The sequence below is a fragment of the Panicum virgatum genome, chromosome 7N, assembly GCF_016808335.1.
Source record: "Panicum virgatum strain AP13 chromosome 7N, P.virgatum_v5, whole genome shotgun sequence".
Lineage (NCBI taxonomy): Eukaryota > Viridiplantae > Streptophyta > Magnoliopsida > Poales > Poaceae > Panicum > Panicum virgatum.
The window spans coordinates 27041787-27104636 of record NC_053151.1 but is presented as its reverse complement, the minus strand read 5'-3'; the positions used below and the strand labels follow the sequence as shown (position 1 = coordinate 27104636).

General features: G+C 46.1%; 4 protein-coding genes and 1 pseudogene across 8 annotated transcripts; 3 read left to right on the top strand and 2 right to left on the bottom strand.

The window, feature by feature from the left end:
- Positions 1–3965: 3965 nt before the first annotated feature.
- Positions 3966–5529, top strand: LOC120683978. Of its 2 annotated transcripts, none has more exons than XM_039966063.1 (2): positions 3966–5320; positions 5417–5529. In XM_039966063.1, exon 1 carries the CDS (start codon positions 4399–4401, stop codon positions 5272–5274), a length of 876 nt encoding a protein of 291 aa, XP_039821997.1. In that variant the 5' UTR covers positions 3966–4398; the 3' UTR covers positions 5275–5320; positions 5417–5529. The 2 variants fall into 2 exon arrangements, with proteins under 2 accessions (XP_039821997.1, XP_039821996.1); XM_039966062.1 differs by having other exon boundaries at positions 5400–5528.
- A 28203-nt stretch (positions 5530–33732) lies between these two features.
- LOC120682050 lies at positions 33733–37047 on the top strand (annotated as a pseudogene).
- LOC120682051 lies at positions 36702–39032 on the top strand. 4 transcript variants are annotated; one of them, XM_039963795.1, is made up of 5 exons: positions 36702–36785; positions 36879–36926; positions 38148–38329; positions 38567–38646; positions 38766–39032. In XM_039963795.1, exons 1-5 carry the CDS (start codon positions 36745–36747, stop codon positions 38919–38921), a joined length of 507 nt encoding a protein of 168 aa, XP_039819729.1. In that variant the 5' UTR covers positions 36702–36744; the 3' UTR covers positions 38922–39032. The 4 variants fall into 4 exon arrangements, with proteins under 4 accessions (XP_039819729.1, XP_039819730.1, XP_039819728.1 ...); XM_039963796.1 differs by lacking the exon at positions 36879–36926; XM_039963794.1 differs by having other exon boundaries at positions 36708–36926.
- A 169-nt stretch (positions 39033–39201) lies between these two features.
- On the bottom strand, positions 39202–43897 carry LOC120682049 (potassium transporter 19-like). The gene is made up of 10 exons (XM_039963792.1): positions 43552–43897; positions 42427–42636; positions 42115–42337; positions 41758–42006; positions 41616–41666; positions 41269–41529; positions 41127–41179; positions 40875–40989; positions 40533–40787; positions 39202–40457 (listed from the first exon to the last, which is right to left on the bottom strand). The coding sequence occupies exons 2-10, from the start codon at positions 42556–42558 to the stop codon at positions 39520–39522; spliced, it is 2277 nt and encodes a 758-aa protein (XP_039819726.1). The 5' UTR covers positions 42559–42636; positions 43552–43897; the 3' UTR covers positions 39202–39519.
- Positions 43898–44600: 703 nt separating this feature from the next.
- LOC120684015 (potassium transporter 19-like) lies at positions 44601–51118 on the bottom strand. Its single transcript, XM_039966100.1, has 9 exons — positions 50983–51118; positions 50115–50337; positions 49433–49681; positions 49024–49074; positions 47060–47320; positions 46922–46974; positions 46711–46825; positions 46360–46614; positions 44601–45930 (listed from the first exon to the last, which is right to left on the bottom strand). Exons 1-9 carry the CDS (start codon positions 51106–51108, stop codon positions 44888–44890), a joined length of 2376 nt encoding a protein of 791 aa, XP_039822034.1. The 5' UTR covers positions 51109–51118; the 3' UTR covers positions 44601–44887.
- Positions 51119–62850: the final 11732 nt, after the last annotated feature.

Sequence of the window (62850 nt, the reverse complement as noted above, 5' to 3'; positions counted from 1 at the left end):
TCAAGATCATATCCTTAGCCCTTAGCACACTTTGAGAGTGTTGTGTAAAGGATTAGCTCTGAGTGAGTGAGGTTGCAAGGCTTCGAGCCTTTGTGCGATGGTTCATTAGCGAACCAAAACAAGAGCTTGGTGCGCCGGCACCTTGGAGCGTGAAGCTCGCCAGCAACGTCATCGACCCTCCGACTTGGTGTGGAGCGGCAACGACATCTTTGTGCGGGGGACGTGGAGACCCCCATCCTTTGTGGAGAAGCTCCTTAGTGGAATCCGGGGCCAAGGTGACCGTGATTGTGTTCACGGAAGAGACTTGGTGGCCGAGTAGCAATACTCTTAGTGAGTGCTACAACAACGTGGATGTAGGTGTGCCTTTGTGGCTAACCAAACCACGGGATAAACACCCGCGTCAAGAGTTTGCTATCTCCTATTCCGCTCATTAAGCTTCCGCATTTCTACTAGCATTTTGTGAGCCTTTACTTTTATAGAATAGTTTCTTGATAGAAAAGGCTATATGTTGCTAAACTCTTTTGGGATAGGGGTTTCACACTAGAACAACCTAGTTGCACATCTAGATAACATGTTTTAGTTTAAGTTTTGTGCAAACTAGTTGGAGCCATATGTCAAAATTTTTATTAGTGCCTAATTCACCCCCTCCCCTTTTAGACTAGAGCACCCGATCACTTTCACTGGTATTACCGGGCCAGGCACGACACGGCAGTAGAGTCAGCCATGTCGTGCCCCTCCACGGGCTCGACATTTGGCCTAGGCGCACAACACGTGGCCTTCTTTTTCGGGCCGTGCTGGTCCAATTAGCCGGCCAGCCCCACAGGCTCATGCCAGCCCAGGCACGGTCGATGCTGTTTGAGCTCGTCGTGCGCGGAGATGTCGTCGGGGCGGCACTGCTCAGATATGCACGGCTAGGAATAGGGGAGGGTCTGCACCAGATCCTCGTTCTTGTCGCCATTCTGGCTGGCAGTTTTGGGTATCAGGCATCCCATGCGGACGCGTCAACAGGAAAAGAACGGTCGCCATTGACCGAGAGGGGAGCACAGTGTCGATGCCTTGGTCCCCGAAGGAGAAGGTCACGACCTCACCATAGACCGAGGCTGGGGGTCGGGAAGGGGAGGGCCGAGGGCGGCGGGGTGCCAAGGCTGAGAGGCGGCGTGCGAGGGGGAGGCGGTGAGAGCCGAGAGGTGAGGGCGAAAGGCTAGCGGGCAGGCTGGGGGCGGCATGCATCACGGTGGGAGCCTGCGATGCAAATGTTAGGAGTCACACGTATGACTGTAGTCAATTCATCACACAAGGTCCAATAACTATTTTTTATTTCAGAATAATTTTTTTGTTGCTGAAAAAATAGTTATTATTTGAGCAACAAAAAAAATTATTTCGAAACAAAAAGATTTTGTTCTAGCAACAAAACACGAGTGGGCTAATTTGTTGGACTGATTTTAAATCTAAAACACAGAATCCTAAAGGGGTGAGAGTGGTGTGATAGGTTCACTCGGGGTCACACGGGTGACCCCGAGCAGCACGCCTAGGAGGGGGTACCAGCTAGGGTTAGTGGATTAGCAGGCCGGGGTTTTTTGCGGGCTGTTAGGCTGTTGGGGAGGTTAACGGGCTGTAGCCGGGCTAGCACTTTTAACCGGGCTGTGCCCGTGCCGCCCGATAGGCTGAGGCGTCGGCCCAAGCATGGCACGGTATACCGGGCTGTGCCGGCACGCTGTCCGGCCTGCTTGCAGTCTATTGTAATACTTGCTCTAACGCGGAACCAGCCGTGTCTTGGCGCATTGGTGGTCGAGCCAACCCGGTTTGTTGATGGAGAAACCATGTCTTTATTTTTCCTCCGCCTCCTCGATAACTTTGCTGCCAAGTTAAATTTTTGTTGACATATCTCTCTATCAGATGCTATGTAAACTAGCCGAGGTGGAGGGTTGAGATTGCACTAGTATACCAACCTAAAAGACCAGTTAATTCTAGTGACAGTACAGTAAAAACCTAGTTGATCTTTGGAACAACTCGCAGCAACAAAGATCCGGAATTTCATATAGATGATATATCAACGAGCATGGTAAGAAATGCTTAAGGGCAGCATCGACAATTCGTCTGTCATTATAGACTTTGTTTTCCTAACTAATATAAGATTCCACGTGAGAGAGAAAACGAGGCTACATGACAAAAGAGTATAGAGATCGAGAAGAATTTGTTTCATCCATCATCAACTTATATATTGACACCCTTTTTATTTCTGTAATCAGGCTGAATGGATATCAGAACAGTTGGGCATACTATAACTTGGAAGGAAAACTCTCTTATTCTGCCTGGCAGTGGAACCTTGGGATAGGGCCCGCATCTATCTTCACGCGGGCTATATCAAACATTATGCAGGAGGCAAAGATCAAGAATGTTGGTCCCTTTGATTACATAATAAAGGTGGACTTGAAGCAAGCAACAACAACACTAGGGAGCCTGGACATCAAACAAAAGCTGGCAATCAAAATGGCAGAGGAGCTCGGGCTATTCCGGCAAGAGGACGATGAGACAGGATATTACTCATAAGGCCAGGAAGGTGCCATAAGGTCACTACCAGACAAGTCGATATCACTAGTTCCTCAAATCAACCAAAAGCTGATCGGCAAGAAGTACCTGCTAGTGGTTGAATACCTCTACGAGCCCGTTGAGTCTGTTGCTTTCTCAATGGAGGTGGGGCTTCCTCCCTATAGATGGAACCACCGCTCAAGATGGATTATGTCCACCACCTCCCGAGCTGTTTATGACAGTAGCAAGGAATATCATGACTACTCTGACACCATATCCTATAGTGGGGATGATATAGTGGTTCTTACTCTCTACTCGCTGCATCAAGCAGCCAAGTACATCGTGAGTGTGATTGGCAACAAAGACGAGCAATATTGGCACCATGTGGCCATCCGGTGCTTTCACTCCGCCACCATGCTGCTCATTCCACCGGCTCATGGAGATGGAGATCAGCAGAGTTCTGGGGCACCGGCGGCTGGTATTACTCCAGATGAGCTGATACGTCAATGGGCCGCACAAGGTCTCACCACTGTTGTACGAGAAAGAACAGGGGAGGTGGCATCTGCCAGCTACCATGGCAAATACAGTGATGTATACCAAGTTGGAAATGTTATCCTTGAAGCCTTTCAAGAGTACTCCTTGCTACAGGTTCCCTCTTCTCCAGCAACTAAAGTAGATGAGGCCACAAAATCTGCTGCTCACTTCCTAGCATATCACGGCCTCATTACTGAGCGCCACACAGCAGATGTACATTGTGAGGGCAACAATTCTGGGTTGGAGCGCATGCAGTGGATCTCGCATGTGGGTGACCAAGGATGGCATGTAAGCAGAGAATGGTTAAGCCAGGAAGCCGGTGGCCCAACCATGCTTATTATGAGGTATTGCTCACAACAGTCAAGGTTTTTCAAGAAGCAGCTTGAATTTGATCATTTCATGGCCACGCTCCATTGTCTCTGTGCTCTTGATCTTTCCTACACTCCACTACAATCACTACCTCCTTCAATCTGCTACCTCCAAAAACTCCAATTGCTTTCTCTCAGGGGCTGCTATAACCTCACGAGTCCATTCAGCTTCCCAGATGCTGAAATCAACCTCTGTCATAACAACTGTAATAGAATGCTCAGCTTGCTATACCTCGACCTCTCCTATTCAAATATGTACACATTCCAGTGCGACTTGTTCCATAGCATGCCCAATCTAAAAGAGCTCCTGCTTGTTAGGTGCTCGAACCTTGAGGAGTTGCCTCCCTCCATTGCTGTGTTGTCTAGTCTAACAACACTTGAAATCATAGGTACTCGAATAAAATCTTTCCCTATAGAGATAGTTGAACAAATGAGGAAGCTCCGATCACTCCAGCTGATTGACAACAAGCTCCTAGTCGGGCTAACAAAGATAAAACTGGATGGGCATAGTACCCTTAATTCATTCTCATTGATTGGTGCACCTCGTATAAAGTGCTTGTCATTGCGCAGATGTAGAAAGCTAGAATCCGTGGACGTTAAGGATGTTGATGCTTTGGAGGAGCTCGATCTGTCTGCTACGGCTATCAAAGAGCTACCAGACAACATCCCTAATCTGCCCCAGCTTAGGCGGTTGCTTCTCAGGGGAATTCCTTCCCTGAGACGATTCCCTTGGCATAAGCTGCATAGATTGCCAGATGTGTTTTGCTTGGATCAATGCTCAGATGGAACTGTTAATCATCATTGCAGTCCACAAGTTGCTCAGGTGTGCATACGTGATTCCAGATTGTTTTATAGCTTCAACAAGAGCACCAATGATTTAGTACGGGGTGGAGGACTTTTCAAATCTTTCTATGTTCAAGTTACATCATGCAAGGTCACAACTCGGAAGATACAGGATGAAGAGGACATGGTGAAAACCAACAAGCTTCATGCGTCATTGGCAGCCTATGCTGATGTAAACCATCGCTATCTGACAGATGGAGTCTCGATGGTGTCAATGGATGACGTGCCTCCCTTTCGGGAGAGTGAGCGTCATGTGGGGATCTCAGCAGTGGAGCGGTATCCCCATGGTCTGAGGTATCTTCTGGCAGTCACTGATTCAATTAGCATGTCTGATGATACTCACGTCTCCTGCCTCAATGATCTGAGTCGTTTGGATGATACTCACGTCTCCTGCCTCAAGCTCCAGCGGTGCCATCGGATGGTGCTTGTCTTTAATGATGCGTATTACGTGGGGCGGAGTCTGAAGAATGCACATGTCTCTCATCTCAAAAGTCTGACGCATTTCTACAAAGAACCTCTGGCTCATACTGATTTCCGTGGACTGAAGCACCTCCGGCTGGAGCATTGCCCGAGGTTGGAAGGCGTCATGCCACGTGGATCTGCGCTGCCAAGTCTCGTCACGCTCGACATCCTCTTCTGCTACAATCTCAAGGCAATTTTCTACTACAATTATCCGCGTTCTTCTAGTTTCGAGCTCCCATGTCTTCGGAGGATACACCTCCAGGAGCTGCCCCTGCTGGAGCATCTTCGAGTCGACGACACCGTCCTGGCCGCGCCCGCGTGGGAGGAGCTCCACGTCCGCGGCTGCTGGAGCTTGCGCCGCCTCCCGCGCCTCATCGACCGACGACCAGGCAAGAAGGCCGTGATGGTGAGCGGGGAGCGGGCCTGGTGGACCAAGCTCCGCTGGGACGACTCGCACCGCAAGAGCTATGAGCCCAGGCTTCCCCCGGCATCCGCCTCCATCCGCGAGTGCGTCATCATCAAGACTTACCTCAGGTGACGGAACTGAGCCATGCCCAAGCCGCAAGCTCATCCAATGACACAAGGTACGTGATGTGATTTTCAGTCAGCATTAGCTTGCCATTTCATATACTAGATTATTGATACGACATTATTGATGATTAGATTTGACGATTCCACAGCAACCTCCGCCGACAATTTCAACCTGATTATTCCAAATAATAGGTTTGGTTTGTCTGCTGGCTGCTTCATCGTCCGGCCGGCGCATCCAGCAGCGCAACCAGATTGCAGTGTTTGATGCTTCAACGTGTGTTATTCCAAATAAGACTTTGATTTGCTTGTTTGCCGGTGTGAAACTTTGGTGTGTCTGTTTTAATTTGTTCGTTCCCATTCATAAACAGCATGGCCACCTCGGGGTGCTAAATTATATTACCAGTTGTGTGCGTTTGCTGCAGTACGTGTTGCTGAACTTGCTGTTATTATTTGATTATATATGGATTGAATTGATATGTAACTGATGAGTCTGCTTTATGTGAAATCAGTAAAGTTTGTTAATTTAATTAATTTTCTGCGTGTTGCTTCATCTAGTATTGGATGTTTGCTTCGTGAGCTCATCTAGTAAATTATGCTTAAGTCACTACCGGAAAACCCAGAATTGCCGAGTGTCTCGGTCTTTGCCGAGTGCCAGACCACGGGCACTCGGCAAAGACCAGCTTTGCCGAGTGCCAGCCAACAGGCACTCGGCAAACATGTGGTATACGGCATGCCCACACTTTGCTGAGTGCTGACCGTTGGTAAAGTAGGGCACTCGGCAAATACTGATCTTTGCCGAGTGCCGCCGGGCCCACACTCGGCAAAGACCGCGCACGTGCCCGGCACGCGTGCCCGCCGTGCGCCGGCCGTTGGGGTGGCTGACGGCGTTAAGCCTTTGCCGAGAGCGGCCACCTGGCACTCGGCAAAAGAGAAACTTTGCCGAGTGTCTCCAACTGGCACTCGGCAAAGGAGAAACTTTGCCGAGTGCGCTCAGCTGGCACTCAGCAAACAAATAAATGGATTTTTTTTATATATTTTGCCGAGTGCCGCCTGATCAGACACTCGGCAAACCGATTCTTTGCCGAGTGTCGCGATCTGGCACTCAGCAAAGCCTTGGTCGCCGAGTGCCACGTCACGGCACTCGGCAAAGAACCCGGCCCAAGTCTTGGCTCATTTTCTTCCCCGCGCCCTCGCTCACGCAACGTGCCGCCCCGCCCCCGCCCCGCCGCCGCCGGACGCCCTCGCCGTCGCCTCGGCCTGCCGCCGCCTCGCCCTGCCGCCGCCGGACGCCGTCGCTGTCGCCTCGCGCCGCGCCGCCCCCGCCCTGTCCACGCCGCCTCGTGCCGCCCCGCCCCGGCCCCGTCCCCGCCGCCTTGCGCCTCTGCCGCCGCATCGAGCCGCCGCCGTCGCCGCCTCGCGCCGCGGCGAGAAGCAGCCGGCGGCTCCCCGCCCCGTAGCCCCGCCTCTATGCCGGCGGCCTGCCCGAGGCCCAGCGCCTCCACGCCGCCGCCGGGCTTCGGCTCATCGGCGCCCAAGGCCGCGCGCCCCTTTAGCGGCGGCGGAGCCCTCCCCGCCGTGCCGCCCCGCCCCCTCCCCGCCGCCGTCAACGCCTTCCCGGCCGAGGCACCAAGGTATTTTTAAAAAAAAATTATTTAGTTCCATATTTAGATGTTGTTTGTTTAATTTATTTAAAATAATTTTGTTTATTTATAGATTTTAGATGTTAATTGTGTATATAGTATATTTAGAGTGGTTTAGTTTAGGTGCATATAGATTTTATATGTTAATTGTTTATATTGTTTTTAAGACTGGTTTAGTTTATTGAGTTCGATTATTTTAGATTATATAGATATCGACAAATGGATTGTATATTTAGTTAGTTTATTGATAATTATATTATGAAAAGCAACCCGCGAATATGTTATAGCACGTACACCAGTTAGGCGTCTCCCGTTCGAAAAAGATACGGTTGCAAATATGCAGATATTTGCATATTGATGGCCGTATCTGTGAAGGAAGGAACTTCACCACCAAAGCGAGGCAGGTGGTCGGGGAGTTGTGGGTAAGTCATTCTCGAACTGAAATGGTTGAAATACCGCATTCTGTTTCAATTTTTGGAATGATGATTGCAATTATCTTGTGGGTATATATGCAGGATTTCTACAGGTGCGAGGAAGGCTATGAGACCTGGGCGAACGAGCAGGCTCACCAGGCTTGCTACAAGCTGGTGAAGGACATGCACTACGAGGCGCATGTCCAGGCCGTGTTTGTGTAAGTTTGAGAAGAGGAGTGTCAAGAAACCAGCCGCAAGGGACATCTTGCTCACGCGAGACCAGTACTTAAGGGTAAATAAATGCCATCTCTACTCATTTATCTTGTATTTGTTATTACAATATGTCATGCACTTCATTACGTTTAGGTACCTCCGAATTGGTGTGCAAACAAGGCCGAGTGATGGTCCATGATGGTGGACAAGTGGATCAGCGAGGACTGGGCCTGCCAGCACGCCTTATGCCGGGAGTGCCGCTTGATGATGCCGGGTCTGGCACATCATCAGGGGAGCCGTAGTCTCGCCGAGTACAAAGAAACTTGGGTAAGTTCACTAATTTCTTCATTCTTTCTAAAGCTATATTTTGAATTCTTACTAATGATCTTGTTGATTTCATGGCAGTCGGAGTCTCATTCAGGCTAGTCTTACAACGACTTCACGGCGTACGCCATGTCTCACATGGGCAGGGCGACGTCGGACGTGACCTACAACCCGGCGGCTCCACTAGAGGCCTACACAAACCCAGCATCCCGGCGCGCCTCAATGCGTTCACGAAGGTGGGAAGGGCGCTCCACGGGGAGACTTGGGATCCGGCGACCGCGCCACTCTCCGGAGAAGCCATCATGAGGGCCGGAGGCGGGAACAAGCACGGGCGGTGCTGGATCGCCAACAGTTTGGTCGACACGGCGAGTACGCCCAGCCTCACGCAGCTTAGGGCACATACCACCAACTCGACCCCGCCCATACGCCCACGGCCTGAGACTTCCATGGCCAGCGTGCACCAGAGACATGTTAGTTTAGATTTAGTTGTCGTTCTATGATATTTACGCAACTTTGCTTTGTATTGTAACATGGATGTTAAATTCTTGTAGACCGAGATGGAGCAAAAGTGGGCTAAGGAGAGGAGGTGCCGATTGGAGATGGAGCGGAAGCTGGAGGAGGAGCAGTCGGCGATGATGCAGAGCATGGTCACCTGGATGCAAGGACTTGGCGCGTCGTTGAGCTATATGATGCCGCCTCCTCCCTTCGCCCTTCCAGCTCAGCCTTACCTTCCTCAGGGACCTTCTAGCACTCCCGTGAGTATGCAGAATCACTTTATATTTTTCTATTTATATCTTTGTTATTCGTACTCAATTTATGTGTTTCTATTTGCAGAATCAGTCGTGGAACGCATCGAACGACCCTCCTCCGGACCAGAACTCGCCGACGGCCCTGTGGCAAACATGCCCCCCACCTGACCGTGAGTGATTTGTAGTACTAGTGGACATTAATCGTGGACATATTTTGTGTATTAGACTCATTTTGTGTATCAAACTTATTCTATGTATCGGACTCGTTCTATGTGGTGGACTTGTGTTATCTATCGGACTTTGCGATGTATGTGATGACTTGGGTTATTTGTATCGGTGTTATTGTCGTATTTGTCAATTATAAATTGGTCATAATAACTGCCTGTAATGTCCATGTATTTAGATATATTTCTGTTGTATTTGTATCAAAAAACAGAGAAAAATAAAACAAAAAAAATTTGGCCACTTTGCCGAGTGCATAAGCCAAAACACTCGGCAAAGTGGCCTTTACAGGGTCGCCAGAAAAGGAACTTTGCCGAGTGCTAAACTCCTGGCACTCGTTAAAGCCTGGAAAGTTTGCCGAGTGCCAGAGACCTAGCACTCGGCAAAGCTGCCACGTGGGGCAACCGTTGGTGGGGGCTTTGCCGAGTGCCAGGCTTTGCCGAGTGTCTGCCGTTAGGCACTCGTCAAAGCAGCCGCGAACGGTCGTGCCACGTGGCAGTTTCAAACTCTTTGCCAAGTGCCCGAAAAGAGGCACTCGGCAAAACCTATGTTACCGTCAGGGGCTTTGCCGAGTGTTACACTCGGCAAGGCCTTTGCCGAGTGTAACTGACACTCGGCAAAGCCCCTGAATCCGGTAGTGAGTACCTCCGCCACTGCGGATCAAGTATTTTTTTAAGAAAAAATGAAAACCGTGTGTCGAGTTCCTATGTAAGTAGGAATTCCTAATTCTAGGTGTGTACCGCCGCCACTATATATGAAATGTTTTGGATTGGATATTTTGGGCCAATTGGGCTCTTCTTCGCAACCGATTCAATAAGCAGATACTTACTTGTTTCGGAAGAAGGACAAGGTGGAAGTAAAGCACCAGTAGGCTGCAGATTTGCCTGAAACCTTTGTTGCTTTGCTCTTTACATCTTTTATTGTATTTGTTTCTTTATAAAGAAAAAAAGAGAGAATACCGCCGGTTGTTCAAACGATCACTATGCCTTTACTCTTTAGTTTGAAGTACTAATAACCCTCCAACAGCTCCCATTTTTTGAGTGTATTCCCTATGTTTTTGTTTACATATCGGGTTCGGATTGTCCTAAGTCAAATTTTGCAACTTTGATCAAATTTATAAAAAATAATATTTATGATACCAAATTTGTTTCATTGAGTCTACAGTATGTTGATAGAGCATATGTTGGGTAGTGCAGGTGTTGCTATATTTTTCTATCAATTTGGTTAAAGTTATTCAAATTTAACTTAAAAAACCTATTACGATATGTAAATAAAAATGGAGAGAGTACTGTAAGGCTCTACATATACCAACAATCAAGGCTTCCAATGAACACAGCTTAATTTGTACTATGAGCGAGCGCGTGCTTCCTGCATTTATTGTTGTTGCTGCGAATAAACAATCATTATATTAATGGAAATTCTAGATCGTTACGGCCCCATAAGCCCAGTTAATTTCATTTCTCTTGTGGACTCATGGATGGAGGCTCAATCCAGTACTATTATACCCTTCTTGTTGCATGGCGTCGGCCTGGCCTGCCGTCTGGGCCGCCCCCACTGGTACATATCGGGCTTGTTATTCCGGTTCCAAATTGTCTTTTATCCAGTATCGGACTTCTTGTTCCGGTTTCAAATTGCCTTTTATCCAGGTTTTCGTCTTAGGTGGTAGAATCGGGACCAAATGTCCCTAACGCTAATTTTTTTTGCGCCCCGCGGGATTTGAACCCCTCGTCTTGCCTCGCGCATAGCTTTTTTACCACCGCACCTACGCAGCATATGTGACTCCATTTAAGATGCTATCCTTTTGAACTAACCTGTGGAGAACCCTTTTGATCCCGGTTGGAGCCACCAATCGGGACCAAAACACCTTTTGGTCCCGGTTGGTGGCTCCAACCAAAACTAAAGGTTTGGACTTTTTGTCCCTGTTGGAGCCACCAACCAGAACAAATGAGAGGCTTTTGGTCCCGGTTGTTGGCTCCAATTGGGAACAAATATCCCTGTCCCCCACAGACATCGAGCTAGTCGTCGGACCCGGGACTAAAACCACATTGGTCTCGAGCCCAACGATGGGCGGGACAAATGCAAAAGATCAAAAGCCGTTTGTGTAGTAGTGCCCATGCCCCCATCCCCAGGTTTTCAACCCCTCAAAAAAAAATCTCCCGATTTTCAGAAATTGCACATGATGTCATGTCATGAGGATGAAAACGAAAGTCCATTTCATAGATATATATGAATTGATGAATCAAAAGCTTTGGTCGTAGTTGGTTTGAGCATCCCTGAGTAAGTGAAGTTTGTTTGCATTTTGTTAAATACTTCCTCCGCTCTAAAATTATAATTCGTTTGACCATTTTAACCCTAAGTTTGACCACTCGTATTATTCAAAATTTTGTGCAATATATCACTTCTTTTGTTATTGCTTGCTTTATTAATGAAAGTTTTTCAAGAATGGCTTAAATTTGACTATGTTTGTATAAATTTTTTAAATAAGACGAGTGGTTAATTTGAGGTTAAAAAAGTTCAATGAGTTATAATTTGGAATGGAGCGAGTATCTCTAAATGACAATGTTTTCCACGGGTGTATATGGGTGGGAAATTAAATGATGACCCATAATGTCATGGTTTCAGGCGTTACGCTAACGCGTCCATGTCCGGATCGGAGTTGGCACAATCACATACACGTGCGCACGGGCCATCGCACGAAAACTGAGAGGACCAAGTAATGCTCCTTGCTCCGTGCAGGTATGTGAGGATGTGCACAAACTCAGGCGGTACGTGTGTCAACGCTACAATATATTAATCTAACTATGAATAAATAGTAGATCACTACTATATACTACTCTATGATCCCATCGTCGCCGATCAGATCGAGTTCACCAACTCACATGTTTTCGACCGGATAATACAATATTTTGCTTGACCCCCTCGCAAAAAAAAAACAATATATTGCTTGACCCATCCATCCGTTCACCGCTGGCTAGCCATGACCGTTAACAACTCGAGTGGCCATGCATGCGGCGACTAGGCCGCCGGCGGACGTTCGCACACCCCATGCATCCATCGAGGACACACACGCTCGCTCGACGGATTCGGCCGGGCCTATCAATACCATGCCAAGCACCAAGCCAAGGAAACCATCCCAAACCACACAAGGCCATCGATCTAGCTAGCTAGCCAGGGCACGGTAGCAATGGCGCCATCGTCCAAGACCAAGCTGCTGGCTGTGCTCGTCCTGGCCCTAGCCTCTCTGTCCATGGCGGCGGCCCAAGCGCCACCGCCTCCGTCGGCGCCAGCGTCCAGTGGGGCGACCCGCTGAAGCTGCGTGTGTGCGGCGGCCTGCTGAGCAGGCTGAAGTGCATCTAGGCCGATAGATGTAATGGTAAGTTTCGGTGATTATGACAACCGTATGCGACTAACGTGTGTTTTGAAGGAAAAATTAATGATTAATTTAGTCTCATATGAAATGCGAAAAGAGACCCCTCAATTCGGAACAAGTGCCAAGGACTCAATTTCAAAGATTAAGGACCTTTCTAGTCTCAAGTGTCACAAGGAGATGAAGGACATTTGATTTAGATAGGGTTTATAGTTTTTAGTTCTTGATCGTACTATTAAGAGGGGTTCATGAGTTAGTAGCTTGATCAAAATTGAGTTGGCCGTAGAAATCATGCACACTCGCTCTAAAACAGCCCAATATGGTCAATAGAAGTCAACACAACACTTGGAAGAAGAAACAATCGAAGTTACATTCGAATCCAAGTCAATTCAGCTGAAAACAATGAAAAACAGCAGCACCGGTTGAACCGGTGCCCTAGCATCGGAGCATCCGATGCTTGGCGGAAGGACCGATGCCCTGTCGGTCTATCTTCTTTGGATGAAGGCAGAAATCAAGTCTAGCACCGGTTGAATCGATGGTCAAAAAAATAAGCACCGGTGCAATGGAAGTTCTTTGTTCCAGAGAGCATGTTTTGGTGGACTTCAACTTCTCTTCAGCACCGGTTGAACCGACGCTTCGGAATCAAAGCACCGGTGCATTAGAAGTCCTATGTTCCAGAGAGCTTGTTTGAATTGATCAGTAAACCTCTTCAGCACCGGTTGAACCGACGCCCATACGGAGCATGCACCGGTGCAATGAAGCAAGCCTGGACACTGTGTCAGAACCCCAACGGCTACAACTTGGACACAGAGAGACCGGTTGAACCGACGCCTCAACTCTGACACCCATCGGTTCTTCCGGTGCTCACGGTTTTTCTGCAGTGGACTTCCAACGGCTATGTAACTCTTTCCACTCTATATAAGGGCACCCCATGGCTCATTTCAGTTGCCTTTGACACCCTGAATACTTGAGGCCACCCTTGAGAAGAAGAGAAAGTGCTTTGAGCAAACAAGAGAAGATCTAGCATTTTGTTTGTGCTTCAACCTTGAAGAATCCATCCTTTGCAAGTGTAGCAAGTGTGCTTGAGCTAGGGCCAACTGAGTGTAGGTCAAGTGAAGGCTTAGGAGCTTGTTACTCTTGGTGTTTGACGGCACCTAGCCGGTCTTGGTGATCGGGAGGTTCTTGGTGAGCTCTTGGAGTTTGTGGGAGCCCCAAGATGAGAAGTTTGTACACGGTGTGAAGCTCGCCATTCCGGAGATGGAGAAGGAACATTCTTAGTGATCACTTGCTTCTTGGTGGAGCAAGGGAGCTATACCCTTGTGTGGGTGCTCCAACGTGGATTAGGGGGGAGCGTCAACTCCTCGAGACCACGGGAAAAAAATCTGGTTGTTTCGTGTCCTTTACTTTTACTTCAAGCATTTAATTCCTTTTGTTGCTTTTCTTGCTTGTAGTTTGACTAGGACAACTTACTTGTTAGCGTGAGCTCTTACTTAGGATTTGATCTTGCTAGTGTGCTTCCATCTAGACAAAATGATCATGATAGTGTGTTTACCTACCTAAGGACCCTTTGCTAGCGTGCTCTAGTGACTAGGTTTCGAATTTATAGATTGGGCAATACTAGTCTAGGTTAAGGACTAGTTAGAAATTCGAAAAAGTCCCAATTCAACCCCCCCTTCTTGGGCCACGATCCTTTCAATTGGTATCAGAGCAAGGGCTCTCTTTGTAGGCTTAAAATCATAGAGAATGGCCGGGGGAAGTGGTGGTCCACCCAAGCTCGATGGGAGAAACTATGCTTATTGGAAAGCTCGCATGGCGGGTTACCTTGAGGCTATAAATCCCATCGCTTGGGCGGTCACGGAAAAACCTATTGTTGGTCCGTGGAATGAGGATCAAGTCAAATATGGTGCTAGAGCGAAGAATGCTTTATTTGATGCTCTTAGTGAGGAGATCTTTGCTCGTGTTCATAGCAAGAAGACCTCTTATGAAATTTGGGAAGCACTTGAAGCTATCTATGTTGGCTCTAAAAAGCTTCGTGAAGAAAAATATCAAGTGCTTAAGGAAAAAATTAATGAATTCAAAATGCTTCCAAATGAGTTGGTTGAACAAATGTTTGCTCGATTAAATGTGCTTATTGAGGACATTAACGCTCTTGAAATTTCTCCTTTGTCTAACAGTGACATCATCCGGAAGATCCTACACTGTCTACACAAACCCAAGTACAACATCGTCACCTCATTGCTCTATGAGAAGGATCTTGAAACGCTTGAAGTAAGTGATGTTGTTGGGAAGATTCGGTCTTATGAGATGTTCCTCTTGGGAGAAGTTAATCCACCACAAGACAAGAGAGATCTTGCACTCAAAGCTAAGAGTGATCACAAGTCCAAGAAAAAGAACAAGTGCATTTTCCATCACCAAGCTCAAGCGAAGATGAAGCTAATGAAGATTCAAGTGATGAAGATGGTGATGTTGAGCTAGCACTTCTCATGAGAAAGACCTCCAAGATGATGTCAAGGTTGAACAAGAGAGGGTACAACTTTGACCCCAAGAAAAACAAGTTTCGTACCCGGAAGAGCAAAGACAATGTCAAGAAAGTTTGTTACAATTGTGGTAAATATGGTCATCTCTCATATGATTGTCCGGAGCCTTCAAAGCTCAATAAGAAATAAGAAGATGGTGACAATCAATACAAGACTTCAAAGAAAATTCATGAGAAGAAGGACCACAAGAAGAAAGGATCTTTCACAAGACAAGAGAAGGTCAAGGCTTTCCTTGGAGAATGGATCACGGATGGTGAATCCTCAAATGATGACTCAAGTGATGAAGAATCAAATAAAAAGATTGTGGGGGATTGCCATGCATGATGATGAAGATGATGGTGATGAGGCACCTCTACCTCCACCACCCATGTGCTTCATGGCAAGGGGTAACTCCAAGGTGAGCGATAATGATGACTCCTCTAGTGATGAAAGTGAACATTACTTATCTCCTATTGAAGTGCAAAACATCCTAGATGAGTACCAACAAGTGATGAAGAAGTACAAATCAAAATGTAAAGTTCTTGAAATTGAATATGCCAAGCTTAAGGCCTCAAATAATGAGTTGATTGTTAGGCATAATGAGGTAGTAGAAACTCATGATTCAAGCATTGTTCCTAGCAACCAACTTAAAGAGGAGCATGACAAGCTACTTATTAAGCATGATGAATTAAATGTTAAATACGAGGAAGTAGTTGTGCTTAACAAGTCACTTACTTCATGCAACAAGAAGCTCAAGCTTGATTATGCTAACTTGAAGCTCAAGCTTGATTATGCTAACTTAAATATGAAATATCAAGAACTTGACCTTGCCTTTGATGCTTTGGATGAAGAACTAAAAGAATCTCAAAAGAAAGTCATCAAAGTCAATATAGCTACTTCTTGTGATGATCTTGTGGAGTTGCCTCACCCTATTACTTGTCATCATGGTTCTCCTTCTTGTTCAAAGACTAACCATGATAGGGAGAAACAACTTGAGGAGGAACTTGAAAGCATGACCAAATGCATGTTCAATGTGACAAGAGGAGAATACTTGCATAAGGAGATTCTCTTCCATAATGCAAGGCACTTTGGGACAAATGGACTTGGATCATTTCCCAACCCTCCGGAAAATTGTCCCAAGTCGCCGGAGCTCATGGCATGCTTCAACAAGGAAGTTGGCTCATATTGTCAACATTGACAAGTCACCGGGCATCACACAAGGGAGTGTCCAATTCCCACTCGTCCACCTCCTACCTTGACTCCTAATTACAAGTCTCAATTCAATAAAAATCATTTCTTGTTAAGTAAGCTTAAAAGTGGCAAGGTTAAGGCAAAATTTATTGGCACTCAAATTAAGGGAAAGCTACCACGCCAACTATGGGTTCCTAAAGGTTTAGTAACTCATGTCAAAGGACCCAAACTTGCGTGGGTTCCCAAACCTCAAAAGTGATTTACTTGTGTGTAGGTGAACTACAAAGCCGATGGCAAGCATTGGGTGCTTGGTAGCGGATGTACACAACACATGACCGGCTATGTAAAGATGTTCACCTCACTAGATGAAGATGTGGGTGATTATGAACATGTCACCTTTGGTGACAACTCAAAAGAAAAAGTGGTAGGTTTGGGTAAGGTAGCCATAACCAAGGATCTCTCTATCTCTAATGTGTTGCTTGTTGAGTCGGTTAGTTTCAATTTGTTATCTATTGCTCAACTTTGTGATTTAGGACTAATATGCACCTTTAGTGATAGTGAGGTTGTAGTGACAAGCAAGGAGGACAAGAGCTTAATATTCAAAGGATTTCGACATGGTAACATCTACCTTGTTGACTTCTCATCTAATGATGCAAGCTTGGCGACATGTCTCTTCTCCAAGAACTCCATGGGTTGGCTTTGGCATCGCCGCATTGCTCATATTGGCATGAGTCAACTCAAGAAGGCCTTCAAACGAGGTATGGTGGTTGGTGTTAAAGATGTTACATTTGACAAAAACAAATTGTGTAGTGCTTGTCAAGCCGGGAAGCAATTTGCATCATCACATCCCATGAAAGCTTATTTGTCAACATCAAGAAGCTTGGAGCTACTACACATGGATCTCTTTGGGCCAACCACCTACAAAAGTCTTGGCGGTAATCTCTATTGTCTTGCAATTGTTGATGATTATTGTAAATATACTTGGACTTTCTTTTTAGAGGACAAGAGCAAGACTATGGGGATCTTCAAGATTTTTGTCAAGCAAGCTCAAAATGAATTTGAGTCAAGTGTTGTGAAGGTCCGGAGTGACAATGGCACGGAGTTTAGGAACACTCAAGTAGAAGAGCTTTGCAACGACTTGGGGATCAAGCATGAGTTTTCATCAACATACACACCCCAACAAAATGGAGTGGTGGAGAGGAAGAACAAGACATTGATCACACTTGCAAGAGCAATGTTGGATGACTATGGCATCTCACAAAGATTTTGGGCGGAAGCCATCAACACCGCATGCCATGCATCCAACCGAGTTTATCTTCACCGCTTCTTGGGAAAGATACCCTATGAGCTTCTCATTGGGAGGAAGCCCAACATCTCCTACTTCCGGGTGTTTGGTTGCAAATGCTACATCTTCAAGAAAAGGAAGCACCTAGGCAAGTTTGAAAGTAGATGTGATGTTGGTTTTCTTATTGGTTATTCATCAAACTCCAAAGCATATCGAGTATTCAATAGTGCTACAAGCAAGATTGAAGAAACTTGTGATGTGGAGTTTGATGAGACTAATGGCTCCCAAGGGGAAGTTTTCTCTTGTGATGATGTAGGTGATGAACCACTTCGAGAAGTCATGAAGAACATCACTATTGGGCAAGTCAAGCCAAAGGAGGAGGTAGAAGAGCTACAAGCCTCATCCACTCAAGTTGAAGTCACTTCCAAGGATGACTCAAAGGATGAAGACAAGTCTACATCATCACATCACCATGATGAGTCATCCAATGAAGAAGATGATGCCTCACCTCCTTTCCATGATGCCCAAGATGAACAAGTGGTTGAAGAACAACTTCCATTTGATGACACGCACATCACAAGTGAAAAAGCCCAAGCTCAAGATCAAGATGACGAATCACTAGAAGAATCAACGTCTCAAGCACAAGAGAGGCTTACAAGAACTTCAAGAAATCATCCCATTGACTTGGTCATGGGTAACCCCTCTAGTGGAGTAAGAACTCGAAGACGTCAATATGCCACTTTTTGTGAACATTACTCGTTTGTTTCTTGCTTGGAACCCACAAATATAGATTAAGCTCTTGAGTACCCGGATTGGGTGATAGCCATGCAAGAAGAGCTCAACAACTTCACCCGAAATGAAGTTTGGGTTCTTGAAGAACGTCCTCAAGACAAGAATATCATTGGTACCAAGTGGGTCTTTCGCAACAAACAAGATGAGCATGGTGTAGTGATTCGCAACAAGGCAAGACTTGTGGCAAAGGGCTTCGCACAAGTTGAAGGGTTGGATTTTGGTGAAACATTTGCCCCCGTTGCAAGACTTGAAGCCATTCGTATCCTTTTAGCGTACGCTTCACATCATAACATGAAACTCTTTCAAATGGATGTGAAGAGTGCGTTCTTAAATGGCTTAATTAATGAGTTGGTGTTTGTTGAACAACCTCCCGGGTTTGAGGACCCTAGATATCCTAATCATGTTTATAGGTTGCACAAGGCGCTCTACGGGCTCAAGCAAGCGCCAAGGGCTTGGTATGAACGCCTTCGTGACTTCCTTATTAATAAGGGCTTCAAGATCGGGAGGGTGGATACAACTCTATTCACAAAAATCATCAATGAAGAGCTTTTTGTATGTCAAATTTATGTTGATGATATCATTTTTAGTTCAACTAACCCCACTCTTTGCAAAGAATTTGGAGAAAAAATGGCTAGGGAATTTGAGATGTCCATGATCGGTGAGCTCAATTTCTTCCTTGGGTTTCAAATCAAGCAATTGAAGGAAGGGACTTTCATCCATCAAGAAAAGTATACAAAGGATATTCTCAAAAAATTCAAGATGGATGATTGCAAGCCGATCAAGACTCCAATGACAACTAATGGACATCTTGACTTGGATGAGGGAGGTAAATCGGTTGACCAAACTCTCTATCGTTCTATGATTGGGTCACTTCTTTACCTAACCGCATCTAGGCCCGATATCATGTTTAGCGTATGCATGTGTGCCTGTTTTCAAGCTAATTCTAAGGAATCACACATTAGTGCGGTTAAGAGGATCCTTAGATATCTCAAGCATACGCCTAGCATAGGCTTGTGGTACCCCAAAGGCGCTAGTTTTACTCTCTTGGGATACTCGGATTCGGACTTTGCCGGATGTCGTGTTGATCGCAAGAGTACATCGGGTGGGTGCCACTTGCTAGGGCATTCCTTAGTCTCTTGGTCGTCAAAGAAACAAAATTCCGTGGCATTGTCAACCGCGGAGGCGGAATACATTGCCGCCGGGGCTTGTTGTGCTCAAATCCTCTGCATGAAGCAAAGCCTCTTGGACTATGGTGTAGTATTAGATAGGATCCCGCTCCTTTGTGATAACGAGAGTGCCGTTAAAATTGCTAATAACCCGGTTCAACACTCTCGCACCAAGCACATAGATATTCGCCATCACTTTCTAAGAGATCATGTGGCAAGGAATGATATACTACTTTGTGGTGTTCGTTCTGAAGATCAATTGGCGGATATCTTCACCAAACCTCTAGATGAGAGCACCTTTTGTAGGTTGCGAAGTGAGCTTAACGTTCTAGATGCTTCTAACGTCATATAAATTCCATGTCATATAGATGCATTTCATATTTACATGTGCTAGGGGCTTGTCTAACCTTGTCAAGATAGTGATGAACATGGGTCTTGCATGAGCCGGTGGTATTTGTTTCGCTCATGGCATGAAGAATGGTTCATCATGAAGAAGCTTGTCAAGGGTTCAAACTTGACAAGATAGATTTAAATTTTTGCAATGCATGTGCTTGTCATATAGAATGCATCCATGTTTGATTTCTCGCTTTGCATTGGCATTGCATCACGTTAGTAGCATCACAAGGGAGCAAATCACACTTCGAGAAAGATATTCATGCTAAATATGATATATCCTCTCCACAAGAGTGATAAGATCAATTTTGTGCTTTCATGCCTATTGAGCCACGTCCTATCGAACTTAAAGTTTCAATCTCTAAGTTCATAGGCAAAGTGGCTCATACATTTGGTTTTTGTGTTTAAACCTCGCTTGGATCTTAATTTGCCTGTGTTAATATAAAAGCTTGCGAGCACTTAGTATGAGTGTTTGAGGGGTGAGGTTGTCTCTCGAAAAAGGTCCAAATTGAGTGCTTAAGGCTTTGGTTTTGAAAATTCGGATCAGAAGTAGAGTTTGTAGTTCAGCAGAAATTTTCCTTAACCACCGGTTAAACCGACGCCTGGTTTTTCTCTACATCGGTTCAACCGGTGCTTAAAGTCTTCGTGGCTCAGTTTCTGCATCGCCTCTGGAACAACCTCCTACCTTTACACCGATGACCACTGGTGCTTCCGATGCATGGCGGATGAACCGACGCTTCAGCATCGGTTCAACCGGTGCCACTGCGTGGAGTAAATGGCCCCTTGCAAAGCCTCTGGACCTTACTCCTGCCAATGCACCGACGCCCGTCGGATGTTCCGGTGCCTCAATAGCGGATCTTCCGGTGCCCCTGTTGACCATGTTTTCATCTAAATCAGATCTAGTCAAAGTTACACCGGTGATTACACCGATGCATTTTTCACCGAACCATCGGACCTTCCGGTGCTTAAGGTTTGCGGGCCTGCTCGTTCTGTTTTCGCTTAACTCTTCTGCGGGCCCCACGCGTCAGTTTCACACGCTCTTTCTTCCTCCTCGCGAAACCGCCGCCCCTGCACCCGCGCCCGCTACGCCGCTCCGCCGCCGCCACTCCTGCGCCGCCGCCTGCGTACTCCGCCCCTGCGCCGCCGCACCGCCGCCGCACGCGCATAGCTCCTCCTCGCCCGCTCCGCGCCTGCGCCGCCTGCTCCATGCCCTCGCTGCGCCTGTGCACCCGCGCTCCGACTGTTCCTCGCCGCGCCGCCGCTCATCACTGTCGCCAACGGACTCTCTACGTGAGTAGCCCCTCCTGCTCCACTCCTTTGGAGGTCCCACCGAGATTCGAGCCCTGATTTGAGTTCCTTGCACCTTTGGTTCGAGCGCGCTCAAGGTGTTCGAGAATTTGCTCCAAAGGGGTTTTCTTCGATTCTTGTCGAGTTCTCTTCTCTGATCCTCCAGGGTATGATCTTCACACCTCCTTGGCATGTGTCATGTTTCCTTTTTCATATCTTTTACACATGACCACTTATGACTTTTGCCTCTCACCCACACACATAGGCTCTTATCTTGATGTGATCTCTATTAGTGTGTTCTTTCAGAGGTTATCCACTAGAATTATCATCATAGGCTCTTTTTAAATCCATGTTTTGCTTCTATGGTAGATGGCTGGTGACAAGAAGGGCAAGGGCAAGATGGTTGTGCAGAAGAAGAAGAAGCACACCCGTGAGGACCGTGAGCGAGAGCAGGCAGAGGCAGTTGCCGATGCTGCAGACAGGCAGGGATCGCTCAGGATCAGGGATCCTCAGGTTCAGGAGGAGCCACAGCAGCAGTTACGTCGCTCAGGACGTACTCAGACAGCTCAGACCACACCTGAGTCCCGCTCACGTCCACGGACTCGAGGTGGTGGCACTCAGAGGGGAGCAGGTCATGCTCAGCAGCAGCACACCGACAGTCAGACTCAGACAGGAGGTCAGGACAGTGGTGAGGAGCTGGCCGAGGTTGAGTTGTTTGATCTCAGGGGTATTCCAGGACCTAGGGTCAAGAGACTAAGATATGTCACCCCGGAGCAGTGGTTTCCCGAGCAGAGAGACGTTGGAGTTGATCGTCGCTTTTACACTCTGCTCCAGGAGTCTTTTTACCACACCTACTGCCAGTTGGATATCAAGATCAGTGAGCACAAGATGCTCCACTGGGTGGCTATGCGTGTAGCAGCAGGTGGGATTCCAGTACTTCCTCTTTTTGAGAGATATGTTGGATTGCCTGCTCTACTCAGTGAGAGCTCCAGGTACATTCGAGAGTGGGTTCGAGTCTTCTACGCCACTCTGTTTATTGAGGAGGACCGGCAGTTTATTGATTTCATGTTCCAGGAGAGGCACTATCGTTTGACCCGAGCTCGACTAGCTACCCTCCTTGGAGTTCAGATTGCCGAGGAGCCACACTTCGTACACTATCAGGCTTATGGCAGCACGGTACCTCCTCGTCGTCCTCATGAGTCTCACGTACCATCTGACGAGGAGATCAGTGTTCTCTTCCAGCAGCCCTTCCTGCCTGACACACCGAGGACTCCGGACAGGCTGACTCACGTGGCACACTCTATCCACCTAGCTCTGAGGAAGAGTCTGCTGTTCCGGATTGGATACAACGAGGGGATTACAGCTCTGCAGCAATGGCTCTTACTATATATCATGACAGGTCGTGACTTTGATCTAGTCAACTTCTTTATCTGCGAGCTAGAGGATGTGATTTTGGATGGGATGACAGTTCACCGTCGTCATCCGTTTGCTCATTGGATCTGCTGGATTCTGGCTCAGCTAAGTCAGAATGAGCATATGGATGAGCTGGAGCACTCGAGGACACACTTCAGTTTTTACTCACCTGCTACTCCTCGAGACGGTCGTCGTGGCTCGAGAGGCCAGCGCAGGGCACAGTATCTACTTGATGAGCGTGTCTTGGCTGAGGGCAGAGTTGCAGACGATCCGACAGCAGCCGAGGATGCTTCACTAGCAGCAGCAGAGGCCCAGCTCCCACACTACCTGATCACAGACTCGGAGGACTCAGAGGATGACGAGGATTTCATTCCTACTGTTACCGTCCCTCGAGGAGCTCATGATGATGAGGCAGGATCCTCTAGTGCAGCCCGCACCCCTGCTCCTCCAGTTACCACTGCTCAGGTCACTCAGCCCGACGCACTTGCTGCCTTTCTTACTCGGCTATCAGACCAGCAGGACAGATTTGCTGCAGCTCAGCTAAGCATGCAAGCCGAGCAGGCTCGCCAGCAGGAGGCCCAGACACTTGTTCTTGAGGGCATTCGGCAGCAGCAGGAGGCCATGAGGTTACAGCTTCAGCAGCAGTCCCAGATCCAGCAGCAGATGTTCACTTTCTTCTCGGGATGCTTCGGTCAGCTGTATAGTCACACTGGACTGCCTGAGCCTCAGCTCCCTACACCCCAGCAGCTCCAGTTCGTCCCCACTGCTCCCGCTCCTCCTGTTGGCGGTTTTGTGCAGACACCCTTGTCATCCTTCCCGCTGTCACCATTTCTTCAGACCGGGTTGTTTGCCAGTCCTGTACCTACTTCTGCTCCGGCTCCTGCTCCACAACCTAGTGTTTGGACTGCTGAGCAGCGTGCAGAGTTTCTTAGACAGCAGCAGATCCTACACCAGCTCCAGCACCCCTCGGCTCAGTCTCTCACTTTCGAGTCACCTTCACAGCCTGAGGTGCTCCGTCCGTCCGTCGTGCGCCCCACTCAGCCAGACCTGACTCCCGTCACGTCTGCTCCTCCGACAGACTCCACGATCGTCGCCGAGCCAGCTTCTACCGCTACACCAGCTACTTCTGCTGCTCCGACGACTCTGGTCGAGCAAAAGTCTTCTTCGGTCGACGACGACTGGACGGACGACGACGCCGACGACTCCGCCGCTCAGTTTCCCACCGGACCCAGCAGGAAGACCCCGCCTTCTCCAGCTCAGGATTAGATCGCCTTTCTTTTTGGTGCTTTGTTGCCAAAGGGGTAGATAGATAGGGGGAGTAGAGATAGGGAGAGCTTGGTGGTTTGTGGCGTGATTGGATCTTCATGGATTTTGTGTATGGACATGTTATTTGGATATTGTGTATGATCTGTGTTGACATACCCCTACATATGCTTTATTTCGAGTAATGCATGCTTGTTTATCGCTTTCAATTTCTTATAGTATGTATCTCTACTTTGTGTTGTCATCAATCACCAAAAAGGGGGAGATTGAAGTGCATCTAGGCTGATAGATGTAATGGTAAGTTTCGGTGATTATGACAACCGTATGCGACTAACGTGTGTTTTGAAGGAAAAATTAATGATTAATTTAGTCTCATATGAAATGCGAAAAGAGACCCCTCAATTCAGAACAACCATGCGTGCCAAGGACTCAATTTCAAAGATTAAGGACCTTTCTAGTCTCAAGTGTCACAAGGAGATGAAGGACACTTGATTTAGATAGGGTTTATAGTTTTTAGTTCTTGACCGTACTATTAAGAGGGGTTCATGAGTTAGTAGCTTGATCAAAATTGAGTTGGCCGTAGAAATCATGCACACTCGCTCCAAAACAGCCCAAGATGGTCAATAGAAGTCAACACAACACTTGGAAGAAGAAACAATCGAAGTTACATTCGAATCCAAGTCAATTCAGCTGAAAACAATGAAAAACAGCAGCACCGGTTGAACCGGTGCCCTAGCATCGGAGCATCCGATGCTTGGCGGAAGGACCGATGCCCTGTCGGTCTATCTTCTCTGGATGAAGGCAGAAATCAAGTCTAGCACCGGTTGAACCGATGGTCAAAAAAATAAGCACCGGTGCAATGGAAGTTCTTTGTTCCAGAGAGCATGTTTTGGTGGACTTCAACTTCTCTTCAGCACCGGTTGAATCGACGCTTCGGAATCAAAGCACCGGTGCATTAGAAGTCCTATGTTCCAGAGAGCTTGTTTGAATTGATCAGTAAACCTCTTCAGCACCGGTTGAACCGACGCCCCTACGGAGCATGCACCGGTGCAATGAAGCAAGCCTGGACACTGTGTCAGAACCCCAACGGCTACAACTTGGACACAGAGAGACCGGTTGAACCGACGCCTCAACTCTGACACCCATCGGTTCTTCCGGTGCTCACGGTTTTTCTGCAGTGGACTTCCAACGGCTATGTAACTCTTTCCACTCTATATAAGGGCACCCCATGGCTCATTTCAGTTGCCTTTGACACCCTGAATACTTGAGGCCACCCTTGAGAAGAAGAGAAAGTGCTTTGAGCAAACAAGAGAAGATCTAGCATTTTGTTTGTGCTTCAACCTTGAAGAATCCATCCTTTGCAAGTGTAGCAAGTGTGCTTGAGCTAGGGCCAACTGAGTGTAGGTCAAGTGAAGGCTTAGGAGCTTGTTACTCTTGGTGTTTGACGGCACCTAGCCGGTCTTGGTGATCGGGAGGTTCTTGGTGAGCTCTTGGAGTTTGTGGGAGCCCCAAGACGAGAAGTTTGTACACGGTGTGAAGCTCGCCGTTCCGGAGATGGAGAAGGAGCATTCTTAGTGATCACTTGCTTCTTGGTGGAGCAAGGGAGCTATACCCTTGTGTGGGTGCTCCAACGTGGATTAGGGGGGAGCGTCAACTCCTCGAGACCACGGAAAAAAAATCTGGTTGTCTCGTGTCCTTTACTTTTACTTCAAGCATTTAATTCCTTTTGTTGCTTTTCTTGCTTGTAGTTTGACTAGGACAACTTGCTTGTTAGCGTGAGCTCTTACTTAGGATTTGATCTTGCTAGTGTGCATCCATCTAGGCAAAATGATCATGATAGTGTGTTTACCTACCTAAGGACCCTTTGTTAGCGTGCTCTAGTGACTAGGTTTCGAATTTATAGATTGGGCAATACTAGTCTAGATTAAGGACTAGTTAGAAATTCGAAAAAGTCCTAATTCAACTCCCTTCTTGGGCCACGATCCTTTCACAGACTGCTGGGCGGGCTCCTCCCCGGGGATGGCGGCCAGTGCTGCCCGCTGCTCGAGGGGCTCGTCGACTTGGAAGCCGCCGCCTGCGTCTGCACCGCCCTGAGGGCCAACGTCCTCGGCGTCGTCAACCTCAACGTCCCCCTCGCCATCGCCCTGGACCGCCTGCTCAACACCTGCGGCAGGGACGTCCCCGCCGGCTTCACCTGCCCGCCGCCGGCTTGATCGCTGTGCTCTCAGCCTCATGAAGCAAATACTACTAATGATAAACACGCTAGGTTTAATACGGTTTACCACGCATATATCGTAGTCCCCATCACGTACAATGAAAGATCAATGTTCGTGTGTTATACTTGAATGAAATAAAAGCTTATGCAAAAGCTATATCTGTATAATATAATGGTAAAACTTTGAGCCTTGGACAACTCTGTCGGTGGATATGTTACCCATGGGCAACGAGCTATCTAGCAAGTAGCAATGCATGTCCCAAAATATATATGCTAACGTTGGTGTCTTTGACTACTTCGACCAAAGGCATTATGCGGCCACTTTTTACTGAAAGCGTAGTGAGCATATTACAAACGGTCGAAGCCTGGTCGTGATTGAAGACCAGCAATGTTCCAAGGGATGATCAGATGATTCAGGAGAGAGAATGGAAAAGGTAGGCTCTCTAGAAACTGCGCTTGAACTAACTCAACCGAAAACAACTCGATGACAGACCACAGGTATATAGCCCTCTAGAAAGAAACTGCACTCTACTAAACGAAATACACTCGGCAAAATATTGGCTTTGCCGAGTGCCAGATGTGCCACACTCGGCAAAGGCTAACGGCCGTTAGCCTTTTCACGGCCGGCGTGCATGCGCCGAGTTTGCTGTGTGCATGCCCCAAGACACTCGGCAAAGAGAGTTAACGCCGTGTGCCGATCCTTTGCAGTGTGCCAGCACTCGGCAAAAAGGCTATATGCCGTGTGCCTTGTGTTTGCCTAGTGCCTTAGGGCCAGCACTCAGAAAATTACCACTTTGCCGAGTGCCCGATATTTGGCACTCGGCAAACCCCTTGGCACATGACGTAGCCTCGGGGTTCCAGTAGTGGAATTAGCTAGGGTCAAAAGGCACCCAGCAACATCTAGCCTAGACGCAACACCGAAAAGAGCGAGGAGCAGCATCACGTATCCAGGCCACACGCTTGGTGGATCTCTCCAATCATTTCCTCCACCTGCTGCAAGTTTTTCGTAGACAGGAGCTTCTTCCAGTAAGACAAGAAAGCCACCAATCTGTAGATCGACGCGTCAGGCGTCGAGATCACCTTGTCGTTGAACACAAGCTCAGGACGCAGTTCAGCGAGTCCTTCAGAAAGACCCACAAAACACTGCAATCGGACACGAAAATAGTATGTGGTCAGATATCTCTATCTCTCCACACATTTTACATTCCACCTCACCAGCCCACCTCTTCTTCAATTGAACTGCAGATTGAATTCTATCATCGAGGACCATCCAAAGAAAAATTTGTTTTTTCAATGGAACTCGATAAATTCCAGATGTCTATCATAGTAAGTTCTCTAACACCCCCAAAAGTCATGAACCTATACAGGGACTTCCTGGTGTATTGCTTTTTGTTCTCCAGCAACCAGCTCATCACATATGTCCCTCCTGCCAAATGAACATTCAAATTAAATATGAAAGTCTCCCCCAATCTTCCATTTCCTCTACTGACAGGGATCTTCTAAATCGCAGAACACCCCCCCCCCCCTACTTGGGCCCTTTTCACAGTAACATCCTTGCTTGTCTGTAAATTCTAAAATTGTAGCTTCAAAGCATAGTCCCCCAGCCAAACATCATGCCAGATTCTGGTTTGGATGTCACTTCTCATTTCCATAGACCTCTTCCAATGAGACCACTCTCTAGTTTCTAACAGACATCTCCAGAATTGAGAGCCAGCTTTTCTCTTAAATTGGAAGATACTCCTGTCTCCCGGGTACTTCTTCCTTCGCAGGTCACAGCAAACATTACTTGTCCCATATTCCAACCTGTGTATCCATTTTGCAACTAGACATATGTTCATAGCTCTAACATCTAGAAAACCTAAGCCACCAAAGTCTTTGGGTCTAGCCATAGCATCCCATTTAACCATATGATACTCCCTCTTTTTATTTGTCTCTTGCCCAAATAACTTAGATCTCACAGCATTGACTACTTGATAATTTCCCTCTTACAGAATGCAATCCCCCATAGTATACATAGGGATGCTGAATAAGCATGAATTAATCAACACCACCTTGCCTCCTACTGACAGGGTATCTCCTTTCCACATCCAGTTTCTTCCTTACTTTGTGTCGGATTGCTTATCCGGCAAGCCCACCAGGGGTATGCTCGGCGGTAGAGTTTAGGTGAGGGAGATCTCAGAGCCAAGAACTTGATGGTAACACAAAAACGCAAGGTTAGATAGGTTTGGGCCGCAATGAACGTAACACTCTAGGTCCTGTGTACTGGGTGGAATTAGGGTTTCTATTGGTGTTTACAATATGCGTGGGGATGAATGCCTATGGGCACCTCCATGACCCCTTTATATAGCATAGGAGCCGTGAGTTACAGGTAAGGGATAAGATCTACTTGGATTGTTGTTGGTATTTCGTAACGTCTACTTCAGATACAGGATTATTCAGCTTGATCCCTGTAACAGCACCAGAGATGCCTTAACATCTCGTAGAGCAATTACCGGAGACAAAGCCATCATAAACCATGAATCATTCCGCAAGCGGACGAAATTACCAGTGTAGCATTTTACCCAGAGAGTATTCCGGGGTGTCATTTATATTCCCGCAGAGAAGACGGTGACTAAATTGTGTAGGTAGGCAAATGAACTAATTGCAATGGAATATTCAAATGCATAAACAGGGGTAAAATAAAAATTGATTGACAGGTAGTGTGACACACAAGTGAACTCAGCTCTAGTAAAGATAAAAAGAGGCATGGAGCTAGGTAGAAGTTAGTTAATCAGGTCTCAAATGTTCTTAGAGCATTTATACAGTTCTACTAGCACTTTATACTTTGCACAAGAAATGGTTAGTATCTATCTAGTTATTCCTAGTACAAAAGAGAACTGTGCAAATGGCTGACAGATATGATTGTCTAGCCATCACAGCATTTTATGACCCTCCTACCCCTTAACCGAACGTGGAGGATTACGAAGGCACTAAACAGGGCTGTCACCACATGTAGGATACCTCTACGAACCGTGGGAAAAGACGACATCCAGCAATACTTAACTAACCCAGACACTATGTCTACACTAGTAAGTGATACTCTAGTATCCCGCGTGGAGCCCCCACCCTTCGAATGGACATACATCATACTAGAGCACACATACGAATACTGGAGCATGTAAAAGTTAACTAGAACTAAGTCTCTAACCAGGCAAAGCATATAGTAACAAAGTAAAATAATAATGAATTCTATGTCTAACACCGCAGGGCATAAATCATGTAAATATAAATAATTGTAAGATAAGTCTATTAGAAATGACCGTACATTACAAAAGAGAACTAGTAGTGAACCCATACCTATTCTCCGAAGCACGTCCGGGGACCCGACAACTACTTCACCTAAACTCCACTAACCTAGAACTACACAAGAGAGAAATTGATGTATAGACTTCAACTTGGTGTGTCCTTATTCTTATCCCCCCTCTCATATTTATAGAGGGTGCCAAGGGGGGTCTTCAGCCGAGTTCCAGCAGCCTAGGCACCTCAAACCGACTTAAGGAAGGAGGGAGGAAGCTACCTGCAGAAGCGGTGAGGCGGTGGCGCCCCTAGCCAGTCGGCCGAGCATGGCGGTCGGCCGACTGCCAGGTGGGCCCCACCACGCCCCTTGCTCTGGTGGGCCGCCACATGTCCCTTAATCACTTTTCCACGTGCCTATACCTCTGGTATGTCGGTTTGATGCTGCATGTGAGCTCTTGGATCCATGTGAGCCTGAATTCTGCGCGCTGGTTGGTCGATAATTTTTCCCATGGATCATAAGGTGCTCACAACCTACAGTTTAGCTCTTTTTCCAACATTGCATAACTTCGAAGAGCATAGTGGGTTTAGGCTTTATTTGAGATAAATATGCATGTGAGATATTTAAACTCTCAAGATTTTATGATCAAATTGACACTTGAAATTGGCCTTTAACAAGCATCAACAAAATCCCCCAAGTTATCCTTTGCTCGTACTATGTAAAGTAGGGAAAATCAGGTTGTTGATAAGAAAATCACTCTAAATCATACTTCTTGTCATGTCAGAATCCATAACCAAGCAGCTTATCTATGAATTTGAATAAGCTGGCTCACATACCTCTGCCTTATCCCATACTCATCCATGGGGCTTTTAGCTGTCTCCTCATCTTGAGCTGTGGAAATTTAGAACAGTGCATAGAACCTCATCTAAGAGCATAGAGGGTTTAGGCTTTATTTGAGATAAATATGCATGTGAAATATTTAAACTCTCAAGATTTTATGATCAAATTGACGCTTGAAATTGGTCTTTAACAAGCGTCAACAGTTGGTACAAGGAAGGAGGTCACTTGAGATCCCTACTAATCCGGGTGTCTTGTTCGAGCCGTCATCGCGATCCGCAGAGGATCCTTCCGTCGTCCAGCCGAGTGCCTATCCGTCGGGTACTCTAAGCAGGGTAGGCACCCAGACACGGGGACCCTACTCAGCAAGGAGGTACCTAGATCTACCTCCATCACTTTGTCACCCACATAACTCAGTCATCCTTTGGTTAATTTGCAATCACTTACTGGTAACCCAAGATAGGTGATAGGGAAGGTGCCCATTTTACACCCAAAGATCTCTACAATCCGTTGATGCTCACTTTTGTCGAAGTTTATTTTCATCCCAAACATAGCCTCAAAATAATATAAAACAATTCAGGTTTCTTATATTTACATTTGCCCTCTTCAAGAAGATTATTGTGTCGTCTGCATACTGTAGGTTGGTAAGACCTCCCTTTATCAACTGAAGGACCACTCCTAAGTCACCAGCTCTAGCAGATGAAGACAACATGGCAGACAATGCACCCACTACCAAATTAAGAAGCATGGGGAAAGTGGATAATCTTGTCTTAAACCCTTCTGAAAAATCCCTCTCTTTCACCATTAATATCAACTACCACTCTACCACCTTTAATAGCATTCATAACTCACCCAACTCAGGTAGGCAAGAAATTTTCTTGTGGATAAGTCAAAAAGTGATAAATGCAACTACAATGGCACTTAGGAGAAGAGATGATCTATATAGTGACATGTCAATATAATCAATCACCTAATCTAAAAAATATCATTAGATGCCCATATATATTATTAGCTCGAAACACTTTTCCTGCTCTTTGACCACACTAGCAGGACCAAGGATTATAAGGATGTATATCAAATCGAATTAGGGACTTCGAACATGATAAGTAATTATTAATAAGGCTAGACTCATTTTGTAAAGCTAATCTCTACTTGCAAGCCTTTTTTGTTGGGTTTAGTGATGAAAATGGGAAGGGAAATTTCCCATCCCGACCGACACTGTATTCCGTATAAACCGACCGTATACTATTTTGGCAGGAAAAAACAGAATAAGAAAAAACAGGAAAAAACGGCGGTGACGGGAACGGTAAAAGGAGAGGCCTTTTTCCGACCGTTTTCACGATTACCGTATTTGATACGAGAATTCCTATCGGTTTTCCCGTATTCAGCCCAGTCTAGAGTCACCCTCAGGCCTCAATCCCTCTCTCTAGCCCAATCCAGAGTGCTCCCTCTCGGCCAACGGCCCAAGCCCATCCTCCACTGACTAAAACTTAGCTCCCAAACCCCAGCCGCCTCCCAGTCCATCCTCCCAGGCAGGCTCCTAGCCTCACGCCGTCACGCCCCCCGACCCCAAGTCCGACGACCTCGCATCTCCCAGGTCCTAGCCTCAAGCCCACCTCTTCCACCACCGATGGGACTGGATCGCCGCCTCCTAGGTCGCCTCTTCCACCGCACGGCCTCAGCCCGCAGCGGGCACAGCGCTGGTGCCCCCTCCCCCCTTACCCAGGCACCCGACGACCTGCAAGTCCGCCGGTCACCACCGCCGCCTCCAGGAGACCAGGACTCTGGCGCCCCCACTAGGCCACCACTCCGCCGGGCGTCGGTCCTAGAATCCATGAGAGGAAGCGAGGAGGAGGCGGCACTAGCGCAGTGGTACAGCGGCGCACCTAGCTCAAAGTTGCCATCGACTAGAGGTGGGTCTACTTCAGCTGCTCGATCATCATCATCCCAATGCCCGTTCATCCAAGAGCCGCCATTGCCATTGGTGGTGCATACCACCACTCTTGCTCTTACTCCGACATCAGGTACTAGATGAGAACTGATGCTTACATCATGTAGCATTCATTTATGCTTGATTTTTCTGATATATCAGTAGCATTCATTTATGTAGAGTGGATATATACATGCGATGCATTTTGGTTTTAAAATTTCTACGATGTGCCACTAATGACCAGGCATTTGGCAAAATCATGTACATGTAGTGATCTATCTTGCTTGGAGTTTAATAAAATATTAAATTGTTGTTTGCCCTAGAAGTCTCACATGCAAATCTCTTCAAATATGTCACAATACCATTTCTTCTTCAAATATGCTTAGCAGTGCATATAATCTCTAACAATGCTTGTCAAGTTTATGTTGATGAACTTGTTGATGTCATCGAGAAACTGTACCAGTTCTATGGCAATGCTTGTCAAGTTTATGTTGATGAACTTGTTGATGTCATCAAGAAACTGTACCAGTTCTAAGCTACTGAAGCACCCTCATCTTCGAGGCCAAAAAGTGGGTCAAATGAGCCTAGGGATACTGATAAGCAGACCTATTAGTGGACAATGGAGACGAGGAACTAGAGAGCTTCTTTTATGAGTCTAATGGAGCTAATGGTGTTGATATGAATGAGTTGGAGAACTATATGTCAGATCCACATTTGAGGCTCAGTGGTCAATTGATATCTTGGCATGGTGGAAGAACCAAATTGATGTGTATCTTGTTCTTGCAAAATTAGCTCATGATTTGCTGGTTGTACAGGTCTCGACTGTAGCTTCTAAATCTGCTTTTAGTGTTGGTGCATGTAGTCGATCCTTTTCGTAGCTGCCTTGATCCTGAAATGGTTGAAGCGTTAATATGCATGAAAGATTAGGTTGCTGCAGGAAGAAGAGGTTAGAAAAGCTCCTTAGTTTGCTGTATACAATTATCATGAGTTTATGACCAATGTTTGCTGATTTATGTGTCTTGATTTAACTTTGATTTTCAGATAAGAAGGTTGGTTCAATTGTTGGTGATCTTGAGGTTATTGAGAGTCTTGCTTCAAAACTTAATTTGCTCGTATTGTGCCCGCCGAGTTCCTTTAGAAATTTGATATTTTGCTTTCTATTAATTCTTGAAGTTGTTATATACGAATTGTGCCAAGAATATCTATATTTTGCTTCATGTGATGGCTGCATATTTGACCAATTGAATCTACTTGTTCTAGGACAATGATGTCACAGACAATGATGGAGAAGTTGATGGGGCACTTCCTAATGATGGAGATTTCTATGACTCCTAGCGAAGATGTGATCTGTTGGCTACTAGCTACTTTTGCCAAATGTGGCATGCATTTTTTTTAATTTGGACCTTTGAAGTTTGAACTGTGTCATCTGGGTGGTAGAGACACTATGTTGCATGTGTCGTCTTCGTGTGGGTGATGAAGACAGCCTGTTGGAGACTTGAATGCTGCAATGATGTTTGTTTATCAAATTATCTCATGACCCAATTCTGTTATCTATTCTATGTATTGTTTGCATGTGAATGATGAATGGTTGTAACTATTGTGTCGAGCTAAATATTTCAAGTGATTACGTGTATCGTGTTTTCAATTTGAGTTATCGATTTCCTATCGTAATCGATAGGTTCCCGACCGATATATTCCGTTCATGATATCCCGTAATATCGATTGCGTGTTCCCGTTCATCTTTCTCGTTCGCTTTCCCATTCCTGGTCAGAAAAACAGAAATAGAAACAATTAGGAGTTTTTCTAACCATTTCTGAGTTCTGACCCTTTTCAACCCTGGTGGCGCGAGCTTTGGGAAAGATGGAACATACGTCGTCGGATTCGCCATGTCAAACTGATCGGGCGGTTCAGGACCGCGGGCGCCCCGCCGTTCACACTTGCCCTAGTGGCTAGTGCCCTTCCCCGCCGACCTCGGTTCCATTCGTTCCCTCTCTCCCGTCCTCCTCCTCCACTCCGTTCCCGCCGCCATTTGAAACCCACCTCCGATGGCGATGGCCACCGCCGACGGCGGCCCGCCCCAACCCATCCCCGCCGACCTTGACGACAACGGATTCCCCGCTATACCCTCCTCCCCCGCCACCACCAGCAGCAGCAGCGGCTTCGCCGAGGATTTCTACCGTAGCGGCACCGACTGGTCCTCCCTGCGCGCCCCTCCGCCGCGGCGGCCGCACGAGGGGGCAACTGGGGTTAAGGCGAAGGGTAAGGAGGGCGGCTCGCTCGTGCAGAGCAGCCTCTTCCAGGCGTGGGGGCTCGAGAGGCCGCGGCGGGAGGAGGGGGCGGGGGCTGGGGATTCCTCGCTCGTGCAGAGGAGCCTCTTCCAGGCGTGGGGGATCGAGAGGCCGAAGCGGGAGGGGGGAGGGGCTGGGGGCCCCTCCCCTTCCCCGTCCCGCTCCGGTTCTTGGTCCGGAATGAAGCGGCGGCGAGGAGGCCCCGAGGAGGCGGCTGCGGCGGCGGGCATGAATCCCCGCACGTGTCCCTTCTACAAGAAGATTCCCGGTAAAGGCCTCGCCGTTTCATGGATGTGTGTGTTGTGAGTTGTGACTTCGTGGTAGTGATTGCGAAATTAATAAAGTAGCGAATGCCTAGTTGTGCACAAATTGAGAATGTGACATTTTGCTGGAGCAAATGAGGATAGCTTGCCCTGAACAGCTGACACAATGATTTTTAATTTTCGCTGAACCAATTTGTCTCATGCACCTACAAATTGAATGAACCTAGGCACACCATTCACGGTGGACGCATTTCGGTACGGAGAAGTTGAGGGGTGCTCAGCCTATTTCCTCAGCCATTTTCATCATGACCATTATGGTGGATTGACCAAGAAATGGTGCCATGGCCCCATTTATTGTTCTGCGCTCACTGCACGCTTGGTAAAGATGTGCCTGTCTGTAAATTCAGAGTAAGGCTCCTTTTTTTTCCTTAACTCTGTGAATGGTTCCATGGCGATTCTATATTCTTCTAGCACCTAGCACCAGCATCATGTATTCAAATTGAAATCTGCAGTTATATTTGTCCCTTGGAGCTTGATACTGAGTATGTCATCGAGGGAGTGGCAGTTACCTTATTGGAGGCCAATCATTGCCCTGGTGCAGCTCTAATTCACTTCCGACTAAGTGATGGAAAGACTTATCTCCACACTGGGGATTTCAGAGCATCGAGATCTATGCAACTGCATCCACTCCTCCAGAGAGGCCGCATAAATTTGCTTTACCTGGACACAACATATTGTAATCCCAAGTACAAGTGGGTCTGCAATCTTGAGGTTTAAGCATTTGCTCTATTATAATTACTTTGCTGAACCTGGTAATTTGTAGGTTCCCACCCCAGGAGGATGTTATTGATTTTGTTGTGAGCACAGCTCGAAGATATCTAAAGAAGCAACCAAAAACCCTCATTGTTGTTGGGGCATATAGCATTGGGAAAGAAAATGTGTATCTAGCGATTTCTCAAGCTTTGGAGGTACACTGCAGTTCTATCTTAAACAACAACTATTAATTTTGGAACATACATGCCTTCTAATTCTCAAATAACTTCTTTTTAATTTATTCCTGGAAGGTACCCATATACACCGATGCATCGAGAAGACGGATTCTTCACTCATTTGGCTGGACGGACTTATCCAAAAGGATATGTTCTTGCAATCAAAGCTCACCACTTCATGTTTTGCCCCTTGGATCTGTAAACCATGAGGTTTGAAAATGAATTTCAAATTGATTCCAAGAATTTAGCAAGTGACCTCACTAACTCGACGGTAGCATTTGTTAGAACTTGAAGAAGTACTTGGGGACTCTCAACCAACGATTTCTAGCTGTGTTGGCTTTTCGGCCTACAGGTTAATGAAGTTTTGGAGATAAATTATGTGCTTCCACAATATGGATTTACATGGTTCTTAATGCTCGTTTTAACGTTTTATCAGGTTGGACTTTCTCTGAGGCAACTGGAAAGCAGCTTGACCTAATAAAACCAAACTCTAATGGCAGCGTAACAATCTATGGTAGGATTTGTTAGTTTTGCTGATTATAGTTTTCATTTTATCCTTGCTATTGAAGATGTGAATGAACCAAAAATTTTCCAGAGAATGATTTTTTTTTTGTATGCTCAGTGCGAACTTACTTTCTGCCTAGCGCAAACTTATTGATCTTCTGAATTAAAAAGGCTAAGTTGCTAGACAAGATGCAAGGTTGACTTTCACTAACTACATAATGATTATGTTGTCCAATGTTATGAATATCTGATTTTCCACATCTGGAGATTGCCAATTGCAGACAAAGCCAAAAAAGTGCACCCTACACTTGAAGTTCCTTCAATTATTTGCAGATTTTAAGCTTAAGTCATTTTAGAAGTACATGAGGAATCAAATTAAGAGTCATATTGCAAAATAATGATTCTATACTTGCCTTAACCTGTCCTATATGTGAACATTCTCAATTCCTAACTCGTATACAGGTTTCATTAAGTTACTCTTTCAAACTGTTTTCTTCTGCTTGTAGGTGTGCCTTATAGCAAGCACTCAAGTTTCACTGAGCTTAGAGATTTTGTGATGGTAAATCCCCAATTTTGATATTACATTGTTGTAGGCTTGGATGGATTCTAAGTTTCTAACTATAGGTTAATATTTCCATGGCTAGTTTGTGAGACCTCTAAAGGTAGTCCCCACTGTCAATGTTGGCAATGCGGCAAGTCGAGATAAAATGCAAGCATATTTCCGGGAGTGGCTGAAGGGCTCGTGATAGATGAGGCCTGATCAATTTTTTGTATGTTGGCCTCAGCTTTCGGACCTTCAATGTGGTATGTTGTATAACTTTTGTATGTGTACAGTTGACTTCAATGTTTCGTATCTTCAATTTTTTCTGATTTTAATATATGTCTATTCTTATGTGCCAGTGACAATCATGGTACATGAAGAGCAGTCAACATATTTTTTGGAATGTTGATCTGCTCTGTGCTAAATCCTTCATCCTTAAAGAGGTGCCGCTGCCACACTCTCCCAACATTATACCAAGGCGTGCACTTTTTATTGAAGCTGACTAGGATTCATTCTGTTTTTATCTTATTTGAGAGGCAATATGTTGTTTCTTGCCCAGTCTGGCATCTCTTTGCAGTGAAATTGTAAGTTGCAGAAATATTGACTCCTGCTATCCGTGAAATACATTGTTTGCAAAACATTGACTGACTTCTCTTGTTGAATCCAAATATAAGATTTCACTGGGTGCAGCAGTGGTCTTTCATAGATGCCTCTGAGAGTCAGCTGTGCCTTCATAATTTCATGCAAGCAATTGACACTGAACTCAACTTTTAGGTTGCAATTAAGCAATATAGTTTATAGCCTGATACCTGCTGAAACCTGAGCTAATTTTGTAATAAACTATTTTTCTTATGCATCCAAAATGATTGTCTCCAAGGTGGTAGTCATATGACGACTAATGTTTAGAGTACATATCTCGGTGAGATCTGCTGCTCATTGGCACTCATCTCAATATACCTCTTCCTTCCAAACCTAGAAAGTCTTGAGTTAATCGAGCATCTTCAAAGCACCTTACTGCATGTGATCCTCAGGAAACATGTTAGATATTTCATTTTCTGTCCTGATGGGAAATGGCTGGAGTCCTATCCAAGGCAATGCACTAGGTTTCATGGGGATACAGCCCATGCTGGGTTTGTATGCAAAATAGTGTGATCATTCATGAAAGGGTTGTTGTGTTCTGCTGTCTTAATGGCAGCGCTATCAATTGGTGTGTCCTTTTGAGTATATCCTTCACATCCAGAATATTTATGGATTTGATCTTTAGAAGCAGACAGATAATTTGGGAAACCTTTTAACAGTAATGGTTGCTCCCAGCTCTGCTGCTTTTTGGGCGGCGATGTTGCTGACATGTGTGGAGAATTCAGAAACATGTAAGGAGAGCTTGATCTGCTCCCATCAAACAGAATGCCAGAATCATTTGGTATCATCTGGTTGGAAAGCAATGGAGCATTTCTTGCATTAATAGCATAAGACAAGGGTTTCAGATGGTTATCTGGACTGTGGTTGTTACCAGAGAAGTTTCCAACTATATCGGTCTGCAAAGAGTTTGCAGTAGGCATTATGTGTAAAAAGATGTCCTGCTGCTTGCTGGCCATGCATACTGCTATAGTTTGCTCTGTTTAACTCTGGCAATGTCCTCAGCTAAAGCATAACAAAATGCTCGATGTGTGATGCCTTTCTGTAACAATGCTGTAATTGATTTAAATTAGACTTTTCAAATATTTAAGCTTGATGACATATCATCCTGCTGCTGTGATAAAGGACAATGGGAATTCTATGATTGGATAATGTTTGGTGATTAGCAGGTCAGGGGATCCAGCAGCATGGGCGGCGTGGCCGGTGGCAGCAGTAGTGAAGGTCAAGACCTTGGATGAAGGGGCGTCCACCATAACACGCATGGCCACCTCGTCCTTCAACCCCCCACAGCAAGGCTGTACAGCTTCAGCTCACTGCTCCAGAGCATCGTTCTTGCCTTCTTGGATCTTGGGTACATCTCTCATTCTGTCACGCTCTCTGTGCATCTACGCTGCTGTGGAATTCAGGCTTTTCTTTTACTTTATTTACCTGCTCGAGAGGATTCCAGGCAAGAAATAAAATAAGCTAGCCGGTCGATCTTGATTTTCTGTTCGGAATTTGTTCGATGGTTCGACGGGCTGTTCGACGGTTCGACAGGCTGTTCGACGGGCTGCCCAAGAGAGAACACTGATAGATATGCTCGTCTCAGGTGATTCGTCCGCACCTGTGGGTCTCGGGTGCCTCATTCTGTGCCAAGTCTTTTTGTTGTTCAGAGTGTGCCCAGTAATGGTTTGTATGTTCGGATCAGATCAGTTCAGTTCATATATACATAATGCATCAATGCATGCATGGCATGTCAGCATTTAGCGTGCTTGCTTGCTTTTGAGTCTGGAATTTCCTATGTGTAGGTTACCGCCACTCGAGCACTTTCAGATCAGGGACTTCCTTGTAATTACTATAGGTCTGTGAAAGAACTAACTGGCGAGCCGTCTGGAAGCCTGTTTCCTCTGGAAGAAAACTGTTTGTTATCAGAGCTGTCATGTGCTTCCTTTCTTGGTTGCTAAGATGTAAATACCACTCATGAAAGCACATCCAGCAGAGCCTAATCTTAAAACATGAGACTGAGGAACTTCAACCGTAACGGTTTGATCAAGTTTTCAATTATTTCACATCAACGTTATTGTTCATATCCAGAATGTTCGATGGTAACATGCAAAGTAGACAATAGTAATTCAAGCATTCTTTTGATGAAATATACATTTCTCCTGCTCAAAAACTGAACTTCAAATAAGGGTCAATGCAAGTCAATGGAAAAAATATCATAACTCTTTGAAATACATGAAATGCAACAATTGATACAACTATGTATTGATAAAAATATCATATATTTCCTGCAAATAGTAATAAATTAAACCTAGGCCCTTCATGAACAAGGTTTGGATTGAATGACATAGAAACCCACTAGAACTACTTCCATTCTAGTCATTACATCCTGCCAATACCGATTTGTCTACAAAACTAGCAAATCTTCCTGTCAATACTCTAGATAACTTGGATGCTCTCTAATCAACAATTGAACTTCACTATGTGTGTTTAGGTCCGAATATGAACAAGAATGTCTCAGTTAGGCTCACTTTCTATTCCGGAGAAATAACTAGTTCACTATATCTCATACGTGATACCTACTTTGAGCAGCTCATCTTTCGGAATGGACAGTGCCTTCTCCCCCTCTGTCAAGTTGTTCTTCAAGAACGTGTAGATGTAGTCTACCACTACCTTCTTCACAAGTGACGAATTCGGTCCTGCTATGACATTAGCTTCCCCCATAAGGTAGACCACCCCTCGCTCAGTCTCTGCATCGATCAATTGCTTCTCCTTTTCAACTAAATCAGAGTTGATGTTCCCAGACTGGCCACTGGGCACTATGGGGCATGCTGACCCCTCAGAACATGTCTGGGAATCTTCGGTGGTCGAATTGGTCTCAAATGCAGCCTCGTCTTGGATGAACATCTTTAACCTATCCATGAGGAACCCTTTGAACAACCCTGACTCTTCTAGCATGTCACAGTAGCCATACCTTGCCACACATCGGAACATCCGGTGCTTCCTCGGGCCAACCTGCCGGAAGAGGAACCGTTCCACAGGCACCACGTGTGGGATAGGCAGGTGCTTGATTGACATGAACAAGAAGACCGAGTGCACGGACGGTATCTTCTGCACCAGGCGTGGAAATACAGGGGGAATGCCTTGAACCAGGTCTGAGTATAGGAGGCCTACTCCGGGGATCCGCCGCACATCATGCTTCTTGAGTAGTGCTGTCACTTCATCGGCTGGCACGATGTGGTCAAGCTCATACCAGTACTTGTTGACGTGGACATAGTGCCATGCCATCATTAGGGCCATCAGGACAAGCGAGAAGCAGAATGGTAGGTACCCACCTTGGGCGAACTTTGTCAGTATCGAAGAGAGGTAAATCAGCTCTATGGAACCAAACACGATGTAGAAAAGGAAGACAAAGATAAACTTTTTCCTCCATATGAGTAACATCACAATCGTCGTCAAATGCGTGGTGATTGAGAACACGGTCACGACACAGATCCCTGTTCATCGCCAAAATCAAATAAGAGATATCCTGAGTGACGAAATCAAAGTGCTCATCTTTTCTAGTTGCTCACCATAAGCATTGCCGATTTCGGTGGTTGTTCTAAAGGTGATGGTGACTATGATGCTCGCTAGTCCCATCAAAAAGTTCACTTCAGGAATGTAAACCTGTCCCTCGTAACTCTTCGAGGTATGAATCACTTGAACACTGGGGAAACAACCAAGGGATAAGGCCTTGGAGAGGATAGCGAATGCGCCGGAGAGCATAGCTTGGCTTGCAATGATAGCCGAAAGGATGGCAGTAATGAAGGTTGGCCAGAACAACGGTGCTGTTGAAGAAAAGACAGCTACTCTCACTCTTGCAATCTTTTCATTATTCTCAAAAAGCACAAACTGTACGCCAAATTCATTTATACCTGGAATAGATCTAAAGAATGTGTCTGTGACATCCTCTGGGAATTTCCTAAGATATGCTGTCTGCCCCATGTAACATAGTGCTACTGACGGGAACAAGACAGTGTTGAAGCTGATCTGTAGGCAAACATATAGTTAATATTGTAAGAAATTTCTGTTCTTTAAACTGGGAAATTTTCTGCTCTAAAATTCAACGTATAATTGGGAGTATCAGAATGGTAAGCAAGTAGCATGGATATGAGTGTCACCATTACCTGAATGGCCTGGATATTGAAATGGCTTAGGTCTGCATACATTCCTTCTGTGCCTATTGCATATGAGATATGACATGACAGTCCATTGAGATTCCAGGCTATAAATTATCTTTGCAATTGCAGATTTTGTCCAAAAGTTTACCTGTGACGCACAAGATAACACCACCCAGCGAAATCCATCCTTCTTTCCCATTCCTTCTGAAGTAATCTATTATGTACATTGGATTAAAGGCACGGAGAACACCGATATCATGTACGACGAGGTTATACATTCCAGTGCCAGCAATCAGAACAAACCACACAGTGATGATTGGAGCAAAGGAATACCCAACCTTGTCTGTACCATAACGCTGGACTGAGAAGAGTGCGAACAAAATAGGTACTGAAATCCAGACAACCTGCGCTGTACCAAAATGACATCAGACAAATTATATGTTGAACAAAGCGTAACAATTGTTCAATGATGATAGAAACTCCTTTTTCACATACTTTCAGTTAAGCTTGGCACCTTCTCTCGGATCCCACTCACTGCCGACAGCACTAGAAGGACAGTCATGAACAAGAAAGCATTAGGATTCTGTTACTGAATATAAGCAATTCTTTTGACTTTCCTATTTACTGTTTATGTTACCAGAAATTGCTGGTGTCAAGGTTCCATCCCCCATCACCATGGATGTGCCTAGGATTGTGATGGTGAAGAGGCTAATCTTAGCTGCCATGCTAGACTCGAGCTTCTCCTTCAGCCACTGTGCCCTCCTCAGCTGTGAGCTCGGCGCTTCTATGCCGTAATTTGACACCATAGCATCCTCTGCCTGCTGGTTTGGTATCAGCCTTACCTTGGCATGCCGTGATATAAGTGAGTAGAGAGCAAATGTGCCACCTACAACACCAGTATGTTGTTGTTAAATGTTATAACTACCCAACAACGAGCAGGCACCTGATGATTACATCAGATTGACAGACAGAAATTCGTGATGTATCAGCTTACCATCTCCATGGTCATCTGCATAAAGCACGATGAAGACATACTTAACCATTGGTATCAGGATGAGGGTGTAGAGGATTAGGGAGAGGACACCGAGGAGGTCATCACGGTTCTTGATGCCATCAGGGAAGGTGCTGGATATCGCATAGAGTGGCGACGTCCCAACATCCCCATAGATGATGCCAACGCTCTGAAACGCAAGCTGCAACAGCCGTGACCAGCTTCCCTGTGTACCATAAGGTTTATTGCAGTCAAAACTTTGTCGATGACAATGCATCGTTGCAACATGGTAATTAAGTTGCCTGGGAAGCAGACCTCAGAGCCATGGTACTTGGCGCTGGAGACCTTCTCTGCATCGCCATAAAGCGAGTCCTGTCGCTTGAGCTGTTTGGTTGGCTCTACGCTTGGTCGGTCCTCAACTTCAAGCGACATTTGTGCTTTTTTCATGCATATGAAACCTTCAAATAATTAGGATGACCTTGTGATGTGTCTGCAGTCAACACTCTACCATGCGGCCATAAATTTCTGCAAAAGTGATTCCAACGTCAACGCTTTGATTAATCAGGTATGAAAGCAGAACAGCGAGCCTACAACCTTGTTTTCTTTTGGCAAATTCCAGAGAGTTACACATGTTTCTCAGACAAATGTGAAACTATATTTTTCAGTACAAATTTCACAAAACAACACAGACTCTGCCTTGCGTAATGGGGTTCTTGAGCGGGTCGATAATGTAAAGAGGGGTAGAGGTAGACCTAAACTGACGTGGGATGAGTTGGTTAAAAGAGACCTTAAGGATTGGAATAACTCTAAAGAGATAGCTTTGGATAGGAGCGCTTGGAGACTAGCTATCAATGTGCCTGAACCTTGAACTTATTTCTTTCGGGTTTCATCTCTAGCCTACCCCAACTTGCTTGGGAAAAAAAGGCTATGTTGTTGTTGTTGTTGTAACACAGACTCTGCCTCTACAATTAAGCAACCTTGTTACTTCAGGCATCACTTGACATCCCGAGCTCCTACATAAGACACACTATTCAATGCACACCGAGAACAATACCAATTACCGGATTTATTTATTTATTATAAAAAAGAACTAGTTCTAGTCTCGGCCCCCATCCAAAGAAACCTTTATCCATGGAGTGAAATTATTGAAGCAAATGGTATCAGTATTACAGTTGTGCATACTGCAATACTGCATAGGTGCAGTTGTTTCTCACGGTGTCCTTACAATTGTTAAGCTGAAAAATAATACTAGTAGACAGCAAGCAGCCAGTTTTCCCATTGTGTTACCGAAAATTGGAGTAACACAGTGACTAGCTTCTAGCTTCAGCATCGCAAGATGTCAACTGGCCAGCAATCGAACAACTCGCAGATCAAATAGGAATTAGGAACACAAACCCTCTGGTCAGAAACGCAGAGAGCTCAAAGATTCATGACCCGAACCTGGAGCGGCAAATGCCGGGGGCGAGGGAGCAGCAGCGGACCAGCGGCGTACACGGTCGCGCGAGCAGGCCGGCGCGCGGGGTGACCAGGGGAAGGAGACCGTCCCGCCTCGTCTCGTCTTCCTCGGCCGTGGGCGATGGGGGCGGGGAGGAGAGGATAGCTGGATGCGGCCATCGGCGTCCGGTACTTATAGGTCCAGCTTGCCCTTCCAGCGGCCGCGCCGTGCCGCCGGGGCCGAGGCCGCTTTGGCCCGCGCGCCGCGACGCGCGGGAGCTGCGTCCGGAAGCTGGCGTCGCGCCGCGAACCGTGGAGCCAGCAGCCACACGGAGACGGCGGGAGGGAGTGGAAGGAGGCCCTGCCGCTCGGACCAAGGATGGACCGGATGGTTTGGCGGCCACCAGGTCCCCTCAAACCCAACCACGTGTAGCGTAATCACTGTGCTGCATTGTTAATCACTTTACTTGGTAGCGAGCTTAAGCTAATTAACAATACATACATATTGTTTGATACTCCCTCTGTTATTATGGTTATATAAATGTCCGACCGAATACTAACAGTACATATTATTGATACGCTCATTGTTTTTAATTTAGATCAGACAGAAAAAATTATTTGGACCTTATCATCAGGGTATTTTCATGCTGTGTGATTTGCATTCAAGTACCTGTTTTTCAGTTTAACTTGCTTCTGATTTCTAAGGTCTGTTGGGTCACAATATACAGCTAAGACATGCCAAATGCTATCATAATTGATTTTCTCTGTGTCGAGTGTGTAAGCTCTGCCTAATTCTCCCCCAAAACCAAGGTGAAGTTGGCATGAGAAATTTTGTACTGAACAACCCGTTACCCCCCTAAAAGACTCCTGCGCAAGGTGAGTTCTGAAACCAGCGGGCCAATGTTCTGACTCGACGTTGCCTGTAATCCTGCACTGGGTACGAGACATGGACGGACTGATGACCTCTCGACCATGGCCGATCCCAGGCGGTTGGCCGTGTCCGGCAACCGTTCGACGAAATACCAGAGAGGGAGGAGAGGACGCCGATGGAATGTGAGTTTATTCGACTCCCAGTTTACAAAAGGTGATTTTTACTTAACAGCTTGTTCAGTAGTACAGTAAATTGCTTACAGTGCATAGAAGAATATGCATACAGTGTTTTATATCAACATCCACAAGCTTAAACTTTCACACTGAAATCAAATCGTCAAGAACACTACTGCCTTCCAAGGAAGTGCGGTACGTGCTTAAGAAAGAAAATCAAACGCAACACCTGTAAAGGTCCAGGCCAAACATCGATCAGGAGAAACCGCTGCAGCTGTAGTCACTTCAGGGTTTTTACTCAGATTTCATATACCATTCCAACTTTGAGCACCTGCTGCCTTGGGATCGCGAAGGCCTTCTCCCCTTGCCTGAAGTTCTTCCTCAGAAATGAGTACATGTAGTTGACAACGACCTTCTTGACAAATGAAGAATTAGGCCCTGCCTTTATTTCGGTCTCCCCAAGGATATATACCACTCCTTTCTGCAGCTCCCTCTGAATAAATTCCTTTTCTTCTGCAATTGTGCGGGTTTGCCCTTCGCCGATCCTTCCAGATGAGTGTGCTGAGTACCTGCTTATGCGAGGTTGGGTGAGACCTGTAGTTTCACTTGCCGCCAATACCTCTTCAATGTACACCGTGGAGCTACCCGCTTTACGAGGTCTTGCGTTACCATCTCCAGTGGAGGCTGTCTGAGCCTCAGTTTCTTGAATTTGCATGTCTGTCACAATAAAATGTCCCTCTTCAATATATGACTGCAGTCCTTCAATAAGGGAAGCAGCAAATTCCTTGCCATCTTCTAGTGTGTCGCTGTATCCATAGCGTGCCACACACCGGAACATCCTGGAAGTTTTGGACTCAACATTTCTGAAGAGGAAGCGCTCCGAGACCTCCACATGAGGGATTGGAAGGTGTTTGATCGAAACAAACATTAGTACTGAATGCACAAAGGGGATTTTCTCGATGAGGTGGGGAAATATGGGCGAGATTCCCTGGACTAGTTCTGTATAAAGGAAGCCTACTCCAGGAATTCTTTTCACATCGTGTGTCTGAATCAATTGTTTCATGGCTTCATTTGTAACTATGTGGTCGAGCTCATACCAGTATTTCTTTACATGCACATAGTGCCACACGCCCATCATTATCACCAGAAATGTTGCAATCACAATAGGCAGGTACCCTCCCTCTTTAAATTTGTAGAGAACTGAAGAAAGATAGACAAGCTCTACGAAGCCAAATACCAGGCAGAATGGTATAACCAGCCAAATGCTCACCCTCCATACGAGAAGCATCACAATAACCAGCAGAATAGTTGTAATAACCATCACAGAAGTGACACAAATTCCTGCACAGGGCAAACTCCTTGTCAGGTTTTCTCATAAAGTTAATTATGAGATACAAAGATATATATAATCAAAATATCTGAACTGTTACAGGCTCGCGCTGGCTGTCTGGTGATTAGAAGTAAACAACTATTGTGTTACCTGTGTGATGATTATGCATTTCTTGTTCTTATGGAAAACCATATGTATAAAATTTGTATAAACATATACTAGTGGTGTGTTATTACGTGAATGTGAAAAAGGAATAGAAATTAAGAAATGACGGAAGGGGTCAAACATTTTCTGTTTGTATCTAAACATCAGTCCTCCATGCTCTGCCATCCCTAGCTAATAAACACTTGTGCTTTTTGTCTAAATAGCCTCTGTGTGTGTGCGCGCGCGTGTATATATATCAGCTTTACTAGCGATACATTAAGTTAGATTAGTCTTACCATACGCATTGCCAATATTAGTAGTTGTCTGGAATGCGAGCGTTATTATCACACAAAGCAACCCAAGAGCAAAGTTCACTTCTGGAATGTACACCTGCCCCTCATACAATTTTGAGGTGTGTAACACTTTGACCCTAGGAAAGCAGCCCAATGTTTGTGATTGCTGAATTATCGAAAATGCACCAGATATCATAGCCTGACTTGCAACGATTGCAGCAGCGATAGCAATTATGAAGGTTGGCCAGAACAATGGTCCTGCAATCAATGTATAATTGTCAACAAAGTTCAATTTTTAGGACAACAAAGTTCAAAAATTAAGAAGCATCATATCCATCATCCTGAATAGCTGACCTGGAATGGATCTGTAGAAAGTATCAAGAACATGCTCAGGGTGTTTACGTAGGAATGCAGCTTGCCCAATATAAGCTAGGGACACTGCCGGGAATAGGGTGAAGCTGAAGCTAATCTGAAAGTAGGATGAATTGCCGTTTATATTGTGTAAAGGAAATATTAACCTCACATCCTGCATCCCTGATATCTCAAAAAGATGATATATATGTACCTGAACCGCCCTTACATTGAAATGACCAAGATCAGCAAACATGGCTTCAGTACCTGTTTTGTGCAAAATATATTTTATATTGAGAATCTGCGTTCTAAGTACTTGTATTGAGATATTCTTTTCTGCATTGTAAAGCACCTGTAAAGCATAGGAGGATGCCTCCAAGAGAGATCCAAGCATCCTTTCCATTTCTTTTAAAGTAGTCTACAATATATTTTGGATAAAAGGCTCTCAGAACACCCACATCGTATTTGATTAAATTGTAGAACCCAATACCACCGATGCAGAGGAACCAGAGCAGAATAATGGGTGCAAAAGAGTAGCCAACTCTGTCTGTCCCAAAACGCTGAACAGAGAACAGCACAACTAGAATGAACACAGAGATCCATACTATTTGACCTGCTCATGAAGAGTAGAAATATAGATTAGGAACTGTTTTTTTATTGTGAACATGTTTCCACCACATTGTTCAGCCTATGAGATGGACATAAATATTCCAGCATGATATGCAAAGAGTATATGACTTACAAAATATTTTAATACCTCTTGCTTGTTTCAATGAGCATATGAGTTATGAGCAATTTCAGTAGGCGACCTTCAGAGCAAAAGTATATTTTTTGAATCTGGAATCAGTAAGATACTATTTATGGTTACTATGTTCTGCATAATTGTTTAGTTCTTTTAGAGGATTGGGTATGAGCATTGTGTTTAGTTTCATTTACCAAACCATGCAGCATGAGTGTGGAAGGCACATTTGGTGGTCCTTTGAAGGAAACTGAGGCGTAGCAAGGGTGGAAAAGGGCTTATAATTAACACCTCCTCCAGTTGCAATGAGCCAGTAGTGATTGAGATCCTATTGAGAGATGTGGAGTATGCAAAATGAGTGAAATTATAGTTAGAACAAATTTAGAAGGACTTCCATGTTGGGTGCACAAACTATTAGATATGTCCCAGCGACAGTATGCTTTGGATCTTCTCTAGCGTGCCGGTATGAGTGAGTGCAACTCTACATCAACGCCAGTGGATAGTAAGTCCAAGATTTGCGCTACAAATCAGCCTCCTATTACAGATCCATCCAAGTGTCGAAGTCTTGCTGGTGCTCTGCAGTATCTTACTCTGACTCAACCTAATCTCGCCTATGTTGTTTAGCAAGTCTGCCTGTATATGCATGATCCTCGCAAGCCTCATCTTGTGCTTGTATAGCGCATCCTCCGCTATGTCAAGGGCATGCTGTCCTCTGGTCTTCACATTGGCACCGGACCCGTGGACACTCTCACAGAATATTCTGATGCAGACTGGGTTGGATGTCCTGATTCACGACATTCTACTTCCGGCTATTGTGTTTATCTTGATGACACTCTGGTCTCTTGGTCTTCAAAGTGGCAGACTACGGTGTCTCGTTCTAACTAGTGCTGAGGCTGAGTATAGGACCATTGCCCATGCTATTGGAGAATGTTGTTGGATGTGACAGCCGCACGAGCTTCATGTTCCCTTCTCCAAGGCTATGCTCGTTTATTGTGACAATGTTAATGTTGTCTATATGATAGCCAATCCTATCCATCATCGACGAACGAAGGATATTGAAATTGACATCCATCTCATCCGCGAGAAGGTTGCCTTGGGAGAAGTTCATGTTCTTCATGTTCCTTCCACATTAGTATGCTAACATCATGACTAAGGGGCTTTTTGTACAGTTGCTTACTTAGTTTAGGTCGTAGTCTTGGTGTCCGCCAAGCTCCCCCCGTGACTACGGGCGGGTATTAGATATGTACAATTGTACTCTCTCTTGTACTCCTACGTAGCCCCTATTCGGCTTCCAGTTGTACTACCGCCTATGTGGCACCTATATATGAAAGGTCACCCCCCCCCCCACCTTCTCAAGGTATGGTGCACTGCCTAACAAATGGTAGGATAGTGCCAGATGCATCTGTTCATCCTGCACTGACATCAAGTGCTTCACTAAAAGGCACCTCATTTATGTACCCTAAGCATTTAGGTAGCTTCTTTTCAAGTTGAGATGTGCTATGATTACTACAAATATTTGCAAACTGTGTGTTGTAACTTTGTTTTGTTATTTATAACTAAACTCAAATAGTTCTTACCTTGTTTGAGTTGCGGTGCTTTCTCTTGGAGACCACTCACTGCAGAGAGCACTGAAACGAATCCACAAACCATAAACTGTCATACCACTATCACAAGAACCATTTGATAAGGAATATTTCACTAATAAACACAAACCACAGGTATCATGGATGTCAATGTTCAACTCTTGTTTCATAAAAACCATTGCCACTATATATAATACAGCTTTGTGAAGTTTATACGATAGTAGATTATTGACCATTGTTTCATTATTATGCATGATTAAAACTTTATGAATAATTTCCTACAATTTTGTAATTGCATGTATATTACTGCTATTACGTGGATGCACTGATAAATAAAAGGGACACAAAAACAAAAGCTATCAGTACAGCTAGAAGTAATATACTTGAATTCCTAATTAGTTACCAGATATTGCTGGGGTTAAAGCTCCATCACTGATAACCATTGAGGTGCCCAGTATCGTAAGGAGAAAAATTGCAACTTTAGCCACCTTACTATTTTCCAGACTTTTCTTCATCCGCTGAGCCCTCCTCATAGGGGCTGATACTGTATCCAGACAATAGCTTGAGACCATTGCATCTTCAGCTTGCTGATTTGGAATCAAACTCACTTTGGCGTAGCGCGATATCAATGAATAAAGTGCAAACGTGCCACCTACAATTGTATTTTTTTTTGTAAGATGATAAGGAACAACTGCACATATTAGCCATTCACAAGGGACCATAACTGAAATCTTTTCAACCAGGCATGCATGCAATGGTTTCCTAATTCCTAGTGAAGCCAGATGTTATGTATAGTGTAATGTTTCATTGGTCTATCATAAAAATGATAGTATTATTTTCTTCTACACAACTATTAGTCCTGATAGGAAAGCACAATTTTAGACTTGTTATCTGCTAGCAGATTTTACCAATAAAGTATGACTCTTGTCATTTAGTTTGGTTTCCATCTCATAATGTCATGAATCAAGGGAAATAAAGTTTAATGAGAAAATTCATTTGATAGCTTTATAGTTCCCTTCAGTTGTGTTGTAATATAAAAGTTTCTTGAGTCTATAAGCTACATAACTTTTGAAATGAAAACTTACCATCCCCGTTATCATTTGCATACAGCACAATGAACACGTACTTAATCATAGGTAGAAGAATAATGCTGTAAAGAATAAGTGACAGGACTCCGTAAAGGTCATCAACATTGCTGATGCCACTTGAAAAGGTGCTTGCATACACATAGAGTGGTGATGTCCCGATGTCACCGTATATGATTCCAACGCACTGGAATGCTAAACGTAGTGTTCGAATCCAAATATCCTGTTTTGCATTGTGCATGGTATATGTAAACATCTTGTTAATTGTCAAGCCCAAATAATTGCTCATTTAATTGATAGAATTACTGTGTCTCCTTGACAATGAAAGGATTTATATCTTCTTGGCACAGGAAGTACAAAAAATGGTGCTCTTGGATGTTCTTTTAGAGTTTTAACAAACTCTTTCATTGAACTCAGGGATGCAAGTTAGATAATTTTTTAGTTACTAGGTCGATCCAAAAAATTGATAAAATGGACTAGAATGGCATTATAGATAAATAATTTGGGAAGAGAAATGAACTAGAGTGACATGCCATCTTATATAATTAGCTGACCCAAAAATTAAAACACCATTGGGTACCCACTTACGTCCTTAATTGAACTGAAATTAGGACTAAACATGAAATTAAGTTTCATGGTACAAACAATACTGTTGCATACTTTTTTTGAGGAAAAAGGTGATGCTCTTGCATACTAGATACTGTGTGTTCTTCTCTTGTTTAAAAAAAATGGATGAAAACTTATTATCTTCTCAAAATATTTGGTGAAAGCTCAATCCTGCTACTCACTGAAGATATGAACAAAGGCCAATATATATATATATATATATATATATATATGATTATATTATGACTTATGAGAAGCGGACCTGAGATCCATGATGCTGTGCACTGGACACTTTTTCTGCATCACGATGGAGGGAGTCATGACGCTGGAGAATTCCACCGACTCTTTTTTTGCCGCTAGGATCCTGTTTATCAGTTTCAAGAGTCATTTGTTGGGCTCCAAACTTGTGCTTGTTTCTTGAGCGGTTACCTTGTGTTGCTTTTATAGACTTGAAGGTAGAGATACATAGGAGGGAGGAAGCCGGGGTGGGGGGTTGGCGGGGGGGGGGGGGGGGGGGGGGGACACGAGTTGACAAGAGTGAGTTGTGTATATACACCTTGGATTAGGTAATATCACTAATGCATGTGTTTGCATGTTACGGGTCTCACACATGCAGCTTTATAAGTTTCCATATTACCCTGCCAAAGTTGTCCATTCCTTATTGTATCCAAGCAATCCACCATTACTTAGATGCCATGTAGCCGTATGTACCGCACCATACAAGGTGTCCCAAACCATTCTCTCTTTCTCTCCATCTTGCGCATGTATTAACATTGCATCATGTTTAGCAATTTATTCCTCATGAAATGAAATTATAGTGATCCGTGTTGGATGGAAGGGTGCCTTATCCATGGTCGGATCATGCTGGGCTAGATTTTTTTTTGCGATTATATAGTACAGCTCAGAGACTCATAATACACGTACAGTCACCCTTATGAACGCACATATGCAAACCTCACTTCTATGAGCATCTTCGAAGATTGAACCGAGAGTCGAACCTGGGACCTAAGGTGCTAAGCTCTTGTACCCACTAGACTACAAATCTTTTCGCTGTGAGGTTGGAATTTGAAACCCACTGAGCCACTCTCTAATAAACTGAGATCTATGTGGTCCTTTTTTTTCAATTCCTCTTACTTTATTTATAAGTATATTAACAATGACAAATCCATCGATATCATTCTCATGTAAAAAATCAAAATAATTAGATGTGTAGCCATTTATTGAAGTTTGAATTGTATGAATTCCTAGGTGATATATATATAGGGCGAGACGTGGCATTCACTACTTGAAAAAAAAATCAACCACACGGAAGCAACCTCCCTAGACCCTAGTTGCGTTAGCAGATGGAGTTAAGTCAGACTCAATGGTAATTTCATAGAGAGTTTTATGACATTAAATTCTATGTCACAACAATAATTTTACGATATAGCAAGGAAAAAAAAGGAGAAAGTTTCATGAGATGAGAGAGGAGTTTCATTCCCATAAAACTTATCTGTCACAGTTACCTAGTTTCTAGTTTTGGTAACTGTGAGATGAAACTGTGTACTGAGACTGCCCTTAAAAGAAAAATACAGTTACTGAAAATGACTTGTGGGCTTTTTTTTTTCTAAAGTGACAACAGCAATTCAGAACAGCTCTTACTTTGAGACGAATTAAAGTTGTACACAGTTGTTTAGCCCCAATTATTGCAGTTGCTCTGTTGACTCTGCATAATTCTGCATAAAATAGCTGTTGCTTCGCTATCTTCAAGATAGTTGAGCAACTGCAATGAATGACAAGGAGTCGAACCGGTCCATTAACGAATAGGCAGATGGAGCTCACTTTTGACCGTAGCGCAACCTGCAAGCAAAATAAGGGAAAATTTGGTGGCGGAGGAGGGGCCAACACAGGGAGGAGCTGTCGCAGTTGGTGCGATGGCGCGAAGGGCCTCCGGAGGCACATGGCGTCCGCTCCAGCGGCGGGGCTCGCTCAAGACGGCTTCGGTGCCCGCTCCTAGCCATGTGCGATGCACATCGGAGGTTGGTGGCGGCATTCCAATCTGTTTCTATAAAAAAATATTACATTAGCTATAGTATAAAGTGTTCATGGCAACACCACTGACTTTTCTATTAACATAGACCTACACCAGGGGTCAGCATTGAGCCCTTATTTATTTGTTTTAGTGATAGATAAGGTCACAAGGGATATACAAGGTGAGATCCCTTGGTGTATGCTCTTTGCTGATGATGTGGTGCTAGTTGACGAGAGTAGGGCAGGGGTTAATAGGAAGTTAGAGCTGTGGAGACGCACGTTAGAGTCGAAAGGGTTCAGACTTAGTAGGAACAAGATCGAGTACATGATGTGCGATTTCAGCGCGACTAGGCATGAGGGGGAGACGTTAGTCTAGATGGGCAAGTGGTGGTCCAGAAGGATACTTTTCGGTATTTAGGATCGGTGCTACAAAAGGATGGCGACATTGATGAAGATGTTAGGTATAGAATTTCAGCTGGCTGGTTGAAATAGCGGCAAGCTTCTGGCATCCTTTGTGACAAGAGGGTGCCACAAAAGCTAAAAGGCAAATTCTATAGGACAGCAATTCGTCCGGCGATGTTATACGGTGCTGAATGTTGGCCTACAAAAAGACGACATGTCCAGCAACTGAGTGTAGCAGAGATGCGGATGTTGCGGTGGTTTTGCGGGCACACAAGGAGGGATAGAGTCCGGAACAAAGTTATTCGGGATAGGGTCGGGATGGCACCAATTGAGGAGAAACTTACCCTGTATCAGCTGAGATGGTTTGGACATGTTCAACGAAGGCCTCCTGAGGCGCCGGTGTGTAATGGGGTTCTTGAGCGGGTCGATAATATAAAGAGGGGTAGAGGTAGACCTAAACGGACGTGGGATGAGTCGGTTAAGAGAGACCTTAAGGATTGGAATATCTCTAAAGAGATAGCTTTGGATAGGAGCGTTTGGAGACTAGCTATCAATGTGCTCGAACCTTGAACTTATTTCTTTCGGGTTTCATCTCTAGCCTATCCCAATTTGCTTGGAAAAAAAGACTATGTTGTTGTTGTATAGTATAAAGTGTTCCAGCAAATTGCCATAGAATCGTAGTATCCTTTAGCAAAGTCACTCTTTCTCAGTGATCTATGGTAACGGTGTCCACGGGCAAATTTTTTCTTAAACTGATGTTTCAAATGCTGTTCTTCTATTTGTCATTTACTTTACAAGTAATATTTCACATAGAATCTGCTAGTAGCCATGTCTCGTGGTATGCGTACCTGTCAATTTCAGCATTACGCAAAAATTCCCCCGCCGGACGTGGAACTCCCACGCTCCACATGCTAGGGTCAGGAAGATCTGTTTTGCTCCAACATACCGAATCCAAGGGCACACGTGTGGTGCGCTAGGCATGCCAATCAATTTGACCTGTAATTGACAAAAAAGATAGACGTTAGATGCAAAGGGCTATCGGCTAGCCAGCTAAATCGGATGACGCTAGCAATCAGCTATCGTATAGCCGATTGAGGGGATGCAAACTACACTTAAGGCAGCACAGCTTGTAAGCAACACCTAGATCTAAGTTTAATCGACCTGCGTGATCAGATCACAAGAGGTAGCCGATCAAGATAGATCTAAACTGAATAACTTGTGATAAAAGATTAAAACAAACTAGATTAAACGGATTAATCTAGCAAAAGATAAGCAGATATGAATAACTTGTGGTAAAAAATTAGAACAAACCAGATCAAACAGGTTAAACCTAGCAAGATCTAAGCAATTACAAATAACTTGGGGATAAAAGCAACAACAAACTAGATTAACAGATCAATTAACCTAACAAATTGATAACTTTCATCGATAAATTACTAAGCAAACCACACCCCGCCGGATGGATATAGAGTGCTCGATAACTGGTGAATAAGTTAAACCCCACCGGACAGATCTAACTTACTCGATAAATCTAGATGCTATAAACAGAGGAAGAAGCGATGTGCCATCAATCTGGATCTGCCTGCGTAATTCGACACGAAACTTACTAGCAAACGATGAACGTGTCTACTAAGAAGAACTCGAAAAAAGAAAAATCTACTGCAACTAGGGCGGCAAAGTCCCCATGATGAAAGGTAAATGTACTGAATTGTAAAGGGTTTGGTTTGAATATGGTTGATCAAAGTTTACAAATGCCAGAGGTCTGCTATTTATAGCCTAAATCTAGACCTTGTTGCCGATACGGAGAGATTACAACTTGATAAGCAAGAAACAAATCTACCTAATTTAAACGACACACACTATCCTAAAGATAAATTGCCAGCATAATCACGTTGGTTCTTTCCTCAGCTCCATCGGCAGCGACATCTTCCTCTGGTCCAAAGGCTCAATTTGCCTCAGCTTCTCTCCTTACTCCAGCGTCAGCCCATTCTCATCTGCTGCTTGTCTATCAGATTGACATGTGCCAAAAAAATAGTGTCAACAGTAAGTATCTGTTGTATCTAGGGCAGGACCGCGAGCACAAAACTCGCGAGCTGGCTTGGCTCGGCTATAGCTCGGCTCGACTCAGCTCAGCTCGGTGAATTTTTTAACGAGCGGAACAACTAATTTTGCTCGTTTCGTTAACGAGCTGACTCGAGCTAATTCACGCTCACGAGACAATCCAGTTAGAAAGCGCGGAAGAAAGAAGCAAAATATTTATTTATCTTCACTTTGATGCCCACTCAAACAAGGTTAGACTACTAAGGTTGTCCGCACCTGCGGTGACGATAAACGAATCGGTAAATCACATAGCGGATGCATGTAGCGATTTTTTTGCTGCAGCGGCATACGCTAAGCCATTCGATACCGTTCCGGATGGGCGGACGGCCGCTATTCCGAGCGCACGTAGCGGCCTCCGCTACCGTCGCCACCGTGGCGCGGGCCCGCGCGGCCAACCGCCTCGCGCTTTGGAGGGAGCGTGGGGGGGGGGCGAGGCCGCCAGGGAGGAGCTGCACCGCGCCAGATCTGCCGCCGGAGAGGAGCTGCAGCGCCGTGCTCGCCCCGCCAGCCCCGGCTCCGCGGCGCCGTGCTCGCCCGCCATGGCCCCGCACCGAGAGGAGGGAGGAGGGAGGAAGGAGGGGGCCGCCGCCACCCCGTGCCCACGCCCCAGGCCCGCGACGTGCCGCGCCGCGCCACGCTCTGCCCGTCTTTCCGTCCTGGTCCTGCGGCGCGCCGACAAGGGAGGAGGGCGAGGCCGGATCCGAGCAGAGCCGCGCGCCCGCCCTTCTACTGCTGGCCCACGCGCGCCGCGCGCCACCATGGAGGGAGGGCGGAGAGGAGGGCGGCGCCATGGAGGGAGCCTCACCATGGAGGGAGGAGGAAAGCAGCCCGGCCACCGAGCTCGAGGAGGGCGGCGCCATGGAGGGATGAGGGAGGTGGCGCCATGGAGGGAGGAGGGAGGGGGTGGCCGACCCGCCGGTCCGTTCCGCTGCCGTCGGCGCTCGGAGGAGGGTGGCGCAGGGGAGCCGCCGCCGCCGGTCAAGGAGGGAGCGAAGGGGAGCTCGCCCGCGGCCTTTGCTCCGCCACGGCTCCCACGCACGCGTGCTGCCGCGGCTCTGGCCCGTGCGCAGCCTGTTCGGAGGGAGCTTGGCGGCCATGGAAGGGAGGGAGGAGAGAGAAGGCGGCGCGCAGGAGCTCGGCGGCCATGGAATGGGGGAGGAGGAAAGAGGGGGGAGAAGGGAGAAGACGGGGGGCGGCGCACGTGGGAGAGAGAGTGACGGGGATGGGAGTAAAAAAAGGAAAAAAAAGTCTGACATGTGGGTCCATGTAACATCCCAGTTTTCATCACTAAAATAAAACTTATGTTGCAATTAAACTAGTAACGTAAAATAATACTAACGTTATATGAGGTATTACATAATTAGTAGGCAAACTATTTTATACTCTTGCCTTGTACATTCGTTCCCTCCAGTAACCAGCATACGCATGCTTGCACCTGCGACAAAAATCATCTCGTCTCTTTCCATAGAAGCATCTCGAGTCACCGTACCATGCCATAACTCACAGTCAACCGATGGCAGCACCTACTCGCTATTACTCACGCCTCGACGGCAACGTACCACGCCATAATTCCCAGACAATCATGGCAGCGCCTACCTCCTTCGCCATAACTTCATCATCCCCTGGAAGCCGGCAAGAGTGCTCACAATATTAAATAACCCATCATGCAAATATGGCAGCACCCACCTCGCCATAAATCGAGGTCTTCGCGCACAGTGCCGGCCGATATTTTTTCCACCGCGCGAACCGCCTCAGCTCGCCTATAAAAGAAGCCCGACGCACCCCTCCCTGCCGTCCTCATCTGCGCCCGCTATCGTTCACGCACGCAGCAGCCCGGCCCCCTGCCGTCCTCACCCGCGCTCGCTCTAGCTCGCGCACGCGCGACACGCCGGCCCCACGACGGGACCGCGCACTGCCGCCGGCACCACGATGTGCCGCCCACCCCCGCGTCCCCACCTCGCCCACGCCGCTGCAGCGTCCTCGCTGACTTTGCCGCCTCGACGCTCGTGCCTTCAGCGCTGCCACTGTTCGCGTTGACGACGAGCTGCCGCAGCCCACGCAGTCGCCCGTCCCTGCGCGACGCCGCTGGTGCTCCCCTCGCCTATAAAAGGAGCGAGGCCGTGACGAGCCCCATCACCAGCCCAAGCACACCGAGCCGCTTCGCTCCGCTAGCTCAACCACTCCTCACGAGCCCAGCTCACTCACGAGACGAAGCTCCAACAGTTGACCCTCTTCCTCGAGCTGTTCCGCGCCAAGGTGAGATGGCAGGCAGCTCCCCGACCATTAACTCCACAACAATAATAAATGCGCAAAACACCCATCAGGCTGTGAGCACTTAATCCAAATCATTCTATTTTCGGAATTAAATACCAACCAATACTGTAAACTCAATATCTCCTTCATATCAACTCCTTTTCACGTAACTCTTTTTCCTAAACTCTTCTAAAATCATATACTATCTATTCCTCCTATTTTCATCTCCATTTGAGCTTATTTTATTGCTTGCTTGTGTTTGTTTGACTGTTGTGCCGTTTTCGCTCGTAGATCACGGAGTGACCGAGGAGGAGCCTGCCAAGGAGTACGAAGGCCAATACCGCGAGCCGGAGCCAGAAGACCCGTACCGCGAGCAGGAAGCCGCCGCCGCCGACGCGTATGTAAGCGAAGGCAAGTTTCATCGACCCCTAAGTGAGCGGTTGCATCCATGTGAGGACGTCTAGTTGTAGCCTTGGTTTAGGATCGATTTCATATACCGGTACTTGAGTGATTGAGTGTGCTCATACATGCATATGAGTAGTTATGCATATCCAGAGTTGAGACTAGGATATGAAGGGATTTGGCTGAGGCTAGGGCAGCTGGGTATGCTGGAGCCGGCGCTACCGTGGTGGTAGACTGGCAGGTGAGTGCTACCGTAGTGGTAGGCTCGAGTTGACATGTTGAGGGATGGTTGCTGCCTTGGTGAATCATAAGGACCGAGTTATTTTGACATCTCACCTAGCTTACTTTAGTACGACCACATATTCCGGTATGGGCCGGACTTAGCCTAATCCCACTAATTAGCCTGATGGTCGCAGAGATGGGTTACGGGTATAGACCATTGGGGTCAGGGCCCGAGGGTTTGTGCGGCCGGGCTGGGGCGTGACCACGGCTGGGTGTCGGCTATGTCGGTTGTCCGTTCGGGCAGTCGAGCGTGTGGGTACAGTGTACGACCTCTGCAGAGTGTATAATCCATTCAAATGGTCCGTGTCCATGGTATGGACAGGCTACGGTGTGGTCCTGACAATTAGTGAGCTACCTACTGTGGGTTGTGTCGGGAAGGGTTGCATACCATTAGTTGCATTGCTAATGCATTGTGCTTAATGTGCGTCGTGCATGTCATTCCCCTCCCGTAGGGCGAGGTGGAACTTGCTGAGTACTTTTGTACTCAACCCTTGTTGATTTTCTCTAGAGGATCCTGACTTTGTGCCAGAAGACTATGAGTAGATTGTGTCCGCACCCAAGCAGATCGAGTGGAGCTGTGATGGATGTAGAGCCAGTCCTCCATGACGTCATGCTAATCGTTATCCTATGGTTGTTCTGTGTAGCTTTGTGTTGTCGCTTTACCCATCGTGTACATGTTGAATAAAGCTCTGTATGACTCTGGACTCCACTTGATGTAATATGTATTATGCTGGAGACTTTATTCGGTAATTAATACATGGTTTAGTCTTGATCTTTGGGTCGGGGTGCTTCAGGTGGTATCAGAGCCATGCTTGGCTGTAGGACACGAACCGGTAGTGAAAGATGACCGTATGATCCCTAGGATGGTCAATCATTGAAAATCTACTACTCCTTAAACTTTATCGTTGTTATGCTAACCCTACATTTGAAAGTTAGATGGCTGATAACAGGACCACCACTTACTGCATCAACGAAGATGGATTCCCCAGAGTGTTTTATGCTGCCACGGTGCGACTTGGTATTCCGGAACATCCGGAGTACGTGGGTCGCGAGTTTATGGAGCATGGCACCGAAAGCTGTGAGGTCACCATCCATATTGGCGCCAGTGATAAGTACTTGGAGATGCAACCCTGGAGCGTCACCGCCACTGGAGCCCGTATGCCTGACACCATTCAACTTGCAGCTCGCAAGGCGCTGCGGTACCTGTGCCAGATGTTTGAATGCCACTTGGGTTCCACCCCATGAAGTACTTTCCCCCGCTGGATTGTAACCGTTCTGCTTGGGCGGCGAGGATCCGCAACCTGGAGAGCGCCGCAGGGACAGAGAAGAACCCCACAGTTGTCGCAATGTCTGGCTATTTGCTTAGCCTCGACGATTTGTGCGATCAACTACATCAGTGTGTGAGAGGTCTAATCTAGCGTGTTGAGGGAGCGGAGTCCCGTTGGCGTGGGGCTAAGCTGGCCTTAGCTCAGGCAGAAGCCCGAGCGGCTGAAGCTGAAAGCCGTCTTGCCGTGGCCGAAGAGAACCTTAGGGAGCAGGCAGATCGCCACAGTCAGCTCCTTAGGGGTGTCTACCTAGTGGACCGTGCCAAGCGCAAGGAACGCCATCCCAGGACTGCCGTGGAGCCGCCAATCCTAGAGGGAATTCCGTTGTATCCCTTGTCCCAACCACCCAGGAGGATTGGTGAATCAGTGCCACCCACACCTCCCGCGTCTCCCCCGAGATCCCGGAAACAGTGACCCCGAAGACCGTGTTGTAGGGTTCAGTAGTCAAGTTGTTCCGGCCGACCCTTAAAAGTTGAGCCGCGTTATTGTAATCCGTCGTGTCATGTATCCCTGCTTGTTTGAATGAATGCTTGTGTGGTGCTTGAATGATTTGTTTGTGTTGTGTGCTATACAAATCTACCCCAGTAATAAATTAGGAGAGTCATCTAATCTTACCTTATCCCTCCTTGACTGTAGATGTCCCATCATTCGAGCCGAGTCCAGGGACTCCATGCTCAGGAAGACGGTGACGAGGTAAACCCGAGAAACCAAGACCCTCTGAATGTAGCCCCAGAAGCACCAGAAAATGGACACCTGCCGCTGCCAACTCCCCGTGCCCCAGTACCCATTGATCTGGCAGCCATATTGCAGCAGCAGAACCAACTCCTTCAAGTTCTTGTGACCACTCTCACAGCTCAAGGTCAAGGTAATCATGGCAACCATAGGTCTGCAGTACATCCTAATGGTAATGGCAGCAGAATTGCAGATTTCAACCGCTTGCAGCCACCTAAGTTTGGAGGATCTGATAACCCAATCGAGGCAGGTGATTGGCTGCGAGAGATTGAATTGAAGCTCGAAGTGGTCCATGCAGATGACAGAGACAAGGTTTTGCTCGCAGTACAGTAGTTAAGGGGACCAGCCCTTGATTGGTGGCAGAGTTATAGGGAAATAAACGAAAATGCTAACGAGATGGTATGGGCTAATTTTGTCAAGATCTTCGGAGAACATCACATTCCCAGCAGTGTTATGAAGCTCAAGAGGGATGAGTTCAGAAAGCTTCGTCAAGGTGGTATGACTGTGACAGAGTATCTTCATAAGTTCACAGAGTTGTCTCAGTATGCACTAGAGGATATCGATGATGACGAGAAGAAGCAAGAAGTTTTTCTTGATGGGCTTAACCCTGAAATCAGGACCTTGGTTGAAGTCATCACCCATAGTGACTTTAATGCTATGGTCAACAGGGCTATCACCACTGAGAGAAATAGGAAGGCAGAACTCAGTGAGCACAAACGTTGGTTTGAAAGCAAGAAGCCCCAGCAGTTGGAGAAGTTTCAAAGGACTCAGTATCCGGCTCACTCAGGATAGAGGAGCCAGGGTGTCTTCTCATTCAAAGCGCACCCCGGTTCTTTCCAGAAGCCAGCCCAGTCAGCTCCTGTTATGAAGACCCAGAATACCTTCCGCGCCCAACCGTCTGGTGGAAGTCAAGTGACCAATGTGAAGACATGTTTCCACTGCCGCGAAGCCGGACACTACAAGGCCAACTGTCCGTATCTCAATCAGCCCGCCCCTTCTATTTTCTCAAACTCTGTTCAAGGACCAAAGCAGCCGACTAGAGCCAACCGTGCAACACTAGCTAAGAGCCAGCAACAGTCCTTTGGCAAGGCAAAAGTGAACCATGTGAATGCTGAAGAAGCAGAGGATGCACCAGGAGTGATTTTCGGTGAGTTTCTGGTCCAATCCGCTCTAGCCTCAGTGCTTTTTGATTCTGGAGCATTGCATTCCTTTATATCCTCCCACTTTGTGGAAAAGCATGATATACCTACTATAGCCCTTAAGAGGCCACTAATGACCCGTTCCCCTGGAGGTCATATACCTTGCCACTTAGGTGTCTTAGATATCCCTATAAACCTAAGAGGGGAAGTATTCCTTGCCAACCTAGTAGTCCTTGCTTCCAAAGGGATAGATGTCATACTCGGTATGGACTGGCTCACCAAGCACCACGGAAACATAGCCTGTGCTGAGAGGGCAGTGACAGTCACCAACCACCAAGGGTTAACGATCACATGCCTAATCCAGCCTAGCCTGTCAGACTCCATGGTGAACCACATCCAAGCAGAATCCCCTGAAGATGTGCCAGTAGTTCGGGAGTTCGCAGATGTGTTTCTAGATGAATTACCCATTATGCCTCCAGAAAGAGATGTGGAGTTCACTATTGACTTAGTCCCTGGAACCAAGCCTATAGCAAAGAATGCCTATCGGTTAGCAGCCCCAGAGCTCGCTAAGTTGAAGAAGCAGCTTGAAGAGCTTCAACAAAAGAGATTTATTAGACCTGCAGCTTCTCCGTGGGGATCCCTAGTGCTCTTTGTGAAGAAGAAAGATGGAAGCATGAGACTTTGTGTGGACTACCGTGATCTGAATGCAGTCACCATCAAGAACAAGTACTCTCTGCCCCGAATTGATGACCTGTTCGATCAGCTGAAGGGAGCTAAGTTCTTCTCCAAGATTGACCTGAGGTCAGGTTATCATCAGCTTAGAGTTCGACAAGAGGACATTGCTAAAACAGCCTTCAGAACCCGTTATGGCCAGTATGAGTTCACAGTGATGCCTTTTGGGCTGACTAATGCTCCTGCCTTTTTCATGACTCTCATGAATAAGGTGTTTATGGAGGAGTTAGATCAGTTTGTCGTGGTCTTCATAGACGACATACTGGTCTACTCTAAGAATGCTGAGGAGCATGGACAACACCTCAGAGTTGTGATGGGAAAGCTTAGAAAACACCAGTTGTATGCCAAGTTCAGTAAGTGTGAATTCTGGTTACAGAGAGTCAGTTTTCTAGGCCATGTGTTAACAACTGAAGGTGTGGAAGTAGACCCAGAAAAGATCAAGGCAATATTGGAATGGAAGCAACCAACCTCAGCCACGGAGATTAGGAGTTTCTTGGGATTAGCCGGCTATTACCGAAGATTCATCAAAGGTTTCTCTAAGATAGCCCGGCCTATGACCGAGTTGCTCCGGAAGGACACGAAGTTTGTCTGGTCTGAAGCTTGCGAGAGAAGTTTTCAAGAGTTGAAGAGGCAACTAACTTCTGCCCCAGTGCTAGTCTTGCCAGATAATCAGAAGAGCTTTGTCGTTTATTGCGACGCATCCTAACAAAGATTGGGTTGCATGCTTATGCAAGAAGGAAGAGTTGTAGCTTA

Excerpts from the sequence above, each read along its gene's own strand:
- LOC120683978 (XM_039966063.1), top strand. The coding sequence starts at position 4,399 with ATGGTGAAAACCAACAAGCTTCATGCGTCATTGGCAGCCTATGCTGAT.
- LOC120682051 (XM_039963793.1), top strand. The coding sequence starts at position 36,745 with ATGTTGATCTGCTCTGTGCTAAATCCTTCATCCTTAAAGAGGTGCCGC. Across the intron at positions 36,927-38,144 it reads CATCTCTTTGCAGTGAAATT|CAGGTCAGGGGATCCAGCAG; the intron begins GTAAGTTGCAGA and ends TTTGGTGATTAG. Across the intron at positions 38,647-38,765 it reads TCAGAGTGTGCCCAGTAATG|GTTACCGCCACTCGAGCACT; the intron begins GTTTGTATGTTC and ends TCCTATGTGTAG.
- LOC120682049 (XM_039963792.1), bottom strand. The coding sequence starts at position 42,558 with ATGAAAAAAGCACAAATGTCGCTTGAAGTTGAGGACCGACCAAGCGTA. Across the intron at positions 42,338-42,426 it reads CCAAGTACCATGGCTCTGAG|GGAAGCTGGTCACGGCTGTT; the intron begins GTCTGCTTCCCA and ends TATGGTACACAG. Across the intron at positions 40,458-40,532 it reads CGAAATCGGCAATGCTTATG|GGATCTGTGTCGTGACCGTG; the intron begins GTGAGCAACTAG and ends GGCGATGAACAG.
- LOC120684015 (XM_039966100.1), bottom strand. The coding sequence starts at position 51,108 with ATGACTCTTGAAACTGATAAACAGGATCCTAGCGGCAAAAAAAGAGTC. Across the intron at positions 50,338-50,982 it reads CACAGCATCATGGATCTCAG|GATATTTGGATTCGAACACT; the intron begins GTCCGCTTCTCA and ends AATGCAAAACAG. Across the intron at positions 49,682-50,114 it reads TGCAAATGATAACGGGGATG|GTGGCACGTTTGCACTTTAT; the intron begins GTAAGTTTTCAT and ends ATACAATTGTAG.